Source organism: Zea mays, chromosome 10 (genome assembly GCF_902167145.1).
Source record: "Zea mays cultivar B73 chromosome 10, Zm-B73-REFERENCE-NAM-5.0, whole genome shotgun sequence".
In the NCBI taxonomy this organism is placed as follows: Eukaryota; Viridiplantae; Streptophyta; class Magnoliopsida; order Poales; family Poaceae; genus Zea; species Zea mays.
The window spans coordinates 4,747,185-4,819,050 of NC_050105.1; the positions used below are offsets into that span (position 1 = coordinate 4,747,185).

At 48.7% G+C, this 71,866-nt stretch overlaps 2 protein-coding genes and 1 pseudogene across 3 annotated transcripts; 1 reads left to right on the plus strand and 2 right to left on the minus strand.

Annotated features, from left to right (window-relative positions):
- Positions 1–19,058: 19,058 nt before the first annotated feature.
- LOC103640753 (ribosome-recycling factor, chloroplastic-like) lies at positions 19,059–22,931 on the minus strand (annotated as a pseudogene).
- A 1,263-nt stretch (positions 22,932–24,194) lies between these two features.
- Positions 24,195–26,894, plus strand: LOC103640754 (probable purple acid phosphatase 20). The gene is made up of 2 exons (XM_008664242.4): positions 24,195–24,614; positions 25,596–26,894. Exons 1-2 carry the CDS (start codon positions 24,462–24,464, stop codon positions 26,784–26,786), a joined length of 1,344 nt encoding a protein of 447 aa, XP_008662464.1. The 5' UTR covers positions 24,195–24,461; the 3' UTR covers positions 26,787–26,894.
- Positions 26,895–29,468: 2,574 nt separating this feature from the next.
- Positions 29,469–32,715, minus strand: LOC109943127 (zinc finger BED domain-containing protein RICESLEEPER 2-like). Of its 2 annotated transcripts, XM_020545974.3 has the most exons (4): positions 32,629–32,715; positions 29,919–32,075; positions 29,784–29,848; positions 29,469–29,688 (listed from the first exon to the last, which is right to left on the minus strand). In XM_020545974.3, coding segments are annotated over exons 2-4 (2,205 nt in total). In that variant the 5' UTR covers positions 32,058–32,075; positions 32,629–32,715; the 3' UTR covers positions 29,469–29,687. The 2 variants fall into 2 exon arrangements, with proteins under 2 accessions (XP_020401563.1, XP_020401562.1); XM_020545973.3 differs by having other exon boundaries at positions 29,469–29,848.
- Positions 32,716–71,866: the final 39,151 nt, after the last annotated feature.

The window sequence follows — 71,866 nt, forward strand, 5'->3', positions numbered from 1 at the left end:
TGTCCCGAGCTTCTTCCAGCTGGTCCAGTGAGTCTTCTCGATTAGCTTGATTGCTTTGGTCGGCGTAGGCCCTCGTCCTCGGGGAACTGTATTCTAAGTCTGTGGGCAAGACAGCCTCGGCCCCATAGACTAGAAAGAACAGTGTGAAGCCCGTGGCCTGGCTCGGCGTCGTCCTCGGACTCCAGACCACTGAGGGGAGTTCCTTCATCCACCGCTTGCCGAACTTGTTGAGGTCGTTGTAGATCCGAGGCTTGAGTCCTTGTAGAATCATGCCGTTGGCACGCTCTACTTGCCCATTCGTCATGAGGTGAACCACGGCGGCCCAGTCCACCCGGATGTGGTGATCCTCGCAGAAGTCCAAGAACTTTCTGCCGGTGAACTGGGTGCCGTTGTCGGTGATGATGGAGTTCGGGACCCCAAAGCGATGGATGATGTTGGTGAAGAACGCCACCGCATGTTCGGACCTGATGCTGTTTAGGGGTCGGACCTCGATCCACTTGGAGAATTTGTCGATGGCGACCAACAGGTGCGTGTAGCCCCCGGGTTCCTTCTGCAAGGGGCCGACTAGGTCCAGACCCCACACAGCAAATGGCCAGGTGATGGGTATGGTCTGTAGAGCCTGAGCGGGCAGGTGGGTCTGCCTTGCGTAGAACTGACACCCTTCGCAGGTGCGGACAATTCTAGTGGCGTCGGCCACCGCCGTCGGCCAGTAGAAACCTTGTCGGAAGGCGTTCCCAACAAGGGCTCGGGGTGTTGCGTGATGGCCGCAAGCCCCCGAGTGTATCTCTTGTAGGAGCTCCTGGCCTTCGGCGATGGAAATACATCGCTGGAGGATGCCCGAGGGGCTGCGGTGGTAGAGCTCCTTCCCGTCTCCTAGCAAGACGAACGACTGGGCACGCCGCGCCAACCGCCGAGCTTCGGCTCGGTCGAGGGGTAGCTCTCCTCGGTGGAGATATTGCAGGTACGGGGTCTGCCAGTTTTGATTAGGCGTGACCCCGCTCCGCTCCTCCTCGATGCGCAGTGCCTCACCCTCGGGGGCCGAAGGTACCTCGGGCCGAGCCGAGGGTGCCTCGGGTCGAGCTGAGGGTGCCTCGGGCCGAGCCGAGGGTACCTCGGACCGAGCCGAGGGTGCCTCGGGCTGGGCCGAGGCCTTCTCGGGCTCGGGCGTGTCGTCGGTCTTGATGGAGGGTTGATGCAGGTCTCGGGAGAAGACATCCGGGTGAACCATTGTTCGCCCCGAGGCTATTTTAGCCAGCTCGTTCGCAGTCTCGTTGTAGCGTCGGGCGATGTGGTTGAGCTCGAGCCCGTAGAACTTGTCTTCCAGGCGCCGAACCTCATCGCAGTAGGCTTCCATCTTCGGGTCGCGGTAGTGGGAGTTCTTCATGACTTGGTCGATGACGAGCTACGAGTCACCACGAGCGTCGAGGCGCCGGACCCCTAGCTCGATGGCGATGCGCAACCCGTTGACCAGAGCCTCGTACTCAGCCACATTGTTGGACGCCGGGAAGTGGAGGCGTAGCACGTAGCGTAGGTGCTTCCCGAGGGGCGAGATGAAGAGCAGGCCTACGCCTGCTCCTGTCTTCATCAGCGACCCGTCGAAGAACATGGTCCAGAGTTCCGGTTGGATCGGAGCTGTTGGGAGCTAGGTGTCGACCCATTCAGCCACAAAGTTCGCCAAGACCTGGGACTTGATGGCCTTCCGAGGGGCGAACGAGATCGTCTCGCCCATGATTTCCACCACCCACTTTGCAATTCTACCCGAGGCCTCTCGACACTGGATGATCTCCCCCAGGGGGAAGGATGACACCACAGTTACCAGATGAGACTCGAAGTAGTGTCGCAACTTCCGCCGCGTTAGGATCACCGCGTACAACAGCTTCTGAATTTGTGGGTAGCGGATCTTGGTCTTGGACAGTACCTCACTGATGAAGTAGACTGGCCTCTGGACGGGCAATGCATGCCCCTCTTCTCGTCTCTCAACCACAATCGCGGCGCTAACCACCTGAGTGGTCACGACGACGTAGATAAAGAGGGCTTCTCCGGTAGCGGGGGGCACCAAGATGGGCGCGTTCGTGAGGAGCGCCTTCAAGTTCCCGAGGGCTTCCTCGGCCTCAGGGGTCCAAGTGAAGCACTCGGTCTTCCTTAAGAGGCGGTACAGAGGCAGGCCTCTTTCGCCGAGGCGCAAGATGAAATGGCTCAGAGCCGCAAGGCACCCCGTGACTCTCTGTATGCCTTTCAAGTCCTTGATGGGCCCCATGCTGGTGATGGCCGCGATCTTCTCCGGGTTGGCCTCGATGCCCCGCTCGGAGACGATGAACCCCAAGAGCATGCCTCGGGGAACCCCCGAAGACACATTTCTCGGGATTGAGCTTCACGCCTTTTGCCTTGAGACATCGGAATGCCGCTTTAAGGTCGGAAAGGAGGTCGGAGGCTTTCCTCGTCTTGACTACGATGTCATCGACGTAGGCCTCGATCGTTCGGCCAATGTGTTCGCCGAACACGTGGTTCATGCATCGTTGGTACGTTGCACCCGCATTCCTCAATCCAAACGGCATGGTAACATAGCAGTACATGCCGAAGGGTGTGATGAAAGAAGTCGTGAGCTGGTCGGACTCTTTCATCCTGATCTGGTGATACCCCGAGTAGGCATCAAGGAAAGACAGGGTTTCGCACCCAGCAGTGGAATCCACGATTTGATCGATGCGAGGCAGAGGGTAGGGAACTTTTGGACATGCTTTGTTTAGACCAGTGTAGTCTACACACATCCGCCATTTCCCTCCTTTCTTTCTCACAAGCACAGGGTTGGCAAGCCATTCGGGATGGAATACCTCTTTGATGAACCCTGCCGTCGTTAGCTTGTGGATCTCCTCGCCTATGGCTCTGCGCTTTTCTTCGTCGAATCGGCGCAGAGGCTGCTTCACGGGTCGGGCTCCAGCTCGGATATCCAGCGAGTGCTCGGTGACATCCCTCAGTATGCCGGGCATGTCCGAGGGACTCCACGTGAAAACGTCGGCGTTCGCGCGGAGAAAGTCGACGAGCACTGCTTCCTATTTGGGATCGAGCTCGGAGCCGATCCGGATTTGCTTGGAGGCATCGTTGCTGGGGTCGAGAGGGACGGATTTAACCGTCTCTGCTGGCTCGAAGTTGCCAGCGTGGCGCTTCACGTCTGGCGCCTCCTTAGAGAGGCTCTCCAGGTCGGTGATGAGGGCCTCGGATTCGGCGAGGGCTTCGGCGTACTCCACGCACTCCACGTCGCATTCGTACGCGTGTCGGTACGTGGGGCCGACGGTGATGACCCCATTGGGGCCCGACATCTTGAGCTTGAGGTAGGTGTAGTTGGGGACGGCCATGAACTTGGCGTAGCATGGTCTCCCTAGCACTGCGTGGTAGGATCCTCGAAACCCGACCACCTCGAACGTGAGGGTCTCCCTTCGGAAGTTGGAGGGTGTCCCAAAGCAGACGGGTAGATCGAGTCGTCTGAGGGGCTGGACGCGCTTCCCGGGGATGATCCCGTGGAAAGGCGCAGTGCCTGCCTGGACCGAGGACAGATCAATCCGCAGGAGCCCGAGGGTCCCGGCGTAGATGATGTTGAGGCTGCTTCCTCCGTCCATGAGGACCTTGGTGAGCCTGACGTTGCCGATGACGGGGTCGACAACGAGCGGGTATTTCCCCGGGCTCGGCACGCGGTCGGGGTGGTCGTCTTGGTCGAAGGTGATGGACTTGTCGGACCAGTCTAGGTAGACTGGCGCCGCCACCTTTACCGAACAGACCTCCCGACGCTCTTGCTTGCGGTGTCGAGCCGAGGCGTTCGCCACTTGCCCACCGTAGATCATGAAGCAGTCGTGGACCTCGGGGAACTCTCCTGCCTTGTGATCCTCCTTCTTATCGTCGTCACGAGCCCTGCTACCCTCCATGAGCGGCCCGGCCTTGTGAAAGTGGCGCCGAAGCATGGCACACTCCTCAAGGGTGTGCTTGACGGGCCCCTGATGATAGGGGCATGGCTCCTTGAGCATCTTGTTGAAGAGGTTGGCACCTCCGGGAGGTTTTCGAGGGTTCTTGTACTCGACGGCGGCGACAAGATCCGCGTCGGCGGCGTCGCGTTTCGCTTGCGACTTCTTCTTGCCTTGGGGACATCTTCCGGTGGGCAGCCCTGGGGCTGCTTGTCCTTCCGGAAGATGGCCTCAACCGCCTCCTGGCCAGAGGCAAACTTGGTGGCGATGTCCATCAGCTCGCTCGCCCTGGTGGGGGTCTTGCGACCCAGCTTGCTCACCAGGTCGCGGCAGGTGGTGCCGGCGAGGAACACACCAATGACATCTGAATCGGTGATGTTGGGCAGCTCAGTGCGCTGCTTCGAGAATCGCCGGATGTAGTCCCGGAGAGACTCTCCCGGCTGCTGGCGGCAGCTTCGGAGATCCCAGGAATTTCCAGGGCGCACGTACGTGCCCTGGAAATTGCCAGCGAAGGCTTGGACCAGGTCGTCCCAGTTGGAGATCTGCCCCGGAGGCAGGCGCTCCAGCCAGGCGCGAGCGGTGTCGGAAAGGAACAAGGGGAGGTTGCGGATGATGAGGTTGTCATCGTTCGTTCCACCCAGTTGGCAGGCCAGCCAGTAGTCCGCGAGCCACAGTTCCGATCTCGTCTCCCCTGAGTACTTTGTGATAGTAGTCGGGGTTCGGAACCGGGTCAGGAACGGTGCCCGTCGTATGGCGTGGCTGAAAGCCTGCGGACCGGGTGGTTCGGGCGAGGGACTTCGATCCTCCCCGCTGTCATAGCATCCCCCACGCCTGGGGTGGTAGCCTCGGTGCACCCTCTCGTCGAGGTGGGCCCGACGGTTGCGGTGATGGTGCTCGTTGCCGAGGCGACCCGGGGCCGCAGGCGCTGTGTTGCGCGTGCGCCCGGTGTGGACCGAGGCTTCCCGCATGAATCAGGAAGTCGCGGCGCGATGTTCCGAGGGGTACCCCTGCCTTCGGGGGGGCGGAGCTTTCGACCCGTCGGACCGCGTCGTCCTCCAGGAGATTCTTGAGCTCTCCCTGGATACGTCGCCCCTCGGTGGTTGATGGCTCCGGCATAGCGCGGAGAAGTATTGCCGCTGCAACCAGGTTCTGGCCGACCCCACTGGAAACCGGTGGCGGCCTTACCCTGACATCGTTGGCGACGCGGTGCTGGATGCCCTGGGGTAGATGACGCACTTCTCCGGCCAGAGGTTGGCCCGCCCATTCCTGCCCGATGTCCCGGCGGATCGGCTCAAGTGTTCCTGCCCCCTCGTCGAGCCTGGCCTGCATCTCGCGGATTTGCTCGAGCTGTGGGTCATGACCCCCCGCCGGGACGGGGACCACAGCTAGCTCCCGAAGGATGTCAACGTGAGGCACAGGCCTAGGGAGATCACCGTTCTCCGGCATACCAAGATGGCTGCCTTCGTCGGGACCCCCTAGACCAACGTGGAAACATTCACGACTTGGGCCGCAGTCCTCGTCGCCGAGGCTGCGGCTACCGTCGGAACAATCGGAAAGGCAGTAGTCGCACACTGTCATAAAGTCCCGCATGGCACTGGGGTTACCAAGTCTGGAGAGACCCCAACTAAAGTCGGGCTCGTCATCTTCCTCGGACCCCGAGGGCCCGTAGGTCGAGACGACTGTCAGCCGGTCCCAGGGTGACCGCATACGATACCCCAGAGGGGTTGGACTCGCCTCTATGAGAGGGTCCACCAAAGCGAAGTCGCTTGGTGGGTCGAGGCTGAATCCAAAAGGCGTGAGATGGGAATCGGTCGGTACCTCTTGGTCGACGGGCGGTGACGAAGTCACGTCCGGAGCAGACTGCACCGTCGTCTCAGGTACGAGGGTGACGCCTAGCAAGTCATTTGCGAGCGTGCTGGTGTCGTCTGTTGGCTTGGGGTTGGCGTGTTGCGGGGAGACGACGCTCGTCCTCGCCTCAGACGCGAGGTCGATGCCCGACGTGCCCCCCGTTGGGGCGCCGGCGCCGTCGACTCGCTCGACAGCCGACAAGGTGCCGCCTCCTGCTTGGCCTTGGTTGCCCCGCCTCCTCCTCCGTTGGCGGGGGAGGGGACGGGGCGAGCTCGAATGTTGTTCTTCCACCACGCGGGGAAGACGTCGTCGATCCCGCCGCCGGCGGGTGGGTTGTCGGCCGCCATTGTCGCTGTCGCGCGGCGGGGGAAGGAGTATCATGTCGTAGCTGCCGTCGAGGGACATGAACTCAAGACTCCCAAAACAGAGCACCGTCCTGGGCTGGAAAGGTTGCTGGAGACTGCCCATCTGGAGCTTGACGGGAAGCTGTTCGTCAACACGCAGCAGGCCCATACCTGGTGCGCCAACTGTCGGCGTTTCGAACCCAGGGGGTCCCTGGGCCGACGAGTAAATTGTCGCCGCGTGCCCTAGCCCAGATGGATCGGCGCGAGACGGAGCGCGAAGGGGGAAGAAGCCGGAGGGAGACAGGTGTGAGAGGTGAAACCCGCGGCCTTCGTGTTTGTCCCGCGCCCAGGTCGGGTGCGCTTGCAGTAGGGGGTTACAAGCGTCCACGCGGGAGGGAGCGAGCGGCCTCACGCGAGCGCCGTCCCGTCCTTCCCCGCGCGGCCAACCCTCTGTAAGAGGGCCCTGGTCCTTCCTTTTATAGGCGCAAGGAGAGGATCCAGGTGTACAATGGGGGGTGTAGCAGTGTGCTAACGTGTCTAGTGGAGGAGAGCTAGCGCCCTAAGTACATGCCATCATGGCAGCCGGAGAGGTTTTGGCACCCGGTTCGTGTGGTGTCGTGGCCGTCGGAGGAGCGCTGGAGCCTGGCGGAAGGACAGCTGTCGGGGCTGTCGAGTCCTTGCTGACGTCCTCTTGCTTCCGTAAGGGGGCTGAGAGCCGCCGTCGTCATAGGGTGTGCGGGGCGCCATCATTACTTGTCTGGTGGAGCGAGCCAGACGGGACGCCGGTCTTGTTCCCCGTAACCTGAGTCAGCTTGGGGTAGGGTAATGATGGCGCGTCCTGTTGACGTGGTCGGTCCGTGTCCTGGGTTGGGCGACGTGGAGGCTCCTCCGAGGTCGAGGTCGAGTCTGTCTTCCGAGGCCGAGGTCGAGTCCGAGCCCCCGGGTCGGGCGAGGCGGAGACCATCGGCTGAGGCCAGGGCTGAGTCCGAGCCCTGGGGTCGGGCGAAGCGGAGTTCGTCGTTCTTCGGGGCTGAGCTCGAGTCCGAGTCCTAGGGTCGGGCGGAGCGGAGTTCGTCGTCTTCCGGGGCTGAGCCCGAGTCCGAGCCCTAGGGTCGGGCGGAGCGGAGTTTGCCGTCTTCCGGGGCTGAGTCCGAGTCCGAGCCCTGGGGTCGGGCGGAGCGGAGTTCGTCGTCTTCCGGGGCTGAGCCCGAGTCCGAGCCATGGGGTCGGGCGAAGCGGAGTTTCCCATGGCGCCTAGGGCCAGGCTTGGCCGCTGTCAGCCTCACTCTGTCGAGTGGCACAGCAGTCAGAGCGGCGCAGGCGGCGCTGTCCTTTTGTCAGACCGGTCAGTGGAGCGGCGAAGTGACTGCGGTCACTTCGGCTCTGTCGACTGGAGGGCGTGCGTCAGGATAAAGGTGTCAGGCCACCTTTGCATTAAATGCCCCTGCGATTTGGTCGGTTGGCGTGGCGATTTGGCCAAGGTTGCTTCTTGGTGAAGACTGGGTTTGGGCGAACCGAAGGTGTGTCCGTTGCTGGAGAGGGGCCTCGGGCGAGACGTAGATCCTCCGGGGTTGGCTGCCCTTGCCCGAGGCTGGGCTCGGGAGAGGCGTGATCGCGTCCCTCGAATGGACCGATCCTTGACTTAGTCGCACCCATCAGGCCTTTGCAGCTTTGTGCTGATGGGGGTTACCAGCTGAGATTTAGGAGCCTTGAGGGTACCCCTAATTATGGTCCCTGACAGTAGCCCCCGAGCCTCGAAGGGAGTGTTAATACTCGCTTGGAGGCTTTTGTCGCATTTTTTTGCAAGGGGACCAGCCTTTCTCGGTTGCGTTTTGTTCCGGTGGGTGCGCGCGAGCGCACCCGCCGGGTGTAGCCCCCGAGGCCTCGGAGGAGTGGTTTGACTCCTCCGAGGTCTTAATGCCTCGCGCAATGCTTCGGCTGGTCTGGTCGTTCCCTCATGAGAGCTGGTCGTAGCCCGGGTGCACGATCGGGTCCCAAGTTCTCGGGCTGGTATGTTGACGCTGTCAACGGTTTGGCCGGAGTCGGGTTTGCGAGAGCAGCCCCCGAGCCTCTGCACAGGGCGAGAGGACGGTCAAGGACAGACTCGACTTTTTTACATACGCCCCTGCGTCGCCTTTCCGCAAGGAGGAGGGGGGCAAAGCGCCATGTTGTCCTCGGAGGGCGCCGGACATGGTGTCTCCGGTGAGCTGCTGGCGGGTAATCCGAGTGGACGCCCGTGCCCCATTTGTTAGGGGTCGGCTAGAGGCCCGTAGGCGCGCTCAAAAGTACCTGCGGGTGATCTGCCGGACCCGGTCCCCTTTCGACGGGGTCCGAGGGCTCGATGCCTCCCTCTGATGGGATTCCGTTACAAGATCGTTCCCGCTGGTCTCAGAAATGTCCTAGGGTACCTCGGGAGCGTAGCCCAAGCCTTGGTTATGTATCGAACGTACCCAGGGTCATCCCTCGCTCTATGTCTGAGGCGGCTGTGAACCCTTCGAGGGCCAGCCTACGAACCCCTGATCAGTAGTGGGCGCGGAGCCCGAATGGCCTGAGGCGGCCGTTGAACCCTTCCGAGGGGCCGGCCTTCGAACCTCTGACCAGTAGTGGGCGTGGAACCCAAGCGCTCTGAGGCGGCTGTTGAACCCCTCCGAGGGGCCAGCCTTTGAACCTCTGATCAGTAGGGAGGCTCGGGGCCTGTTTCCTTCACGGGGAAGGATCCTTTTCAGGGTATCCCCCTTTCCCGGTCCCTGTTGTAAGAGAGAGAAAGAGGAAAAGGATACGAAATCGAATGACGTGGCGTACCTTTTTTGACGCGGTCATTATGGCGAAGGCGAAGCGTCGCTTGCTTCCCCTGCCAGAGGCGCCGCCTGTCCCGCCGCGGAGTTAATGCGACGGGGCGAGTGGTTCGCGGGGCAGCCGTTGCGCGTGCGCGAGCCGTTCGAGGAACGGAACACGGGCGCGCCGTCTTCATGCCGTGAGAGAGGGTTCTCTCGCTGCCCCTGGATGGGACGTAAGCTTGGCTGACGACGTGACCGCTGCTCCTGCCCGCCTGCCACCGCCATTACTGCCGGCCCATTTTTGGCCGCATTGACCGTCGCACCTGGCTGGCGCTGCTGGGTCGTACGCAGGGTTGCCTCGAGTCGCGGTACTGGTTCCACAGTCGAGGAGGCGTGGTAGTGGTGCGAGTGGCGGTGCAGTTGCTCGCACGTAGCAACCGGCGCGCCGGTTGCATGACGCGTGGGCCTGGGCTTCCATGCTAGGTGCGTTGGAAGTCGGAGGGGCGCGCCCACTTGGCGCGATTGCAAGTCACCTGCACGGCTGTCCGCCCTTTCACCCGCTGGTCTGGGCGAAAGTGAAGGAATGCTTGTAACCGCTGGGCGGTTACATGCACCGCGCGCGGCGGTTTGGCTTCTTCCGCCCTGGGCCAGTTTGCATGACGCGTGGGACCCAGCCCCCGCGTCGTAGGCGGAGGACCTTGGAGCGTGTTGGATAAGACTCAACCCACGACGGCTGGGGACGCAAGTAGGGAGAGTCGCCTTTAAAAGGAGGGTGACCCCCTTGAAAGGCGACCATGTCTTCGTGCTCCCTTATGCATCGTGTCTTTCCACCTTCCGAGCCCCCAGATGGGGGACACCCGCAATCCTTCCGCCTTGTCGTTGGAGGAACGCAACTTCGTGGAAGTTGGTACCTTTCAGCCATCGTTTGGCTTCAAGGATTTTCATCATGCAGCCCGGCTGCACCCCCTCGCCGGCGGTCACCCAAGACGGTGACCTCCAGTTCGATGGCGGGGAAAATCAAGCCGGGCTGCGGCCTCTTCCCCTCCCTCAGCTTCAAGGATTTTCATCATCAGTGCTGGGGAGGGGAGTGTGCCGAGTTGGGATCGGTCCCTGCGCGGGCGGCGGCCCGCTCCTTCCCTCAGTGATCGGGGGGAAGGCCGTTCGTGGCGCTGACAGCTGCCGCGTGCCTGGCTCTCTGACCCGAGTGGCTTCGGAGCCGCTCCCGGCGCTGCCTTCCGCCACGGCAGCTGGAAGAGGTTCCTCCGCCGACGAGATAGCCGGTGCCGCCCATGGACTGACCTCCAACTCTACGGCCTTTTGTCCGTCCTTGCCTCTCGAGTGAGGGCATGGGCGAGGGCCTCATGGCAGCAGCATCCGCCCTGAGGTCATCGCTGCTGCTGTTCGGCCCCCCGGAGCAGAAGTCGTCGTCGTCGCCGCTGCTGGAGCGGGCGACAGCGAGCCGTTCGTCGGTCTTCTGTTGCTCCGCAGGCCCCCAATCGTGTGGGGTTGTTCGTACCTGCGGAGGTGGAACCGGGGTTCCGTTTGTAATGGCAGCTTGAATGTCGGTCTTTTTGTTCATTATGGCTGTCGAGGCCTGAACATGTGTGTATTTTTGGCACGGAGCCGTGTTTTTTCCTCATTTCGAGCACTAAGACTCGTCCGTCAGCTAACAGAACCGCTTCACCAAGCGTGAGCCGCCCCGTGCAAAGGTGACGAGTGAGGTATCCGTATCCTGGAGGCGTAGGAGTCCCTCGGCTCGGTCGTCCTTGCTGTCCGAGGCTTCTCTTGCTTAGTTAAAGGAACCCCTCGGCCGCTCTTCGATGAGCCGAAGCCAGGGGTAGCGGTGTCAGCACAGACAGAGGCAGAGTTGGCTCGAAAAGAAGACTTGGTCGGCCAGAGCCTGACCGGGTCGTCCACTGGCGGGACCGACGCCGGAATTGAGTTGCCGAGGCCTCGGGCCGGGCTGATGTCTTCGGGGGGCAGCTGGCCGAGGCCTCGGGGTGACCGGCCGAGCCGTCTGCTCGAGCCAGATTCCTGGAGAAGACCCTGGCGGCGATGGCCTGGGCGTGGTGATGATGTCGCCCTTCAGAGTGGAGATTCTCCGACTGCTTCGCCGTCCGAGGCTAGGTCGGACCTTGCTGAAGGTGTAGTTGACGCCGAGGGTACTGCTGCTCCCTTCAAGTGTCAAGATCCGAGCCTGCAGGATCGGATTATCTTGTAGTGTGTGTATGTTTTCGGCGGCCGCCGAGGCCCAAACACACCATCGTCATGTTGTAAAGCTGCGTTTCTTTTCCTCTTGTTTTGAGTATCTGGACTTGTTTGTCGGTAACAGAATTGTTTGTGCGAGCGAGAGTTGCTTTTCACGGAAGGCGATGAGTGAGGTATCCGTATCCCGGAGGCGTAGGAATCCCTCGGCTCGGTGGGCCTTGCCGCTTACGCGCACTCTTACCCGTCCATAGGGTTCTGTCACCGACGCAGTCGAGAAGGCCCGAAGAATCGTTTCGGCAGAGGAGCTTTCGAGCGTAAAGACTTGTTCGGTCCGCGGAATCACCTATCCGAACGCGAGTTACTTATCACAGAAGGTGATGAGTGAGGTATCCGTATCCCGGAGGCGTAGGAGTCCCTCGGCTCGGTCAGCCTTGGCTGCTTACGTGTACTCCATCGTTTTCAGGATCCACTTTCGAAGTAGTCGAAAAGCACGAAAGACATTCTGGCAGAAAAGATCTTTTTTCGAGGAAAATTTCGACGCAGAGGGGGTTCCCCCCTTTTAGCCCCCGAGGGAGGGTCGGGCTTTGCCGAGGCAAGACTGACCCTTCCTTGATGACTAAACTTTGCGTGGGAACGAGGCATACGAACAACTTGAAAGCATCTTAAGGGTAGAAGCGACGTAGCTGTTGGATGTTCCAAGCGTTGCTGTAGACCTCGCCTTGACTGTTGGCCAGCTTGTACGTTCCGGGCTTCAGAACTTTGGCGATGACGAACGGCCCTTTCCAGGGAGGCGTGAGCTTGTGCCGCCCTCGGGCGTCTTGTCGCAGCCGAAGCACCAGGTCGCCCTCCTGGAGGTCTCGGGACCGAACCCCTCGGGCGTGGTAGCATCGCAGGGACTGCTGGTACCGCGCCGAGTGTAGTAAGGCCATGTCCCGAACCTCTTCCAGCTGGTCCAGCGAGTCTTCTCGATTAGCTTGGTTGCTTTGGTCGGCGTAGGCCCTCGTCCTCGGGGAACCGTATTCTAAGTCTGTGGGCAAGATGGCCTCGACCCTATAGACTAGAAAGAACGGCGTGAAGCCCGTGGCTCGGCTCGGCGTTGTCCTCAGACTCCAGACCACCGAGGGGCCTCGGGCGAGACTGTAACACCTTGAATTTCTGGTATAAAAGTTTCTTTGCTCTATACTTAAAATTTAGGTGTTACCCTCGCTTTGTTCTCACCTTTTCCCCTTTTCTCACCAGTTAAAAGCAATTCAATTTTGGTTGTTAAATCCATTACAGAGAAGATTTTTTTTACAAAAAAAAAATAATGTTGTGAAATATAATTAACCCTTGGATAATATAAATCTTTAATCAGTGTTTGATGCATCCATTTTCGTAGCATGACTTTTATTTGTTAATTAATTGCAAAGTTTTATTTGTATTCGATCTATTTTTGTGAAACCCATTTTTCTATTATTTAAAAAATAGGACCTAAATATTCTTTTGAAATTAGATATTTTATTATTTATGATTTACTACGATTTTTGAAATATTTTAATATATATTCATATATGTATATAAAAAATAAAAGAAAAATCAATAAAACAAGTGGGGGCCGGCCAATCACACGCACCATGGCCTTTAGCCGAGCGGCTAAGCACCCACATCCGCTGGTGGGCCACCCTCACACACTTTATGGCGTGTGGACCCTTCCTTTTTTTTCTCTCCCTTATCTATAACAAGTTAGACCCACTTGTAAGGATCATCTTCCTCCCCAAATCAGCTAACGAACCTTTCAAGGATGCATGCAACAGGAACACCCATGCACCCCACGCGCACGCAATGCCCGCACTAGCCACATGCACGTCCAGCTGCCCCTACACTGTAGTGCCACATGTCAGAGACCTATTTTCTTTCCCTGTTCATCTCCCCTAACTGCTCCTCTCGTCCGGTCCTAGACGCTCCTATTTGATCCCCTGCAGCTAGTTCCCTCTCGTACCTCTCCAAAAACCGCACTCCGTCCTCTCCCCCACGCGGACAACAACTACAGCGCAGCCGCACCCACCTCACTGTGCCATGCCTCACCCCTCACCCGAGCAGCCAGCCCCGGCGTGCGGTCCGTCATGACCAGCCTGGCGGCTCGCGTCCCTGGCTCGCGGTCTAGCGCATCCAATGCCCCGTCGTCCGCTACGACTGCGATCCATTTCCGAGCTTCGAGAAATCGACGGTCAAGCTTTGGCGATCGTGGGATCAAGTTCTTCGAGTTCTAAAAAGTTGAAGACCCTGAGCATTTGTTTGGTGAAGGCAAGTGTCCTCTGACCCATTATGTCCTATTTACTTTATAATACAATGTCTCGCATACTATGAACAACCTAAGGATTTACTAGCTTCCTATTTACCTGGTCCTTGATTTACCTTTTGGGTTACTATGGTTAGCTACATGCTAGCGCTTTACTTTAATCAATAAACATGATGAGATACAGTGATGATACTATGATTTTATTCTGGATATGATGATATACTTGTGGCATTTAGGGGACTCGGGCTGTTTCCCGAGTACCTCTCCGTAAGGACCTGTTCGTTGAGAGACCACCCGGGATAACAGTGCAACCATGAGGGTGAAATGGGATGCCCTTAGCTAATTAATTAGAGGAACTAGAGGTGTAGTTGCTTCGCCGTCGTGCCGTCAATGGGGTCCAGGCATAGTGCTGGCTCTGCCGAGGCTGAGTGCCGAGGTTCTTTCGTTTTGCTTTTGTTAGTCACCCTCCTGTGGGGAGAGGTACTGTGTTTATCAAACTGGAGAAACCTAACGGGCGGCTATGACCTCTAGGGAATCTTTGTAAAAGCTACGTAGTGATACCCTGCCGGACCACCTAGGAAGTGATCAATGGGGAGTCATGATCCCCAGGCAGAACGGGAATCACGGCTCATGGGTAAAGTGTGCGACCTCTGCAGAGTGTTATGAAACTGATATATCAGCCGTGCTCACGGTTAAGAGCGGCCTTGGGATCCTCTTTGATTAGAGATACAGATGATCTGAGATTCAATGGTTCTATTTATGGTTTTGGTTCGATGATGATAATGATGTTCCTCGATGAGGAAATGGTTCATGGGTTGGTTATTGCTAAAACTTGGCTTCCATTAAAAAAATAAATATCTGACCAACTAAAAGCAGCTGCTTGAGCTTAACCCCACATAAAGCTAGTCCACCTCAGCCAAATAGGACATTTGCTGAGTACGTTGATGTGTACTCACCCTTGCTTTCACAAAACACCAGGTTGCCTTTGGTGCAATCTATGCTCAGGTAAAGAAGAAGGCGTCAAGGTGGATCTCCAGGAGTTCCAGGACGTTGATGAGTTTGAGGATTAGGCTAGCGACCTCCCCCAGTCAGCTGCCTGTGGTGGGTTGTTTACGTTAGCTACGTTTCGATTCTGTGTACTTTGATTTATATTATGTAAATGGCTCTAGTCTGTAATATTATTACTTACTCTTTATTGTAATTTGAAGCATTGTGCTATGATGAGTCATTTATGTAATCGCTGTGTACGTGAATTGCTGATCCTGGCACGTACATGGTTCGCATTCGGTTTACCTTCTAAAACCGGGTGTGACATAAGTGGTATCAAAGCCGTGCTGACTGTAGGACCGCTGACCTAGAGTAGCATTAGCCGTATTAAGGACTTATTGATTATTACTTCACCTCATCCTTGATTCTGCTTCAAAATATTAGTCACTTCGACTAATTCTATGTTGTGCTCCTATATGCCCCCTTTCCAAAAGTATTTTATTCTATTATGGTCTATACTTTTCTCAATCTATTAGATCTGATCTCACTCTTGTGCTTGCAACATCCTTGTAGATGCCCCTAACCATAACCTTCTTGCCTTTCGGGATTTATCCCTCTTCCATCATTAAATTTCTACCATTTGGCAATCCTTATTCCTTTGTTATTGACATACTCGTATTCCTGAATTCTTTAATACTCTTGTTTCAAATACATGCATAGGAATTTCTACTGCCTACCTAGACATTTCAGTTTATATGTCCGTGAACTTCTTGTCTTCTGAGACCCTTTCCTATTCCGTTGTGAAGTCGTTATCTTTTAGCTTTTTTTGTTCCCTTGGTCTTGGTACGCTTGTATTATTGGAATCTTGCATACTAATATTTTTATATGCTTACCTTCATATCCCAATGACTGTTCAAAACCTTTTAGTTAATATGCCCTTGATCACCCTTGCTTCTTGATGGTCCATGAGCGACCATTCTATTTTGCACATCCTTGATGATCTCACCGTTTCCTCATAACTTCCCTCAGTAATAATTTCTGTTACTTCAACCATTCTGTGGGGACCTTACCTATCTCACCTTGATTGTCTTATCCACTTCGCCACTTCGAGAGTCTTGCCTCAACTCTATCCTTGGTTATGCTTTCACAATCATCATCTTTACCCTTGTCGCCTCTATATCTTAATGTGATGCTTATATTATACCTATCCTCTAAAACCTTCTCTCCTCCATCTCAATTTTAGAGTTTTATTTTACCTATTTTCTCTTGGTAGTATCCCCTTCCGCGTTGCTTGCGAGTTTTCAACTCCATACTTGGTTTTTCTTCTGTTTAGTGTTGCCTTTACCTTTCCCATCTCTCGACCATACCTTGTGATTACGTTCTGTTTGTTATCTAAAATCACCAATTTCTTATCCCAACTTGAGAGCGGTATTTTACTTATCTCACCCTTGACAACATCCTCTTCTCTACCGCATGTAAGCTTGGACGCAACTCCATTCTTTGTTGTACTCATACCATTGGCTCTCCAATGCCTTCATCTTTTCTCTTATACCCTTGTCTGTTATCGCCTTTGACCCTTGTGATATTTATGTCTTCTACCTAAATACTTACCTTAAACTTATTCTTTAAAAGCCTCCCCTTTCTTTCTACCCCCTTTGAGAGCTGTGAGTTACCTATCTCTCCCTTGATTTCTTTTCACTCCTTGTCGCCTTACAAGTTTTGTCTTAATTCCATCCTTTGCTGTGTGTTTTAATTGCTATCACCATTACCTTGTCATCCATCGGTCTTGCCTTGATAAGTATCTTTATTCTTGCTCTTTAAAAATCTCCTCTCTTCCACCTCAATTTGAGAGTGGCAGTTTACCTATCTGGCCCTTGGACGTACCCTCTCCTTTTCCATTTGCATGTCCTATCTTAACTTCATCCTTTATGGTACTTATATCTTTTGTCTTATGCCTATTTACCTCCTCTCCTACATCATTGTCTGTTATTACCTTTAAATCCCTCATGATATCTATGCCCTTGCTCTCATGCTTATCTGGAACCTATCCTTTGAAGCCTCCTCTTTTCCATCCTTGTTCGCTCATCATTGGCTGCTCCCCTTCTCTGACACCTTGCAAGCTTTTCCTCAAATACATCCTTGGTCGTGTATTTGCCCGTTATCACCTTAACCCTTGTCATCCCTCGATCTGTACCTTGATGCTTATCATGTACCTATATTTTAAAGCTTCCTCTCCCATTTCAGTTCAAGAGTGTTGTCTTACCCCTCCCTGCTCTTGTTCGTCCCCTTTTTCCTCTATCGTGTGGTAAGTCTTGTCTTAACTCGATCTTTTGGTGTGCCTTTGTCTGTTACCTCCTTTACCTTTGTCATCACTAGATCTTTCTGTGATGCTTACCCTATGCCTACCTTTTGAAATATCATATTTCCTGTCTCGATTTGAGAATGGTGTTTTACCTATCCACACCTTGGTTGCATTCTCTCCCTGTCGGTTACAATCCTTGCTTTAACTCCATCCTTTATTATCCTCATGCTCCTATCCTACATGTCTTATTATCCCCCTTGCCTTTCAATGGCCTTAGAGTGGTTTCCCCTTAGTAAGGAAAGGCCACCATCTAGTTAGCATTAATGTATAGCAACGAGATGTTTGTTGTTGTGTGCTCATGATTTTTGTCTTTGTGTTATGAATGATTTGCTTCTTTGAAATGAGTGTTGATGTGTTGTGGCCCTTGGTCCGCAATGGCATCAGTTTACTAGGTGAGTGCCATAGATTAGGTAGTTGGGTGATCTCCTTTTTCTCTCTTTAATCCATCTATGCTTACCTTTTCTACATATATTCTTTCCTCTTGCACCTATGCAGTTGGCAAACCTCCAGCTCCTATTAATCAATCAAGATCAGAATCGACAACATCTTCACCAAGTGAAGACGATGTGTTCAACCTCAACCAACAAGGTCAAAGTGGCGCAGTGAAACCGTGTGTGGGTCCTAACCCACAGGTCCAAGGGATCCTCAAGAATTGTATCGATTGGTCTCGAGCGTCTGAAGGTCAAAGCAATCTGTCCCCAAGTTAAGCTTGTAGAGTCAAAGTCAACTCAAGAAAGCCCTGGACAACCTATGAACCAGCCTAGTCGTTCTTGCTAGCCTCTTCTTGAATCTCGGGGGCGAGATTCTGTTAAGGGGGTTAGATTTGTAACACCTTAAATTTTGGGGTATAAAAGTTTCTTTGCTCTATACTTAAAATTTAGGTGTTACCCTCGCTTTGTTCTCACCTTTTCCCCTTTTCTCACCAGTTAAAAGCAATTCAATTTTGGTTGTTAAATCCATTACAGAGAAGATTTTTTTTACAAAAAAAATAATTTTGTGAAATATAATTAACCCTTGGATAATATAAATCTTTAATCAGTGTTTGATGCATCCATTTTCGTAGCATGACTTTTATTTGTTAATTAATTGCAAAGTTTTATTTGTATTCGATCTATTTTTGTGAAACCTATTTTTCTATTATTTAAAAAATAGGACCTAAATATTCTTTTGAAATTAGATATTTTATTATTTATGATTTACTACGATTTTTGAAATATTTTAATATATATTCATATATGTATATAAAAAATAAAAGAAAAATCAATAAAACAAGTGGGGGCCGGCCAATCACACGCACCATGGCCTTTAGCCGAGCGGCTAAGCACCCACATCCGCTGGTGGGCCACCCTCACACACTTTATGGCGTGTGGACCCTTCCTTTTTTTTCTCTCCCTTCTCTATAACAAGTTAGACCCACTTGTAAGGATCATCTTCCTCCCCAAATCAGCTAACGAACCTTTCAAGGATGCATGCAACAGGAACACCCATGCACCCCACGCGCACGCAATGCCCGCACTAGCCACATGCACGTCCAGCTGCCCCTACACTGTAGTGCCACATGTCAGAGACCTATTTTCTTTCCCTGTTCATCTCCCCTAACTGCTCCTCTCGTCCGGTCCTAGACGCTCCTATTTGATCCCCTGCAGCTAGTTCCCTCTCGTACCTCTCCAAAAACCGCACTCCGTCCTCTCCCCCACGCGGACAACAACTACAGCGCAGCCGCACCCACCTCATTGTGCCATGCCTCACCCCTCACCCGAGCAGCCAGCCCCGGCGTGCGGTCCGTCATTGGGGTTAGCAGCTAACCCCCTTACCTTCTAAAACCGGGTGTGACAGAGACGTAGATCCTCCGGGGTCGACTGCCCTTGCCCGAGGCTGGGCTCGGGCGAGGCGTGATCGCGTCCCTCGAATGGACCGATCCTTGACTTAGTCGCACCCATCAGGCCTTTGCAACTTTGAGCTGATGGGGGTTACCAGCTGAGATTTAGGAGCCTTGAGGGTACCCCTAATTATGGTCCCCGACAGGAGTCTTGAGGGTACCCCTAATTATGGTCCCCGACACGGAGTATATTCCACTGTTTGCAAAGATTCTTGAGCAACTATATTTCAGTAGTATAGAATAAAAAACTAAGATGTGTAGCCTTCGGTGCGGAGTATAGTCATGGCCCTAGTTGCAAGATTGCAACGCATGTCCGTGCAACCGTTCCTTTGCTTTTATCGTATTGATTGATGATGGCAAAGCCAAATAGCCAATTGTGTAGAAACTTAATTTATTATCTTTGAACTCGTAGGCCCACTTCACCCCTACGCCATGAGCCCATGATCTCTGGCCCTGATAAGTTGGCCCATGCAGGTCATTACATTATATCTAACGTAATAATACTAGTGCATTACGCGCGCGCCTACGCGCGTGTTGTCTTTTTTTAGTATAAGCTTACCTTGACTTATCATATGGTTGAATAAGAAGAGAAGTTACATCTGGAGTGCTTATCTGTGCAATGCTCTTCAAGTTTACTGGAGTTCCGTAGTACTCAACCTGTAAGAAACATTTATTGAATCTTAGTTGAATAGAATAGTACAACCAGTTCCGGTCGTCTCTGTGCGCTAAAGTTGAATCAGCCACTAAACTCTGCTTTGCTAAAATCAGATAAGGGTATTATATTTACAGTTAGTGAGCTATGAGAAACACTATATTGTACAAAGTTTCAGCTAAGCAGGAAACCATAACAAGCATGCAAAATGAAAGATGTGCCCAACACAGGGTAATATATTTGATCATGCAACACTTAGCACTTCATCATATATAAGAAAAAAAAGAACAAGGGCGAGCCATGAAACCTCAATCCGGTCAAGCATGGCCGGGTTTGCACGTCCTGTCCTCACAGTGTTGAAGTTAGCTTGGACGTTTCGATTGCCTTCTCCATCTTTTCTTTCTGAAGACACACCAGCAGCTAGTCAAAACGAGAGGAACAAAACCTGACAAGGCAAAAGGGCCTTCTCAATGCAGATACACTATAACATACAGCTTGGTCTTCAATGAGGGATTTCTCCGCTTCGATTTCTTCAATATTGGCATGCATCAAAATTGCTCTGATATCATGAGAATCAAAAGCTAATGAAGACTAATCTGATAACCCATAACATGGGGAAAATGTATCTATCTGTAACCAGTAACCACTCGCCTCTTGTCCGAGCGTCCAAAAACCAGAGGCCTACCAGCGAAGTCCACCGGTCCAGCCTGAGGTTTTGCAAATTTTGTGGAGTAAATCATGACGGACTGCTTTGGTAAACAACCACAGCCTGTGAAGTAGGACATCTATTGTCAAGAGTTTGCCACATTATCTGTTTTTCACAGCAATCACTGTTAAACTAATTACTGAACACCCATACTTTGTGAGATCGAGTAGTGCAACTATCCTCTGTAGACCATAAGTCCATAACTGAGCAAATTTCGGGCGGACTACTACCTACAACAAATTTGATTATCCCAGAAAGCATTTTCTCTTAATGAAAAAAGTGCTTAGGCAAGGTCGCGGGAAAAAAAGAAAAAAGTCCCATAAACGCCTTAGCAAGTGTCATCTATTCGACAGCATTATCCCCAAAGCAGACGGAACTGCATATATTATCAAACGTGAGTAGGAATTCTGTTCGTGTAGCGCGAATGGCAGGCAAGCAAATCACTAGGTTGTCGTCTAACGTTCTGTGGTGTTCGGCTCATCGCCAAAACTATTTCGCGCATTCTGGGAGGCAGGGAGGGGGGAAAGAGGGGCGGACCTGGGCGCTGGGGGAGGCTGCGTGAGAGGTAGGGGTGTAATCGGATCGAATACAGACGGATATCGATGAAATCATATTTGTTTTCATATTTTTAGTCGGATTCGAATTCGAATACGGATAGCTTCGAATACGAATACAAATACGGATGTTCTCGAATACAAATACGGATAGTCGTGGATCGAATACGGAGCTAATCGGACACGAATAGCGTCGGTAACGAATATTTTTGTCGGATATTGTGTAAGACACCATTCCACACATATCATAGTTGTAATCATTTAGTCCCTCCTTTAGTCCAAACATTTTTGGAATTTTTAAGGCTATTTTGAGTATTATTAATTTCTTTATGTAGAAAATCATTAAAATACAATTAAATTAATAAAATATTGATGACTATGATATGTGGTTTCACGTGTTATTATGATATGTGGTTTCACTTATTATTATGGTGGTTTCATATGTAATCATTATGGGTTTCATAACACTACAAGAAAATTGACCTTCTATGACGTTTTGATGGTATAATAAGCGTCACAGAAGGTGCGTAATTAAAGATATTCTGTGACGAAACATAATAAATAATGACGTTCCTAAGAATATTCCTCCTTAGAAACGTCATAATTTTTTATGTTTCGTCACAGAAGACATTTAATTACGCACATTCTGTGACGCTTATGATACCATCAGAACGTCATAGAAGGTCAATATTCTTGTAGTGTAAATAAGTAGAAATAAAATGAAATAATTGATGACATCTTGTGGTTTTTATGTTTCAAACATTTTTGAGGATGTTATATGGACATATGTTACTCATACACCAAATTTCGTGAATTTCTGGGACTATTTGTGTATTATTAATTTATTTTTTCAGAAAATCATCAAAATGCATTTAAATCCATAAAATATTATAGTATCGACCAAAAATTGTAAATAAGTTATCAAGACTAATAAACAATCCATAAGAAGATAACCTCAAGTCCCTACATGAAAATGAGAAAGTGAAGTAAAGGTTATGTTGAAACCTGGATACTTAAGATGATTTCACGTGTAACTCACACAAGTGTAAGAAAATGAAAAGAATCACTGGCATCTTATGGACTTTATGGTCCAAACATTTTTTTAGAATTTTATGTAGACAAATGTTAACCCTCCGTCAAATTTTATGAATTTCTAAGGCTATTTGTGTATTATTAATTTCTTTCTACAAAAAATCATCAAAATGCAATTAAAATCATAAAATAATCTAGTGTCTACCAAAAAATGCAAATAAGTTACCAGGACCAATAAACATTCTATTAAAGATAATATGAAGTCCCTATGTGAAAATGATAAAGTGAAGTATTGATTATGTTGAAACTTGGATAACTATGGTGATTTTACATGTAACTCACGCAATAAGTAGAAGTGAAATGAAAAAATCCCTAGCACATTATGGAATTTATGGTCCAAACATTTTTTAGAATTCAATGTGTACATATGTTACCCCTTTGTCAAATTTCATGATTTTTTAGGCTATTTGTGTATTATTATTTTCTTTCTATAGAAAATCATTAAAATGCAATTAAATTCATAAAATATTATAATGTCGACCGAAAATGGCAAATAAGTTACCAAAACTAATAAACATCATATAAAAAGATAACCTCAAATCCTCATGTGAAAATGATAAATTAAAGTATTGATTATGTTAAAATTTGGATAGTTAAGGTGATATCACATGTAACTCACGTAACAAGTGAAAGTGAATTGAAAGAAACGCTGACAATCTTTAGATTTTATGGCCCAAACATTTTTTAGGATGGTATATGGGCATATATTGCTCCTCCGTCAAATTTCATAATTTTTTGAGACTATTTGTGTATTATTATAATTTTTTCTATAGAAAATTATGAAAATGCATTTAAATTCATAAAATATTCCACTATCGACCGAAAATTGCAAATAGGTTACCAGGATCAATAAACATTATATAAGAACACAACCTCAAGTCCCCATATGAAAATGATAAAGTGAAGTATTGATTACGTTGAAACTTAGATATTTAGGGCGATTCCACATGTAACTATCCGAATATCTGAAATATGAAATCTGGTAAGATATCTAGGTAGATGTCCGGATATCCGAAATATGAAATCCGGACAGTTATCCGAGAAGATATCCGGATATCCGAAATCCGACGGATATCAGTCATCTCATATTCGTATCCGATATCCGAACTGTACTATCCGAATTCGAATCCGAAATCCGAAAATTCTGCGGATATCCGAAAAAAATTATCCAGACGAATAATTAGTCTCTTCGGACGGTCGGATGGTCGGATAATATCCGTACCGTTTACACCCCTAGTGAGAGGGCGCGCAACGGGGAGGAGACCGCCGCAGGGGAGACGACGTGGAGCGCCATGGGAGCCGGTGGACGGTGGGGCGGGTGGAGCGCCGGCGGAGCAAACGCAGCCGGAGATTGGAGACGTAGGGTGAGAGAGCTGGCGAAATTGGAGGAGTGAGGCGAGAGTTGGTGAGAGAAGAAACCTCCTAGAATCATCCACACACGGCGCAGGGGTGAGAACGATCGAACGGCCACGGATTTCTTGCCGACGTGGACTAACGTGAGAGCGGCAATCCTTCCTGCTTTCATAATAAGGAAATGTCAATGCGGACTTGATACTATTTTGGTTTTCATATTTCTCTCTATACAGATATAGTCATTTAACCAACCATTCTACGAAGGAAAAACAGTCAAAGAGTTAATGTAAAAAAACAAAGAAAAGCAACAACAGCTCGCAGCTGTGCACTGCTGCTTGGCCTCTTCCAATGAATTAATATGTCAACACATAGGGTAGTCATTCATGCATTTAAACGTAAGATATTAAAAATATAACATGTATATATAACAACCATACAAAAGATTTATCTCGCTCAACGACAAATGTGAGATAGTAGTCATTATAAAGAGAAAGATAGATTATTATTTTTTGATACCTATATTGGTAAGACCTGAACCATACATTTAAACTTTAAATAATAATATTTAGAAAATAAAATAGAAACAAAGATTTACGTGGAAAAATCATCTTCAATATGAAGGAGCAAACAACAACGACTAAACAGACCCACTATTAACCATAGAGTAAAAGTTACAATAATGTCCTATATTTATAGACGTACAAAAACCATATTCTAAATATATTCCAAAAGTAGTTTTTTTAATGTTAAATTGCAAAAAAAAAAACGGTCGCAGCGCTGGCCTGTACCACGGCACTACCGCAGCAAATTTGTTTCCATGAAAACCCATTTTGACGTATAAAATTACTTGGCGTTGGTTAGAAACCGCGGTAAGCTCATATCAGAAGTGCGTGGTCAAACTGCTGCGGTGGATCTATCTCCAGTCCACACATGACGTGACTGACATCAGTGGCGTGGCGTGGCGTGGCGTTCTATAGAATAGTCGGCTGAAACAAAAACCCACCGCCCGCCGAATAAACACGGCACGGCATCCCACCCGACCCGAGTTTGGCAGTTAGTTCCCTCTCCCTGCACTGCACTCATCAAGCAGTCAACAAAAGCTTCTCTGCCCCCCTCCCTGTTTCTTTCAGACGCCCAAAACATTAGCATATCCGAACGCCAGATTCGTACGTACCTGACACGACGAGCGGAAACACACGTAAGAACAATGCGTACGTTCATCATTCAGCGTACCTCGTCGGCTGATGTGTATCCATCGAGCTGGCCGCTGGGTGTGGCCGGCTGGCCGCCGCCTCGCCTCGTGCTGTGCTGTGCTTATAAATGCCTGCCCGTGAGGCCGTGACCATCCCCGTCCAGGGCCAGCCATTCCAATTTCCCACATCCTCTTTCCATTTCCGCTTGTGTGCTGCTGCAGAGCCGTCTAGATTCAGGCAGCAGAAGGATCGAGAGCAGGTTGCTGCTGTGCCAATCAATGGCCACGGCGGCGCTGGCGCTGGCGCTCCTCGTCCTCGCGCTGCCGGCGTCCCTCGCCGTGACGTCTACGTACGTGCGGCCGCCGCCGAGGGCCACGCTGTCGTCGCTGCTCGAGGACGACGCCGGCGCCGACGGGCAGACGCCGCAGCAGGTACGCCGCGTTGCTCTGTCTGGATAATTATGAAAATACCTGCGATTGCTTGAGTAAGTTTTTGTTGGCCTTCCATCTCGGACGCGCACACGAGATTGTCTGTCTGTTGCGGGGGCAGCAAACATGCATCCTGGTCGTCACTGCCAGATCCATGGTCGTCATCTGCAGCGTGGCATTTCTCTCGTTAATGGCTCATATTTTTTTTGATTATGGAAACAAAATGTTCCAGCCTTTTGCAATCTCTTACATACGGCCTTACAAATCGAAAAAACAACCATCCATCGTAAACATTCTTTGAAATAAAACATCAACAAATCAAGCTCCTTTTAATTTAGCATTGGACCTCCATCCATGGCTTGCAAAGATCTCCATAGCCACCACTTCTAAGGATCGACATACCGCAAGAATCTCGTGTTGAGGTTGTTCTTTCTGCAACAATCTCCAGAATCTGAGCCAGTATGTTGCCCTGAAAAGAACCTGCATAATTGATGGTTTTGGTTTAAAAGTAAAAACAACATCATTGCGACAAAGCCAAATAGACCAAAACATTGCCGCCACTCCAATTAGAAGTTTTTTTCTATGTGTTGTTTTCTTGTTAGCAATCCAGGACCTAATTATATGATTAATATTGTCTCATATGCCGTTCCAAATTAGGAGAATAAATATTTTTATCTTTTCTTTGTATATTACTTTTGCTTTATATATATGCCGTACACGATGATACATGTAGTGCTGGGAAAGTTTCAAGGTAGGAAGGAATTATTGTGCCTGGACTCAGCACGTATGGGTCCACACAGCTAGCTGAGAGAAGAGACGCAGCTCAGTTTCCTGCCTAATCACGGGCCATTGCCCTGACAACGCACGACGTGTCAGCACGCGTGCCGGTTACCTGTTGCTTGTGCCTAATCACGGGCGCCGCATCGAAAAATTAGCTTTAGGTTAGTGAGCTAACTAACTAGTGCATGCCGACGCGAATTCCAGGTGCACATATCACTGGTAGGGCCAGACAAGGTACGGGTGTCATGGATCACCGCGGCCGACGCGCCGGCGACTGTCGACTACGGCACGGACCCAGGCCAGTACCCATTCTCCGCGACCGGGAACACGACAGCCTACTCCTACGTGCTCTACCAGTCTGGCAGCATCCACGACGCCGTCATCGGGCCGCTGCAGCCCAGCACAAACTACTACTACCGCTGCAGCGGCAGCTCCTCGCGGGAGCTCTCCTTCCGGACGCCGCCGGCCGCGCTGCCCTTCCGCTTCGTTGTCGTCGGGGACCTAGGCCAGACGGGGTGGACGGAGTCCACGCTCAAGCACGTCGCCGCGGCCGACTACGACGCGCTGCTCCTCCCGGGCGACCTGTCGTACGCCGACCTCGTGCAGCCCCGGTGGGACTCGTACGGCCGCCTCGTCGAGCCGCTGGCGAGCGCGCGGCCCTGGATGGTGACGCAGGGCAACCACGAGGTCGAGCGCCTGCCGTTGCTGGAGCCGCGACCCTTCAAGGCGTACAACGCGCGGTGGCGCATGCCCTACGACTATGCCGCCGCCGACAGCGTCGCCGCCGCGCCGCCGTCGGACGACAACCTCTTCTACTCCTTCGACGTGGCCGGCGGCGCCGTGCACGTCCTCATGCTGGGCTCCTACGCCGACTACGCCGCAGGGAGCGCGCAGCTCCGCTGGCTCCGCGCCGACCTCGCGGCGCTCCGCCGCCGCGGCACCCCGCCGGCCTTCGTGCTGGCGCTCGTGCACGTGCCGTGGTACAGCAGCAACGAGGCGCACCAGGGGGAAGGCGACGCCATGCGGGACGCCATGGAGGCGCTTCTGTACCACGGCGCGCGTGTCGACGCGGTGTTCGCGGGCCACGTCCACGCGTACGAGCGGTTCCACCGCGTCTACGCCGGCAAGGAGGACCCCTGCGGCCCCGTCTACGTCACCATAGGCGACGGCGGCAACCGGGAGGGGCTGGCCAACAAGTTCATCGACCCCCAGCCGTCGATCTCGGCGTTCCGTGAGGCCAGCTTCGGCCACGGCCGACTCGAGGTGGTCAACGCCACGCACGCGCTCTGGACGTGGCACCGCAACGACGACAACCAACCAGTGGTTGCTGACCAAGTGTGGATCAACAGCCTCGCGGCCAACCCAACTTGCAACCGAAGCATCAAGATGATGTAGTAATGTGTCTGTTTACTAGTTTGGGGTTAATTTATTATTGAAAGCATATCATATGAGACTCTATTGTATATGATTTACACAGTAGCGGATCCAGGATTGATCCAATTAGAGGGACCTACTAAGTTAAGGCTAAAACAAAAAAAAAATTGTCCATCTTATAATTCCTACAATTAAATATGACTACATGAGATCACTATCAAATAAATAATCAAATTCAAATTAAAACTTCAAATCAAACTCGATCGGGCATAACCGCAGAAGCGCTCTCGCACCGCACGGCTGCTCGGGCGTGGCGCGGTGACGGGCTGTCTGCTGCTCTGGTCCTCCGGGCTCCGCAGTTCGCACCTCGCGGTCCGGCTCGGCCTCGGTGGGCGGCGGCTCCAGGCGACTAGGCGAGCTAGCGAAGTGGCGAGGTGCCGAGCAGCCGAGGTGCGGGCGTGCGGGTGCGGCGGCCGGTGGCGGTGCTCCGGGGCGTCGAGCCGTCGGGTCGGGGCGTGGGGCCGTGGGCGCCTCGCGCCTGGGCGGTGGCGCAGAAGCGCGATGCCGGCGTCTCTGGGTGTCTCCTTGGCGCGGAGACGACTAGTTACTGGTTAGGGTAGGCGCAGCACAGGCCCAGGGCTCGCGGTCGCGGCTGAGGCGCTGGGCTGGCGTGTGGCGGCTTAGGCGCTGGGCCTCTCGTTGTTGGGCCGCGACCGGGGCTACAGCCCAGGCAGCCCCGGTCGGAAATCCGCCCCTGGATTTACATATTAAACCATGCATAACTATCCACCATAGATCTAATATCTAAGAACCATGTATATTTTGCAAAAAAAACATCTCCACAACTACCATCCACCACTTACACCTGGCTCGAAATATATTCTTCGTAAAATAATATACAGAGCATCCAAAAACATTAGATCTAATATAAATGGTCATGATATAGCATCATATACACTTGATTTGTTCCCTTATTTGTTACAGTTTAAATTTGGAAAGGTATATATTGTATGCAAAACTCTATATATTAGTATGAGAGCATCTTATAAAATATTTTTTAAAATAATCCTCTTACCTCCTCTAAATATATACATATATTTTTAAAAACTATCCTTTACTCTTATATCCTGATTGTACGATTACATTCTATTAAATTTCTATAATTTTAGTCAGTCATTTTAGCCTCATGGATCCAAAACTTCGTATCTATATCAATCGCATTCTTGACGGTTTAATAATAAAACTGAAAAAACTATACTGGAGAGAGAGAGTACCATACTGCATACACCATGCATGTATAGCATGCATGAGCCCCAGCCATTGTTCAAAGCTCTTGAAGAGATTGAACTGGGAAGCCAGGAAGGGACAACGTGAAGCCCCAGCCATTGTTCAAAGCTCTTGAAGAGATTGAACTGGGAAGCCAGGAAGGGACAACGTGAAGCCCCAGCCATTGTTCAAAGCTCTTAAAGATCAGTAGAAGCCGAGCACCGACCAATGCTAATAAATGCTCTCTCCCTTGACTGCTGCTGCTGGCAGGGATGCAGATGTGCTTGCTGGTGTGTATGCGTACGCTCACCGTAAACTCCATTCATGAAAGAGGAGATATCCTCGCCTGGCCTGGCACTCTTGACTACCCCCAGAGTACTGTGCACTGCGTGCGTAACAGGCCATGCTGAGCAAGTCCTCTGTCCCTAATCAACTCTCCTCCATGCCTGCAGTAGTACGCTGTACTGTAGTCTGCTTATACAGTGCAATACCACAGGTTCCTAAATACGTGCTTCGCGCTTGTCCTTTCTTCTTCTTCTTCTCCTCCTCCTCCTCCTCCTCTTCACTACAGGAAACACCTAAATTTTCGTGGTCCAAGCCCACGAAAATAAGCCTAAACCGAAAAAAATAGCCGCCGAAAATAAGTTCGACGAAAATAGGCACCTATTTCCGTCGGTACCGACGAAAAATACCTATTTTCGTCGGCTTTCCCAAGGCCGACGAAAATAATTGGTTGACTGACTATATTCGTCGGCCCGGTGCTGGCCGACGAAAATACGTGCCCAGGCTATTTTCGTCGGCCAGGTGGGGCCGACGAAAATACATGCCCGGTATTTTCGTCGGCCCGCTGATGGCCGACGAAAATATACGAAAATTGATGGTTCCCCCCCCAAACAAATTTTTCTGCACCTATTAATAATTCACAGCAAAATACACAATATCACAATTCACATATATACAGATTCACAATCAAAATACATAATTCACAAAACACATTCACATATACATATCACAAAACACATTGACATATACATATTGTGGGGGACAGATATCCCCCAGGTCCACTGGAAGGATAAAAGACCTCACGAAAGGCCCAAGAGCCCAATAAATCGTGAGGTCACTCCTTCATGGGTCTGGGAGAAACGACTAGTGAAGCAGATCGACATAAGGCCGGGTGGGCGCAAACCCGGACGGCCCCACATCTAGGGCTGGAAACGAGCCGAGCCGAGCCAGGCTCGGCTCGGCTCGGTCGGGCTCGGTACAGTAGCGAGCCGAGCCAGGCTCGGCTCGGTCGTCTGGCGAGCTCTGCCATCAGGCTCGGCTCGGTGCAGGCTCGCGAGCTGGCTCGAGCCGGCTCGCGAGCCCAACCTCCAGTTGTATATATATTCCATAAAATCATCTCAAAACATACAAGAAGATACGCTACTCCTCAAAACATACAATAAGACATTTTAAACCAGCAGCAGTATCTCAAAGTATACAAGAGCAATGCATAATCCATTGATAAGCTCAAAATATTCAGTATCTCAAAGTTTCAACGACAAAATTAATTCAAATGATGCATCTTTTCTCTTGAGTCTTGACTCTTGACGTCCTTACTCCTTAGCTTAGCTTGTCTTATAGTTGTCTACTTGTCTCCATCCAATTCTTCCAAATTCTGTGAAGGCAATTCTAATTAGTTTACAAATAGCACTAAATAATTCATGTTTCCCCTATATTCTAACAAAGAGTATTAGAATTCAGATCTCTTACTAGTTGCTTTCCACCAAGCTTTTTGGAAACAGAATGTTCTCAACATTGTCCTCATCATCTTCTTCCTGATAAAATACAAAGTTCAATTAATGTGTGAAATAATAAAACTTTAAGAAATATACAAGATCAACATACCACATATATCATGCTTCCATCATGTGTTCCTCGGATCCAGCTAGAAGAGCATACCAATGCCTCCACCATTGAAGGCCTTAGAGAACTACGATAATCATCAAGAGTTCTACCTCCCGTGCTAAAAGTAGACTCCGAAGACACTGATGTCGCCGGTATAGTTAGGAATTTCTTTGCCATTCTCGACACCACTGGAAATCTATGTGAATTAACCTTCCACCAATTCAGCAAATCAAACTCTTTGTCCGATAAACACACATTAGTCTCCTCCAAATAGATAAGCAACTCGCTCTTTGATGGGTTAGACTGAGTTGATGACAAGAAAGACTGAAATTGACATGAAGCGGATGGCAAACTACATGATCTTTCAATACTCAAAGATGAGGAAGCATTAGATTTGCTTTGAGACTCTTTTCTCTCTCTATGCTGCACCTCAAAATCCCCATAAAGTTTTTCTAACTCACTACGAACATCTTCTAATTCAAACAAAACTTGATGTTCATCAAATATCTTATTGAACCACCACTCAATAAATCTCATTTTATACCTTGGATCAAGAATAGTAGCAATCACCATAACATTATTCTTTTCTTCCCAATACTTGTTAAACTTTTCCATCATAGCATTACCCATTGTTCTCAAATTCAAATTATTGGAGACCATTGCTGCCCTCAATGCAATTTTTATATCCACAATGTGAGGATAGAATAGATTCGCAGTAGGATATGAAGAAGCAGACAATGCAGTGGTAACTTTAGCTAAAGATGCAAGAATTGGTTCAATTGCAATAACCAAATCCCACTCTTCAGCTGTAGGTTCCCATTTATAGTTTAAATCTGCATCAGCATATGTTTCAATGGCTTCTTTATAAGCTATACAAGTATGCAACATCTTGTAAGTTGAACTCCATCTAGTTGACACATCAAGACTCAACCCTTCTCCAATTTTCAAAGCTAGGGATCTACAAATCTCCACAAACTTATGCAGGCGAGAAGGAGATTTTTTAATATACTTGACAGTAGATCTTAGATTGCTTATTAAAGAATCCAATGCAGCAGTCCCATCCTTAACAACCAAATTAATTATGTGTGCACAACATCTGATATGGAAATATTTTGCAACAAAAGCACTTCCTTGTCTAGCTGAAAATCTGGCCCTCAAACCTCGAATAGCACCATCATTGTTTGAGGCAGTATCTAAAGTCATGGAAACAATTTTATCCTCTATTTTCCAGCCAGCAACACATTCATATACTGCTTGTCCTATAACAGGCCCTTTGTGTGGGGGGTCCAATTCAAAAAAATTCAGGACACGACATTGCATCTTCCAATCATTATCTATGTAGTGTGCAACCAAACACATATAGGATAATGTTTGATTGGATGTCCACAAATCAGTGGTTAGGGAAATGTACTCAACACCTTTAAGGACTTTTGCTAGTGATTCTTTTTCAGACTCATAGATCTTTAAACATTCAGCTCTTATAGTCTTCCTACCAATGAACTCATATGAAGGATTCAAATACCTCATGACAATGTTAAACCAAGTATGCTCAACCATCCTAAATGGATACTCATGAACTATTATCATCTTAGCAATTAGTTTTTTTACTTGCTCATGGTTATAATCTTTAGGAGAAGTGATAGTAGGAAGGCCAGATCCAGATTCACCTGCTGTTGATGGAGCAAAATTTAGAAGAGATTGATCCTGTTGCTTTGCCACATGCTTCAAATACACGACACAAATTCTCATGTGCCTTGACAAATGAGATGTTGTTGATCCTTGTATGTAAGAATATAGCTTCTTACAATAGTTACATTTTGCCTTTGATATCATCTTCCCCTTCTCTGTCGTATCCGGCACAGCCACCTTAGTAAAGGCATCCCAAACTTTAGATTTTGCCTTTTTGCTCCTTTCAGCTGTAGCCTTCATCTGCACCCTCTTGCGCCTTCTCTTGACTCCTTTTTTACTTCCATTGTCCTCAGAATCATCAATATTGACATTGTCCGCTGAATCATCAATTTTTCCACCAAGCACTACCAGTTCATCTTCAGACATATCATCCCTCTTGTCAAACGAATTACTTTCTGAATCAGTTCCATCACTTGCATTCCTCCCCTTTCCTTCCACGGCTGATTCCATCACTTAAAAAGTTGCAACCTGTAGTCATTGAAAACAAAGTGAAAAATGGAACACACACAACCGCAGCCCACAGCCTCCTTATCGACAAAAGAAAAATAAATTATAGATAGAATAAAAGTAAACAGTCAGACAGTGAGACAACAACCATTCTAAACAAGCATTGGACTCTGGAATGTTAGTGTGGCCATCCTAAACAGTCAGGCAGTGAGACAGCAACCATCCTGTGTGGGCACAGCCACACTGTGTGGCTGTGTATGAGCGTTAGAGTTGATTGCAGATGCTTTGCCGGCCGAATTGCCACCCACACGAACAGGCAAGAGGCAACAGCTAGAGCTATGCGTTTGGAATAGGAGTATAGGACATCGACACATAATTAGCATTCATTTCTTTGCCATTTCTTTGCCATTCACGTACTCACATGCGCACACGTATAGGAATAGGAGTATAGGACTTAGGCACATAGCAATTAGCAATGCACAGAAATGATTAAATAATCTGAACAATGGAGCCAAGATCTAAATTATAAACCATGCGGGATGAGATTTGAGAACTTGAGAAGCATTGGACTAACCTGACAGTGACAGGCGAACTGGAGCTTGGACCTGGCGTCCTGTAGTCCTGTGCGTCGCGTACTCGCGTGGAGGAATTCAGAGATGGCAGATTGGTAGCCTGGCGGCCTGGCCCCTGGGCCACATCGTTGAGCAAGCGACCACAACAGAAGATCCGACTTTCCCGCGCTGGAGCCTCGAACGACGTAACCAGGCGAGAATAAGTCGGCAGAATCATAGGAAGATAGACAAAAGCGGTTCACTATCTTTCAGGTGCACATTGTTATCATATCCATATGTATTGCCTCACGGTCGAATATATAAGGCCTAGGGGGTACCCCTTCAGAACGATCGACCCCATTACTATTCAACCATCCACTTCAACTCTCTACGCTTTAGAGAGCAACCTTGTAACCCATACGCAAAGCATACTCACCAGGACGTAGGGTATTACGCATCTCCAAGCGGCCCGAACCTGTAAACATTGTCCATTGTTCCTCGTGCATCAGGCACGAACCATTTAGCTATAGTCGGCGACACTGTCCTACTCCTAAAACACCTTGAGGGGCAACCCCGGGTGTGCGGTCGGACCCAAAACACCGATAGCTGGCGCGCCAGGTAGGGGGTGTGTCGCCGATCCAAGCTAGCTCAATGGCCGTCACCTTCTACAGCAAGATCACCCTCCGACCCGGATCCGTATTCTGCTTTGGAACGATCTCGTCCATAGCAGATGAAGAGGGAACTCTACACCACATCGCCGATCCGCCAAAGAAGAAGTCCACTCCCACACGCTCCGAGAATATCGGGGTGAGGAAGGAAAAAGCGCGACCTCCAGCGCTCCAAAAAAAGATCGCCCTCGGCAAGCCAGGGGCCGAGAGCCCGCTGACCCGGAGAACTCCATTGTCTACTTCCCCGACGAAAGAATGGACACAGATCGCAAGGAAGAAAGAGACCGGGAGGAAGCAAGTCGTTCTTTCCGTTCCTCCGCCCTCAAAGGAGAACGGGAAGAAAATCGCCACGACCGCCGCACCATTCTACCCCGACATCCTCTTCATCGGGAGAGTGGAGTCGCCCCCCATCTCCGACGACGAGCCGACCGCACCCGTGGAAGAACCACCTCAGCGGGAATCCCGCCGGCGGAGAAACCGACACCGAAACATTCAGCGACATCATGAGGCCGGAGAACGGGATCCGGAGCAACCTGTTTCGCGGGACGAGGTCTCGAAGATAGGAGAAACTCCGGAGGAACGCGTCTTCAGAGAACGAAGGAATTCTCGCCGACGTGATCGCCGACGAGCTCAGGAACAAGCCGAGCAGGACGTAAGGCAGCGCCGGGAAAATCCACTCTTCGGGCGCAACCTGAATCCCGACTTCGCCCGAGCCATGAACACGCCGAGTGAAGTCGGAGGGGTACTAGCTCGGATAGCAGATGGACTCCCTCGGACTCCCGACGCCGAAGGCTATCGACGACTGTTCACCTAGGCAGCCAACCATCTTCTACCGCTCGCTCACCCGCCGAACGATCTACGACACGCCATCAACAGTCGCCGGGACGCGCGAAGCTCCATCAACGCTTCGCGTGAACGACGACATGAGAACGAGATCCGCCGCCGGGAGGAGTACGACAGGGATCACGGCATCCCAGCTCGGAGTCAGGCAACCAGAACCGAGTCAGCAACGGCTTCGACTGGCGGTACTACCCGGGGTCGGTCGAGGAACCACAACGACTACTCCCCTCCCCGGGACAAACATCATTGAAAGTCGCCTAGAGGGGGGGGGTGAATAGGGCGAAACTGAAATTCTCAAAAATAGTCACAACTACAAGTCGGGTTAGCGTTAGAAATATAATTGAGTCCGCGAGAGAGGGTGCAAAACAAATCGCAAGCACATAAGAGGTGTGACACGTGGATTTGTTTTACCGAGGTTCGGTTCTCGCAAACCTACTCCCCGTTGAGGTGGTCACAAAGACCGGGTCTCTTTCAACCCTTTCCCTCTCTCAAACGGTCCCTCAGACCGAGTGAGCTTTTCTTCTCAATCACTTGGAACACAAAGTTCCCACAAGGACCACCACAAGATTGGTGTCTCTTGCCTCAATTACAAGTGAGTTTGGTCGCAATGAAGAATCAAAGAAAGAAGAAAGCAATCCAAGCGCAAGAGCTCGAAAGAACACAAGCGAATCTCTCTCTCTAATCACTAGGGCGTTGTGTGGAGTTTGGAGAGGATTTGATCACTTGGGTGTGTCTAGAATTGAATGCTAGAGCTCTTGTAAGTAGTTGAAGTGGGAAAACTTGGATGACTTGAATGTGGGGTGGTTGAGGGTATTTATAGCCCCAACCACCAAACTAGCCGTTTGGTGGTGGCTGACTGTCGTATGGTGCACCGGACAGTCCGGTGCACACCGGACATGTCCGGTGCGCCAACCACGTCACCAAGGCCGTTGGGTTCCGACCGTTGGAGCCCTGTCTTCTGGGCCCGCCTTGATGTCCGGTGGCACACCGGACATGTACTGTAGAGTGTCCGGTGTGCCAGCGCGCGCGTGTCTGACTTCTGCGCGCTCTGGCGCGCATTTAATGCTTCTGCAGGTGACCGTTGGCGCGAAGTAGCCGTTGCTCTGCTGGTTCACCGGACAGTCCGGTGTACACCGGACAGTCCGGTGAATTATAGCGGAGCGAATTCCCGAGGCTAGCGAGTTCCAGAGCCGCTCTTCCTTGGGGCACCGGACACTGCCCGGTGTACACCGGACAATTTGGTGAATTATAGTTGAGCGCCTCTGGATTTTCCCGAAGGTGAGGAGTTCAGCGTGAAGTCCCCTGGTGCACCGGACACTGTCCGTGGTGCACCGGACACTGTCCGGTGGTACACCGGACAGTCCGGTGCGCCAGACCAGGGCACACTTCGGTTATCCCTTTGCTCTTTTGTCGAGCCCCAAAACTTGGTCTTTTTATTGGCTAAGTGTGAACCTTTGGCACCTGTATAACTTATACACTAGAGCAAAACTAGTTAGTCCAATTATTTGTGTTGGGCAATTCAACCACCAAAATCAATTAGGAAATAGGTGTAAGTCTAATTCCCTTTCAATCTCCCCCTTTTTGGTGATTGTTGCCAACACAAACCAAAGCAAATATAGAAGTGCATAATTGAACTAGTTTGCATAATGTAAGTGCAAAGGTTGCTTGGAATTAAGCCAATATAAATACTTATAAGATATGCATGGATTGTTTCTTCAATTTTTGACATTTTGGACCACGCTTGCACCATATGTTTTGTTTTTGCAAATTCTTTTTGTAAATCCTCTTCAAAGGTAAATGAATAAGATTTTTTTTGAAGCATTTTTAAAATTTGAAATTTTTCTCTCCCTATTTCAAATGCTTTTCCTTTGACTAAACAAAACTCCCCCTAAATAAAATTCTCCTCTTAGTGTTCAAGAGGGTTTTGATATATCAATTTTGAAATACTACTTTTCTCCCCCTTTTGAACACAATAAGATACCAATTTGAAATTTATCAATTGAGAATCATACCAATTGAAAAACTCGTTTTAAAACTAGGTGGTGGTGCGGTCGGTCCTTTTGCTTTTGGGCTAATATTCTCTCCCCCTTTGGCATGAATCGCCAAAAACAGAGTCATTAGAGCCCTTGGAATTACTCTCTCCCCCTTTGGTCATAAATAAGTGAGTGAGGATTATACCAAAGACGAAGAGTGATTTCTCCCTCAAAGATGGAGAGTTGCTCGGAGCGACGGCGAAGGATGAGTTACGAAGTGGAAGCCTTTGTCTTCGCCGAAGACTCCAATTCCCTTTTAATAGACCTATGACTTGGTTTGGAATAGACTTGAAAACACATTAGTCATGGCATATGAAAGAGACATGATCAAAGGTATATAAATGAGCTACGTGTGCAAATCAAAAGAAGTTCCTAGAATCAAGAATATTTAGCTCATGCCTAAGTTTGTTAAAAGTTTGTTCATCAAGAGGCTTGGTAAAGATATCAGCTAATTGATCTTTAGTATTAATGTATGAAATCTCGATATCTCCCTTTTGTTGGTGATCCCTTAAAAAGTGATACCGAATGGCTATGTGTTTAGTGCGGCTATGCTCAACGGGATTATCCGCCATGCGGATTGCACTCTCATTATCACATAGAAGAGGAACTTTGGTTAATTTGTAACCGTAGTCCCTAAGGGTTTGCCTCATCCAAAGTAGTTGCGCGCAACAATGGCCTGCGGCAATGTACTCGGCTTCGGCGGTAGAAAGAGCTACGGAATTTTGCTTCTTTGAAGCCCAAGACACCAAGGATCTTCCCAAGAACTGGCAAGTCCTCGATGTGCTCTTTCTATTGATTTTACACCCTGCCCAATCGGCATCCGAATAACCAATTAAATCAAATGTGGATCCCCTAGGATACCAAAGCCCAAACTTAGGAGTATAAGCCAAATATCTCAAGATTCGTTTTACGGCCGTAAGGTGAGCTTCCTTAGGGTCGGCTTGGAATCTTGCACACATGCATACGGAATGCATAATATCCGGTCGAGATGCACATAAATATAGCAAAGAGCCTATCATCGACCGGTATACCTTTTGATCAACGGATTTACCTCCCTCGTCGAGGTCGAGATGCCCATTGGTTCCCATGGGTGTCTTGATGGGTTTGGCATCCTTCATTCCAAACTTGGTTAGAATATCTTGAGTATACTTTGTTTGGCTTAGGAAGGTGCCCTCTTGGAGTTGCTTTACTTGAAATCCTAAGAAATACTTCAACTCCCCCATCATAGACATCTCGAATTTTTGTGTCATGATCCTACTAAATTCTTCACATGTAGACTCGTTAGTAGACCCAAATATAATATCATCAACATAAATTTGGCATACAAACAAGTCATTTTCAAGAGTTTTAGTGAAGAGTGTAGGATCAGCCTTTCCGACTTTGAATCCATTAGTGATAAGGAAATCTCTAAGGCATTCATACCATGCTCTTGGGGCTTGCTTGAGCCCATAAAGCGCCTTAGAGAGTTTATAGACATGGTTAGGGTACTCACTATTTTCAAAGCCGGGAGGTTGCTCAACATAGACCTCTTCCTTGATTGGTCCATTGAGGAAGGCACTCTTCACGTCCATTTGATAAAGCTTGAAGCCATGGTAAGTAGCATAGGCCAATAATATACGAATTGACTCAAGCCTAGCTACGGGTGCATAGGTTTCACCGAAATCCAAACCTTCGACTTGGGAGTATCCCTTGGCCACAAGTCGTGCTTTGTTCCTTGTCACCACACCATGCTCGTCTTGCTTGTTGCGGAACACCCATTTGGTCCCTACAACATTTTGATTAGGACGTGGAACTAAATGCCATACCTCATTCCTCGTGAAGTTGTTGAGCTCCTCTTGCATCGCCACCACCCAATCCGAATCTTGAAGTGCTTCCTCTACCCTGTGTGGCTCAATGGAGGAAACAAAAGAGTAATGCTCACAAAAGAGTGCAACACGAGATCTAGTGGTTACCCCCTTATGAATGTCGCCGAGGATGGTGTCGACGGGGTGATCTCGTTGGATTGCTTGGTGGACTCTTGGGTGTGGCGGCCTTTGCTCTTTATCCTCCTTTGTCTTGATCATTTGCATCTCCCCCTTGATCATTGCCGTCATCTTGAGGTGGCTCATTTGCTTGATCTTCTCCTTCATCAATTTGAGCTTCATCCTCATTTTGAGTTGGTGGAGATGCTTGCGTGGAGGAGGATGGTTGATCTTGTGCATTTGGAGGCTCTTCGGATTCCTTAGGACACACATCCCCAATGTACATGTTCCTTAACGCGATGCACGGAGCCTCTTCATCACCTATCTCATCAAGATCAACTTGCTCTACTTGAGAGCCGTTAGTCTCATCAAACACAACGTCACAAGAAACTTCAACTTGTCCAGAGGACTTGTTAAAGACTCTATATGCCCTTGTGTTTGAATCATATCCTAGTAAAAAGCCTTCTACAGTCTTAGGAGCAAATTTAGATTTTCTACCTCTTTTAACAAGAATAAAGCATTTGCTACCAAACACTCTAAAATATGAAATATTGGGCTTTTTACCAGTTAGGAGTTCATATGATGTCTTCTTGAGGATTCGGTGTAGATATAACCGGTTGATGGCGTAGCAAGCGGTGTTGGCCGCCTCGGCCCAAAACCGATCCGAAGTCTTGTACTCATCAAGCATGGTTCTTGCCATGTCCAATAGAGTTCTATTCTTCCTCTCCACTACACCATTTTGTTGTGGCATGTAGGGAGAAGAGAACTCATTCTTGATGCCCTCCTCCTCAAGGAAGCCTTCAATTTGAGAGTTCTTGAACTCCGTCCCGTTGTCGCTTCTAATTTTCTTGATCCTTAAGCCGAACTCATTTTGAGCCCGTCTCAAGAATCCCTTTAAGGTTTCTTGGGTATGAGATTTTTCCTGCAAAAAGAATACCCAAGTGAAGCGAGAATAGTCATCCACAATAACTAGACAGTACTTACTCCCGCCGATGCTTATGTAAGCGATCGGGCCGAATAGATCCATGTGTAGGAGCTCCAGTGGCCTGTCGGTCGTCATGATGTTCTTGTGTGGATGGTGAGCACCAACTTGCTTTCCTGCTTGGCATGCGCTACAAATCCTGTCTTTCTCAAAATGAACATTTGTTAATCCTAAAATGTGCTCTCCCTTTAGAAGCTTATGAAGATTCTTCATCCCAACATGTGCTAGTCGGCGATGCCAGAGCCAGCCCATGTTAGTCTTAGCAATTAAGCAAGTGTCGAGTTCAGCTCTATCAAAATTCACTAAGTATAGCTGACCCTCTAACACTCCCTTAAATGCTATTGAATCATCACTTCTTCTAAAGACAGTGACACCTATATCAGTGAATAGACAGTTGTAGCCCATTTTGCATAATTGAGATACAGAAAGCAAATTGTAATCTAATGAATCTACAAGAAAAACATTGGAAATGGAATGGTCAGGTGATATAGCAATTTTACCCAATCCTTTGACCAAACCCTGATTTCCATCCCCGAATGTGATAGCTCGTTGGGGATCTTGGTTTTTCTCGTAGGAGGAGAACATCTTTTTCTCCTCTGTCATGTGGTTTGTGCACCCGCTGTCGATAATCCAACTTGAGCCCCTGGATGCATAAACCTACAAAACATGTTTAGTTCTTGACTTTAGGTACCCAAATGGTTTTGGGTCCTTTGGCATTAGAAACAAGAACTTTGGGTACCCAAACACAAGTCTTTGACCCCTTGTGCTTGCCCCCAACATACTTGGCAACTACCTTGCCGGATTTGTTAGTTAAAACATAAGATGCATCAAAAGTTTTAAATGAAAAGTTATGTTCATTTGATGCACTAGGAGTTTTCTTCTTAGGCAACTTAGCATGGGTTTGTTGCCTAGACCTAGATGTCTCACCCTTATACATAAAAGCATGATTAGGGCCAGAGTGAGACTTTCTAGAGTGAATTCTCCTAATTTTGCTCTCAGGATAACCGGCAGGGTATAAAATGTAACCCTCGTTATCCTGAGGCATGGGAGCCTTGCCCTTAACAAAATTAGATAACTTCTTAGGAGGGGCATTAATTTTGACATTGCCTCCCTGTTGGAAGCCAATGCCATCCTTAATGCCAGGGCGTCTCCCTCTATAGAGCATGCTTCTAGCAAATTTAAATTTTTCATTTTCTAAGTCATGCTCGGCAATCTTAGCATCTAGTTTTGCTATATGATCATTTTGTTATTTAATTAAAGCCATGTGATCATGAATAGCATTAACATCAACATCTCCACATCTAGTACAAATAGAAGTGTGCTCAACGGTAGATGTAGAGGGTTTGCAAGATTTTAATTCTACAACCTTAGCATGCAATATGTCATTTTTAGTTCTAAGGTCGGAAATAGTGGCATTGCAAACATCAAAATCCTTAGCCTTAGCAAGCAATTTTTCATTCTCAATCCTAAGGCTAGCAAGAGACATGTTTAATTCTTCAATCTTAGCAAGTAAATCATCATTATCATTTCTAAGATTAGGAATTGAAACATTACAAACATTTGAATCAACCATAGCTAACAAATTAGCATTTTCATTTCTAAGGTTGTCTATTGTCTCATGGCAAGTGCTTAGCTCACTAGATAATTTTTCACATTTCTCAACTTCTAGAGCATAAGCATTTTTAACTTTAACATGCTTTTTGTTTTCCTTGATTAGGAAGTCCTCTTGGGAGTCCAAGAGATCATCCTTCTCATGGATGGCACTAATTAATTCATTTAATTTCTCCTTTTGTTGCATGTTTAGGTTGGCAAAAAGAGTGCGTAAGTTATCTTCCTCATCACTAGCATTTTCATCACTAGAAGACTCATATCTAGTGGAGGATTTAGATTTAACCTTCTTCTTTTTGCCGTCCTTTGCCATAAGGCACTTGTGGCCGACGTTGGGGAAGAGAAGGCCTTTGGTGACGGCGATGTTGGCGGCATCCTCGTCGTCGGAGGAGTCGCTAGAGCTTTCGTCGGAGTCCCATTCCCGACAAACATGGGCATCGCCGCCCTTCTTCTTGTAGTACCTCTTCTTCTCCTTTCTTCTCCCCTTCTTGTCGTCGCCCCTGTCACTAGATATAGGACATTTTGCAATAAAATGACCGGACTTACCACATTTGTAACACACTTTCTTGGAGCGGGGTTTGTAGTCCTTCCCCCTCCTTTGTTTGAGGATTTGGCGGAAGCTCTTGATGACGAGCGCCATTTCCTCATTGTCGAGTTTGGAGGCGTCGATTGGTTGTCTACTTGGTGTAGACTCCTCCTTCTTCTCCTCCGTTGCCTTAAATGCGACCGGTTGTGCCTCGGATGTGGAGGGGCCGTCAAGCTCGTTAACCTTTCGTGAGACCTTGATCATAAATTCAAAGCTCACAAAATTCCCGATTACTTCCTCGGGAGTCATTAGTGTATATCTTGGATTGCCACGAATTAATTGTACTTGAATAGAGTTAAGGAAAATAAGTGATCTTAAAATAACCTTAACCACCACGTGGTCATCCCACTTTTTGCTCCCGAGGTTGCGCACTTGATTCACCAAGGTCTTGAGCCGGTTGTACATATCTTGTGGCTCCTCCCCTTGGCGAAGACGGAAGCGACTGAGCTCCCCCTCGATCGTTTCCCGCTTGGTGATTTTGGTGAGTTCATCACCCTCGTGCGCGGTCTTGAGCACGTCCCAAACTTCCTTGGCGCTCTTCAATCCTTGCACCTTGTTGTACTCCTCCTTACTTAGAGAGGCGAGGAGTATGGTTGTGGCTTGGGAGTTGAAGTGCTCGATTTGGGCCACTTCGTCCTCATCATAACCCTCATCCCCTACGGATGGTACCTGTGCTCCAAACTCAACAACATTCCATATACTTTTGTGGAGTGAGGTTAGATGAAATTTCATTAGATCACTCCACCTAGCATAATCTTCACCGTCAAAGGTTGGCGGTTTGCCTAATGGAACGGAAAGTAATGGAGTATGTCTAGAAGTACGAGGATAATGTAAGGGGATCTTACTAAACTTCTTGCGCTCATGGCGCTTAGAAGTTATAGAGGGCGCGTCGGAGCCTGAGGTAGAAGGCGATGAGGTGTCGGTCTCGTAGTAGACCACCTTCCTCATCTTCTTTATTTTGTCGCCACTCCGATGCGACTTGTGAGAAGAAGTCTTCTTCTCCTTCTTCTTTTCCTTGTTGCGGGACTCTTCCAATGAAGCCTTCCCGTGGCTTGTAGCGGACTTGTCGCCAGTCTCCATCTCCTTCTTGGCGAGTTCTCCCGACATCACTTCGAGCGGTTAGGCTCTAATGAAGCACCAGGCTCTGATACCAATTGAAAGTCGCCTAGAGGGGGGGGGGGGTGAATAAGGCGAAACTGAAATTCTCAAAAATAGTCACAACTACAAGTCGGGTTAGCGTTAGAAATATAATTGAGTCCGCGAGAGAGGGTGCAAAACAAATCGCAAGCAAATAAGAGGTGTGACACGTGGATTTGTTTTACCGAGGTTCGGTTCTCGCAAACCTACTCCCCGTTGAGGTGGTCACAAAGACCGGGTCTCTTTCAACCCTTTTCCTCTCTCAAACGGTCCCTCGGACCGAGTGAGCTTTTCTTCTCAATCACTTGGAACACAAAGTTCCCACAAGGACCACCACAAGATTGGTGTCTCTTGCCTCAATTACAAGTGAGTTTGGTCGCAATGAAGAATCAAAGAAAGAAGAAAGCAATCCAAGCGCAAGAGCTCGAAAGAACACAAGCGAATCTCTCTCTCTAATCACTAGGGCGTTGTGTGGAGTTTGGAGAGGATTTGATCACTTGGGTGTGTCTAGAATTGAATGCTAGAGCTCTTGTAAGTAGTTGAAGTGGGAAAACTTGGATGACTTGAATGTGGGGTGGTTGGGGGTATTTATAGCCCCAACCACCAAACTAGCCGTTTGGTGGTGGCTGACTGTCGTATGGTGCACCGGACATGTCCGGTGCGCCAACCACGTCACCAAGGCCGTTGGGTTCCGACCGTTGGAGCCCTATCTTCTGGGCCCGCCTTGATGTCCGGTGGCACACCGGACATGTACTGTAGAGTGTCCGGTGTGCCAGCGCGCGCGTGTCTGACTTCTGCGCGCTCTAGCGCGCATTTAATGCTTCTGCACGTGACCGTTGGCGCGAAGTAGCCGTTGCTCTACTGGTTCACCGGACAGTCCGGTGAATTATAGCGGAGCGAATTCCCGAGGCTAGCGAGTTCCAGAGCCGCTCTTCCTTGGGGCACCGAACACTGTCCGGTGTACACCGGATAGTCCGGTGAATTATAGCTGAGCGCCTCTAGATTTTCCCGAAGGTGAGGAGTTCAGCGTGAAGTCCCCTGGTGCATCGGACACTGTCCGGTGGTGCACCGGACACTGTCCGGTGGTACACCGGACAGTCCGGTGCGCCAGACCAGGGCACACTTCGGTTATCCCTTTGCTCTTTTGTCAAGCCCCAAAACTTGGTATTTTTATTGGCTAAGTGTGAACCTTTGGCACCTGTATAACTTATACACTAGAGCAAAACTAGTTAGTCCAATTATTTGTGTTGGGCAATTCAACCACCAAAATCAATTAGGAAATAGGTGTAAGTCTAATTCCCTTTCAATCATCCCCGACGACAGGAGGACACGTGTGGAGTGATAGCCCTTACTCCACGCCTTAGGGCCATTCAGTGGCCCCCTAACTTCAAGGTATCCAATGTCGACAAATATGAACCTAAGCAGGATCCAGGAGGCTGGTTGGCCATCTACACCACTGCCGCCGGAGCATCCGAGGACGTGATGAATGCGTACTTACCCATTGTCCTCGGGCAAGACGCACTACAATGGCTGCGACATCTACCTCGACACTGCATCGATGATTGGAACTACTTCAGTCGACGCTTCACCGCCAACATTCAGTCCCTCTCCGACAAACCAGCGCAACCATGGGACCTCAAATCCATCAAGCGCTGGGGGGACGAAACTCTCTGGTCGTACCTCAAAAGGTTCCAGACCATGAGAAATCGAATCCCCGAGGTCACGGAGGCAGCCGTGATCGAGGACTTCTACAGAGGATCCAATGACTCGGCCTTCGTCCGAGCCATACTGCAGAAAGCGCCGACTACCTCCGAGCAGCTGTTCCAGGAAGCCGACCTCTACATCACCGCCGACGAGCGAGCTCAGGACCTCATCGGGGGAGCGAAGCCCGCACCGGCAGCGCTACGACGCGACGCGAACCAGCAACCCGACAAACGCTGGGAGAAAAGACCTCGCGAAGAAGTGCACGCCGCTGGACCACCTACCTCTCATGCCCGGGGAGGACCTCGTGGAGGCGAGCCCACGCTGGACGACATCCTCGACGCCCAGTGCCCATACCACAAGGACATGCGCCACACCCTGCGGAACTGCAGGGACTTCAAGCACTCCATCGGACACGACCGACCCTTCCAACCCCTACCTCCTCCTCCGTCGCGGGGAGGACCAGAAGAACCACGACAACCCCAGCAGCAGGAGGAGGGGGAAGGAGGAGCCTTCCCACGCGTTGACAGGGAGGTCAACGTCATCTTCGGCAGACATGGATCGCAGGAGAACAGAAGACAACAAAAGCTCAACGATCGCCAGATATTGGTGGCGACCACCGGTCCTCCCGCTCCGTACCAGTGGTTGGAGCACCCGATTACCTTCACTCGGGCAGATCAATGGCTCAACTTCAACCACCCAGGCAAGTACCCGCTCCTCGTCGATCCGGTGATCCGAGAAAGCAGGGTGAAGAAGGTGTTAGTGGACGGGGGAAGCAGCATCAACGTCACTTTCCCCCGGACACTCCAAGGCTTGGGAGTTCACCTCAAAGAACTCCGCGAGTCGGACACTCCTTTCTTCGGCATCGTGCTGACCGAGGGGGAATACCCGCTGGGCCACATCTACATGCCTGTCACCTTCGGAACTCCGGAGAATTACAGAACCGAGTTCCTGAGGTTCGAAGTGGCAAACTTCGATTGCGGGTACAACGCCATCATCGAGAGGCCAGGATTGGCAAAATTCATGGCCATCCCGCATTACACGTACATGATACTGAAGATGCCAGGACCACAAGGAATCATAACTGTACGTGTTGACTTCCAAGGCGCCGCAGAATGTTTCCGAGTGGCCATCCAAGCGGCCCTCACCACCAAACCGTCGACAACTTCTTCAGCGCAGGCGAACTCTAAGCCTGAGGAAGACCTTACAGCACCGGCGAACGAAGCTCAAGCCGCGACCTCTATGCGGCTGACTGAAGAAACTAAAAGGATCAACCTGGGGTTTGCTGATGAACGCAAGACTGCCATCATCAGCTCCAGCCTGGACGATAAATAGGAAGGCGCGCTCGTCCGGTTTCTGCAAGACAACTAAGACGTATTCGCATGGCAACCTGCGGATATGCCGGGAGTCCCGAGAGAACTGGCCGAGCACAAACTAAAGGTCTACCCCCAAGCAAGGCCGATCCGGCAAAAACTACGTCGCTTCACGCCCGACAAAAGAGAGGCCATTCACGCTGAGTTGGCTCGCTTGGTCGCGGCTGGGTTTATTAGAGAGGTGTTACATCCCGAGTGGTTAGCCAACCCTGTTCTTGTACTCAAAAAGAATAAAGTGGATTGGCGCATGTGCGTCGACTATACAGATCTCAACAAACATTGTCCAAAGGATCCCTTCGGGCTCCCTAGGATAGATCAGGTGGTAGACTCCACCGCTGGATGTTCTGTGCTGTCTTTTCTGGACTGCTATTCCGGGTATCATCAGATCAGTTTGGCAAAGGAAGACGAGGAAAAAACAGCGTTCATCACTCCATTTGGTGCTTTCTGCTATACCTCCATGCCGTTTGGCCTCAAAAATGCTGGAGCGACTTATCAGAGAGCCATTCAAACATGCTTAGCCGATCACTGGGGCAAGCGTGTGGAAGCCTACGTGGATGACGTAGTAATCAAAACAGAGAACTCGGAAAACTTCATCGAAGACTTACAGCTGGTTTTCAACAGTCTACGGCGATATCGATGGAAGCTTAATCCCGAAAAATGTGTCTTTGGGGTACCGGCAGGGAAGCTACTCGGATTTATTGTCAGCCACCGGGGAATTGAAGCTAATCCGGATAAGATTGAAGCTATCATGAAAATGGAAGCTCCACGATCACAAAAGAAGGTTCAGCGACTTACCGGATGTATGGCAGCCCTGAGCAGATTTATATCCAGGCTAGGAGAAAAAGGTTTACCGTTTTACAAGCTACTCAAGAAGGTGGACAAGTTTCAGTGGACTTCAGAAGCACAGGAAGCCCTAGATGCACTGAAGAAATTCTTGACAACCCCACCGGTACTGAAGCCGCCACGGCGAGCCACATCAACTCAACCAGCTGAAGATCTGCTGCTGTATATCTCTTGCACGACTCACGTGGTAAGCACCATGTTGGTAGTCGAGCGAGCAGAAGAAGGACATGCCTACCCAGTACAACATCCTGTTTATTTCATCAGTGAAGTTCTGGGTCCTTCGAAGAAAAAGTATCCCCAAGTTCAGAAACTATTATACGTAGTACTTCTAACTGCCCGCAAGCTACGTCACTACTTTGATGACCACAAAATCATAGTAGTCACTGGTTTTCCGATAGGGGATATCCTTCACAACAAGGAAGCCATTAGCCGAATAGCCAAGTGGGCCTGTGAACTGGGATCTCATGACATCGAATTTCGACCTCGCACTGCCATCAAAACCCAAGCATTGGTTGACTTCGTATCAGAATGGACTGAACAACAAGTACCAGAGAACCCAGAAACTGCAGAAGTATGGCGGATGTATTTTGATGGGTCGCTGAAGCTGCAGGGAGCAGGCGCGGGAATTCTCTTCATCGCACCTGGAGGCGAGCACCTCAAATATGCCCTCCAGTTGCTATTTCTAGCCTCTAACAATGCATCCGAGTATGAAGCTCTGATCCACGGACTAAACATCGCCATATCATTAGGCATCAAGAGACTAATGGTATACAGAGATTCTTTGGTAGTCATAAGCCAGATAAACAAAGAATGGGACTGTTCGAATGATTCAATGGGAAAATATTGCACTGCCATACGGAAACTAGAAGATAAATTTGAAGGCCTGGAATTTCATCATGTAGAAAGAGATCGAAACACAGCAGTCGATGTATTGTCCAAGCTAGGATCCAGTCGAACTCAGGTCCCACCCGGAGTCTTTGTACAAGAAATACCACAACCAAGCATCTCAATGGATCAGGCAGAAGAGTGTAATATCGTGAATCAACCAGAGTCAAGCTTTGATGACTGGAGAAGGCCGATCATCAGATATATAAAGAATGAAGAGGAGCCAGACGATAAAAATGCAGCCGAGCGCATCGCCAGACAGTCGGCTCACTACACACTCATTGGGGAGACACTATACAGAAGGGGCGCATCAGGCATCTTCATGGAATGCATTCTATCGTCTACTGGGAAGCAACTTCTGGATGAGGTTCATGCTGGACAATGTGGAATACACGCAGCGTCCAAGACACTAGTCGGGAAGGTCTTCAGGTCGGGATTCTATTGGCCAACAGCGAAAAGTGATGCCGCCGAGTTAGTTCAGAGGTGCGAAGCTTGCCAGTACTTGTCGAAGCAACAACATCTACCAGCACAGCAATTGCAGACCATACCGGTGACTTGGCCCTTTGCATGCTGGGGGCTAGATATGATCGGACCTTTCAAGAAAGCTCAAGGAGGATACACTCATGTACTGGTAGCAATCGACAAATTCACTAAATGGATAGAGTTCAAACCCATTGCTTCTTTAACCTCAGCTAAAGCCGTGGAATTCATACAAGACATAATATTCAGATTTGGAATACCGAACAGTATCATAACCGACTTGGGGTCCAACTTCACAAGTTCAGAGTTCTTCGATTTCTGCGAGCAAAAAAGCATTCAGGTCAAGTATGCTTCGGTAGCACACCCGAGAGCAACCGGGCAGGTTGAACGAGCTAACGGGATGATATTGGAGGCACTCAGAAAAAAGGTCTTCGATAAAAATGAGAAGTTCGCAGGAAAGTGGATAAGGGAATTGCCTTACGTCGTTTGGAGCCTAAGAACTCAACCTAGTCGAGCCCTGCATGGAAACACTCCTTTCTTCATGGTCTATAGTTCAGAGGCAGTGCTACCTGCTGATCTCAAGTTTGGGGCGCCGAGGTTGATCTTTAAAAGCATAGCAGAGGCCAAAGCAACTAGGCTGGAAGATGTCGATGTACTCGAAGAAGAGCGGCTGAACGCAGTAATTCAATCGGCATGGTACCAGCAGACTCTGAGACGCTATCACGACAAGGCCGTGCGACTACGATCCTTCTCAGTAGGAGACCTCGTCCTCCGCCGAATTCTAACGGGGGAGGGACAGCACAAGCTATCGCCCTTATGGGAAGGACCATTCATAGTAGCAGAAGTCACTCGGCCAGGATCATATCGTCTCACTCAGATGGACGACACAGAAATTGGGAACTCCTGGAATATAGAACACCTCAGGAAGTTTTATCCCTAGCTGTATTTCAAAAGCTATCGGGATGACGATGTACTTTGTAAAACGGGAAATATGTCATCAATAAAAAAAGGGCTTCAAAGATACTCAGTTTGTTCATGATTGACTTGCATTCTTACTTAACTCGGGGTGACCACTATGCCCTGTTAACGGAGCAATCGACTTAAGTCGGCAACGACTTAAGGCGGTGCAACATGCTCGCGCTTACTTAACTCGGGGTGACCAATATGCCCTGCTAACAGAGCAATCGACTCAAGTCAGCAACAACTTGAGACGGTGCAACATGCTCACGCTTACTTAACTCGGGGTGACCACTATGCCCTACTAACAAAAGCAGTCGATTCAAGTCAGCGACGACTTAAGACGATTTCGCGTGCTTACGAATACTCATATAGGGGTGACTTCTATATCCCATAAACAAGTTTCAAAACCATCACACAGCATTTTACTACTGCAAATTTACGTACTGTCGAATTCCAAAACAATAGGAGAGTAACAATATCATCCAAATACTGAACTGGTGTCCTGAGAGCACCTAGAGGGGGGGTGAATAGGTGATCCTGTAAAACTTAAACTTATAGCCACAAAACTTTGATTAAGAGTTAGCACAGTTAATGCCAAGTGGCTAGAGAGAAGATCTTGCACAATACGATAACCACAAAGAGTTCAACACAGAGAAGACACAGTGATTTATCCCGTGGTTCGACCAAGTACAAAACTTGCCTACTCCACGTTGTGGCGTCCCAACGGACGAGAGTTGCACTCAACTCCTCTCAAGTGATCCAATGATCAACTTGAATACCACAGTATTATGCTTTTCTTTTCTTATCCCGTTCGCGAGGAATCTCCACAACTTGGAGTCTCTCGCCCTTACACTTGAAGTTCACAAAGAAGCACGGAGTAAGGGAGGGAAGCAACACACACAAATCCACAGCAAAATGCGCACACACACGACCAAGAATCGAGCTCAAAAGACTATCTCAAAGTTCTCACTAGAACGGAGCTCGAATCACTGAGAATGACAAACGAATGCGCAAAGACTGAGTGTGGATGATCAAGAATGCTCTAAGGTTGCTTGGTGTTCTCCTCCATGCGCCTAGGGGTCCCTTTTATAGTCCCAAGGCAGCTAGGAGCCGTTGAGAGCAAATCTGGAAGGCCAATCTTGCCTTCTGTCGTCGGGTGCACCGGACAGTCCGGTGCACACCGGACACTGTCCGGTGGCCGATTTCCTTCCTAAAATGGCGCAGCCGACCGTTGCTGATCTGGGAGCCGTTGGCGCACCGGACATGTCCGGTGCACACCGGACAGTCCGGTGCCCCCTTCCGACCGTTGGCCCGGCCACGTGTCGCGCGCAGATTCCGCGGCCGACCGTTGGCCCGGCCGACCGTTGGCTCACCGGACAGTCCGGTGCACACCGGACAGTCCGGTGAATTTTAGCCGTACGCCGTCGGCGAATTCCCGAGAGCGGCCACTTCACGCCGAGTCAGCCTGGCGCACCGGACACTGTCTGGTGCACCACCGGACTGTCCGGTGTGCCAGACTGAGCTGAGTCTTGGCTGTACACAGCCAAGCCTTTTTCACCTCTTTTCTTTTCTTCTTCTTTCTGTTTCTAACACTTAGACAAGTATATTAGTACACAAAACCAATGTACTAAGGCTTAGAAACATACCTTTACTCTTGATTTGCACTTTGTCTATCCATGAGCATAAATTCACATTTAAGCACTTGTGTTGGCATTCAATCACCAAAATACTTAGAAATGGCCCAAGGGCACATTTCCCTTTCAATCTCCCCCTTTTTGGTGATTTATGCCAACACAACATAAAGCAACTAGAACAAGTGCAATATCACTTCAAATAAAACTCAAATTTATTTTGATTCCATTTTGGCATATATGGATCATCCTTTGCCACCACTTGGTTTGTTTTTGCAAATCAAACTCAAATCTCTATCTCTAAGTCGAACACACATGTTGAAGCATAAAGAGAGTCATTCCAAAAGAGATTGATCAAAGATTTCAAAAACTCCCCCTATTTCCCATAATCAACACTTCTCCCCACAAGAGGCCAACTTTTGACAAAAGAGACAATGCAAGAGTTTTGACAAAACAAAAAGCTCTATTTTACTATTTTCAAAATTTCTCAAGTGGTAGCTGATCCATTTATTGCTTTGGCCTTTATTTTCTCCCCCTTTGGCATCAAGCACCAAAACGGGATCAATCTTGGCCCTATAACCCCATTGCCTCACCAAAATCTTCAATTAAGAGCAAATGGCAATAAGAGTTCATGAGATGAACTTGGAAAAGTTACCCTCTTATCGGAGTGCAGTGGAAGTCTTTCATGGTCCAAGTCCACCTTTTCCCTTTCAAACCTCCTTTGAGACTAAAACAAGCAAACTCAAGCACATGGTTAGTCTCAAAGGGTCAAGTTGTAACACATCTCCCCCTAAACATGTGCACCACTTTGCAACGGACTTGTGAGGTCCAGGGAGTGTTTGTACAACTTGAGCACCATTATTAAGCTACAAAATGCAGAGGGAACATGATCAAAAGCATAAACACATGTATGCTACAATTCAATCCAAGTTCCGCGAATCTAAGACATTTAGCTCACTACGCAGCCTGCAAAAGGTCTTCTCATCTAGAGGCTTGGTAAAGATATCGGCTAGCTGGTTCTCGGTGCTAACATGAAACACTTCGATATCTCCCTTTTGTGGTGGTCTCTCAAAAAGTGATGCCGGATGTCAATGTGCTTTGTGCGGCTGTGTTCAACAGGATTTTCCGCCATTCGGATAGCACTCTCAATATCACATAGGAGTGGGACTTTGCTCAGATTGTAGCCAAAGTCCCGAAGGGTTTGCCTCATCCAAAGTAGTTGCGCGCAACACTGCCCTGCGGCAACATACTCGGCCTCAGCGGTGGATAGGGCAACAGAGGTTTGTTTCTTAGAGTTCCACGACACCAGGGACCTTCCTAAGAATTGGCACGTCCCTGATGTACTCTTCCTATCGACCTTACATCCAGCATAGTCGGAGTCTGAGTATCCAACCAAGTCAAAGGTAGACCCCTTTGGATACCAGAGCCCGAAGCAAGGCGTAGCAACCAAATATCTAAGAATTCGCTTCACCGCCACTAAGTGACACTCCTTAGGATCGGATTGAAATCTAGCACACATGCATACGCTAAGCATAATATCCGGTCTACTAGCACATAAATAAAGTAAAGACCCTATCATTGACTGGTATGCTTTTTGATCAACGGACTTACCTCCTTTGTTGAGATCGGTGTGTTCGTCGGTTCCCATCGGAGTCTTTGCGGGCTTGGCGTCCTTCATCCCAAACCGCTTTAGCAGATCTTGCGTGTACTTCGTTTGGGAGATGAAGATGCCGTCCTTGAGTTGCTTCACTTGGAACCCAAGGAAGTAGTTCAACTCGCCCATCATCGACATCTCGAATTTCTGCGTCATTACCCTGCTAAACTCTTCACAAGACTTTTGGTTAGTAGAACCAAATATTATGTCATCGACATAAATTTGGCACACAAACAAATCACCATCACATGTCTTTGTAAAAAGAGTTGAATCAGCTTTCCCAACCTTGAAAGCATTAGCAATTAAAAAGTCTCTAAGGCATTCATACCATGCTCTTGGGGCTTGCTTAAGTCCATAGAGCGCCTTAGAGAGCTTACACACGTGGTCGGGGTACCGTTCATCCTCGAAGCCAGGGGGTTGCTCCACGTACACTTCCTCCTTGATTGGCCCGTTGAGGAAAGCGCTCTTCACATCCATTTGGAACAACCTGAAAGAATGGTGAGCGGCATATGCTAGCAAAATACGAATGGATTCTAGCCTAGCCACAGGAGCAAAAGTCTCCTCAAAGTCCAAACCTGCGACTTGGGCATAACCTTTTGCCACAAGTCGAGCCTTGTTCCTCGTCACCATTCCGTGCTCGTCTTGTTTGTTGCGGAACACCCACTTGGTTCCCACAACATTTTGCTTAGGACGAGGCACCAGTGTCCAAACTTCATTCCTCTTGAAGTTGTTGAGCTCCTCTTGCATGGCCAACACCCAGTCTGGATCTAGCAAGGCCTCCTCTACCATGAAAGGCTCAATAGAAGAGACAAAGGAGTAATGCTCACAAAAATTAACTAATCGAGACCGAGTAGTTACTCCCTTGCTAATGTCACCCAAAATTTGGTCGACGGGATGATCCCTTTGAATCACCGCTCGAACTTGGGTTGGAGGTGCCGGTTGCGCTTCTTCCTCCATCACGTGATCATCTTGTGCTCCCCCTTGATCACACGCCTCCTTTTGACGAACCTGTTCATCATCTTGAGGTGGGGGATGCACCGTTGTTGAGGAAGAAGGTTGATCTCGTTCATCTTGTTCCTGTGGCCGCACTTCTCCAATCTTCATGGTTCGTATAGCGGCCGTCGGAACATCTTCTTCATCTACATCATCACAATCAACAACTTGCTCTCTTGGAGAGCCATTAGTCTCATCAAATACAACGTCGCTAGAGACTTCAACCAAACCCGATGATTTGTTGAAGACTCTATACGCCTTTGTATTTGAGTCATAACCTAACAAAAACCCTTCTACAGCTTTGGGAGCAAATTTAGAATTTCTACCCTTCTTCACTAGAATGTAGCACCTGCTCCCAAATACACGAAAGTAAGATACATTGGGTTTGTTACCGGTTAGTAGCTCATACGAAGTCTTCTTGAGGAGACGATGAAGGTAGACCCTGTTGGTGGCGTGGCAAGCCATGTTCACGGCTTCCGACCAAAAGCACTCGGGGGTCTTGAATTCTCCAAGCATAGTCCTCGCCATATCTATGAGCGTCCTGTTCTTCCTCTCTACCACACCATTTTGCTGAGGTGTGTAGGGAGCGGAGAACTCGTGCTTGATCCCCTCCTCCTCAAGGAACTCTTCCACTTGAAGGTTCTTGAATTCGGACCCGTTGTCGCTCCTTATCTTCTTCACCTTGAGCTCAAACTCATTTTGAGCTCTCCTTAGGAAGCGCTTGAGGGTCCCTTGGGTTTCAGACTTATCCTGCAAAAAGAACACCCAAGTGAAGCGGGAAAAGTCATCAACAATAACTAGACCATACTTACTTCCTCCTATGCTCAGATAGGCGACGGGTCCGAAGAGGTCCATATGTAGCAGCTCCAGGGGTCTTGATGTTGTCATCACATTTTTGGTGTGATGAGAGTCTCCCACTTGTTTCCCTCCTTGACAAGCTGCACAAGGTCTATCTTTTTCGAAATGAACATTGGTTAAACCTATCACATGTTCTCCCTTTAAAAGCTTGTGGAGGTTCTTCATCCCCACATGTGCTAAGCGGCGATGCCACAGCCAGCCCATGCAAGTCTTAGCCATTAAGCATGCATCTAGACCGGCCTCTTCTTTTGCAAAATCAACTAGGTAAAGCTTGCCGTCTAGTACACCCTTAAAAGCTAGTGAACCATCACATCTTTTAAAGACAGACACATCTACATTTGTAAACAAACAGTTATATCCCATATTGCATAATTGACTAACAGATAGCAAATTATATCCAAGAGACTCTACTAAAAACACATTAGAGATAGAGTGCTCATTTGAGATTGCAATTTTACCTAACCCTTTTACCTTGCCTTGATTCCCATCACCGAATATTATTGAATCTTGGGAATCTTTGTTTTTGACGTAGGAGGTGAACATCTTCTTCTCCCCCGTCATATGGTTTGTGCATCCGCTGTCAATAATCCAGCTTGAACCCCCGGATGCATAAACCTGCAAGGCAAATTTAGGCTTGGGTCTTAGGTACCCAACTCATGTTGGGTCCGGCAAGGTTAGCACAAATATCCTTAGGGACCCAAATGCAAGTTTTGTCTCCCTTGCATCTTGCCCCTAATTTTCTAGCAACTATTTTCCTATCCTTTCTACAAATAGCAAAGGAAGCATTTAGAGCACAATAAATTGTAGAAAGTTCATTCACTACTTTCCTAGGAGCATGAATAATATTCTTTCTAGGCACATGATGAATAGCATTTCTCCTAGACATTTTTCTACCATGCATATAGGAAGAACTAGAAGCAAACATGGCATGAGAATCAAAATCATCATAAGCGTTATAACTCCTATAAGCATTTCTAGTTTGTCTCCTATCATGGTACATAAAAGCATGGTTCTTTTTAGCACTACTAGCCATAGGGGCCTTCCCTTTCTCCTTGGCGGAGATAGGAGCCTTATGGCTTGTCAAGTCCTTGGCTTCCCTCTTGTAGCCAAGTCCATCCTTAATTGAGGGGTGTCTACCAATTGTGTAGGCATCCCTTGCAAATTTTAGCTTATCAAAATTACTCTTGCTAGTCTTAAGTTGAGCATTAAGACTAGCCAATTCATCATTAAGTTTGGAAATTGAAACTAGGTGTTCACTACAAGCATCAATGTCAATATCTTTACACCTATTACAAGTTTCAACAATTTCTACACAAGAATTAGATTTACTAGCTACTTCTAGTTTATCATTTAAATCATCATTAAAACTTTTTAACTTAGCAATAGTTTCATGACAAGAAGATAATTCACTGGAGAGCATTTCATTCCTCTTAATTTCTAGAGCAAGAGATTTCTAAGCTTCTACAAATTTATCATGTTCTTCATACAACAAATCCTCTTGCTTTTCTAACAGTATATTCCTATCATTTAAGGCATCAATCAATTCATTAATTTTGTCTACCTTAGTTCTATCTAATCCCTTGAATAAGCATGAGTAATCTATCTCATCATCATCACTAGACTCATCCTCACTTGAGGAAGCATAAGTACTAGTATTAGGAGTGCTTACTTTCTTTTCCCTTGCCATGAGGCAAGTGTGACGCTCGTTGGGGAAGAGGGATGACTTGTTGAAGGCAGTGGCGGCGAGTCCCTCATTATCAGAATCGGACGAGGAGCAGTCCGAATCCCACTCCTTGCCAAGATGAGCCTCGCCCTTTGCCTTCTTATAGTTCTTCTTTTTCTCCCTCTTGTTCCCTTGATCCTGATCACTATCATTGTCGGGACAGTTAGCAATAAAATGACCAAGCTTACCGCATTTGAAGCATGAGCGCTTCCCCTTGGCTTTGGTCTTGCTTGGCTGTCCCTTGCGACCTTTAAGCACCGTCTTGAATCTTTTGATGATGAGAGCCATCTCTTCATCATTAAGTCCGGCCGCCTCAATCTGTGCCACCTTGCTAGGTAGCGCCTCCTTGCTTCGTGTTGCCTTGAGAGCACGGGGTTGCGGCTCGTTGATCGGACCATTCAAGGCGTCGTCCACGTACCTCGCCTCCTTGATCATCATTCGCCCACTAACGAATTTCCCAAGAACTTCTTCGGGCGACATCTTGGTGTACCTGGGATTTTCACGAATATTGTTCACCAAATGAGGATCAAGAACGGTAAATGACCTTAGCATTAGGCGGACGACGTCGTGGTCCGTCCATCGCGTGCTCCCGTAGCTCCTTATTTGGTTGATAAGGGTCTTGAGCCGGTTGTAGGTTTGTGTCGGCTCCTCGCCCCTTATCATCGCGAACCGTCCAAGCTCGCCTTCCACCAACTCCATTTTGGTGAGCAAGGTGACGTCATTTCCCTCATGAGAGATCTTGAGGGTGTCCCAGATCTGCTTGGCATTGTCCAAGCCGCTCACCTTGTGATACTCGTCCCTGCACAAAGAGGCTAGCAACACAGTAGTAGCTTGTGCATTTTTATGAATCTGTTCATTAATAAACACAGGACTATCCGAGCTATCAAATTTCATTCCACTTTCCACAATCTCCCAAATGCTTGGATGGAGAGAAAACAGGTGAGTACGCATTTTGTGGCTCCAAAATCCGTAGTCCTCTCCATCAAAGTGAGGGGGCTTGCCAAGTGGAATGGGGAGCAATTGAGCATTTGAACTATGCGGTATGCGTGAATAATCGAAAGAAAAGTTTGAGTTAACCGTCTTTCGTCTATCGTGGTCGTCGTCGTCGTCCTTTTGGGAGGAGGAAGATTCGTCGCTGTCGTAGTAGACAATTTCCTTGATGCGCCTTGTCTTCTTCTTCCTCCCGTCTTTTCTTTTGTGGCCCGAGCCTGAGTCGGTGGGCTTGTCATCATTTGGCTCGTTGACGAAGGTCTCCTTCTCCTTGTCGTTGATCACCATCCCCTTGCCCTTAGGATCCATCTCTTCGGGCGGTTAGTCCCTTTCTTGAAGAGAACGACTCCGATACCAATTGAGAGCACCTAGAGGGGGGGGTTAATAGGTGATCCTGTAAAACTTAAACTTATAGCCACAAAACTTTGATTAAGAGTTAGCACAGTTAATGCCAAGTGGCTAGAGAGAAGATCTTGCACAATACGATAACCACAAAGAGTTCAACACAGAGAAGACACAATGATTTATCCCGTGGTTCGGCCAAGTACAAAACTTGCCTACTCCACATTGTGGCGTCCCAACGGACGAGAGTTGCACTCAACTCCTCTCAAGTGATCCAATGATCAACTTGAATACCACAGTATTATGCTTTTCTTTTCTTATCCCGTTCGCGAGGAATCTCCACAACTTGGAGTCTCTCGCCCTTACACTTGAAGTTCACAAAGAAGCACGGAGTAAGGGAGGGAAGCAACACACACAAATCCACAGCAAAATGCGCACACACACGGCCAAGAATCGAGCTCAAAAGACTATCTCAAAGTTCTCACTAGAACGGAGCTCGAATCACTGAGAATGACAAACGAATGCGCAAAGACTGAGTGTGGATGATCAAGAATGCTCTAAGGTTGCTTGGTGTTCTCCTCCATGCGCCTAGGGGTCCCTTTTATAGTCCCAAGGCAGCTAGGAGCCGTTGAGAGCAAATCTGGAAGGCCAATCTTGCCTTCTGTCGTCGGGTGCACCGGACAGTCCGGTGCACACCAGACACTGTCCGGTGCCCGATTTCCTTCCTAAAATGGCGCAGCCGACCGTTGCTGATCTGGGAGCCGTTGGCGCACCGGACATGTCCGGTGCACACCGGACAGTCCGGTGCCCCCTTCCGACCGTTGGCCCGGCCACGTGTCGCGCGCAGATTCCGCGGCCGACCGTTGGCCCGGCCGACCGTTGGCTCACCGGACAGTCCGGTGCACACCGGACAGTCCGGTGAATTTTAGCCGTACGCCGTCGGCGAATTCCCGAGAGCGGCCACTTCACGCCGAGTTAGCCTGGCGCACCGGACATTGTCCGGTGCACCACCGGACTGTCCGGTGTGCCAGACTGAGCTGAGTCTTGGCTGTACACAGCCAAGCCTTTTTCACCTCTTTTCTTTTCTTCTTCTTTCTGTTTCTAACACTTAGACAAGTATATTAGTACACAAAACCAATGTACTAAGGCTTAGAAACATACCTTTACTCTTGATTTGCACTTTGTCTATCCATGAGCATAAATTCACATTTAAGCACTTGTGTTGGCATTCAATCACCAAAATACTTAGAAATGGCCCAAGGGCACATTTCCCTTTCATGTCCTCTAACAAATATTCGATCATGCTAACCGCGCGCTCAAAGCACGCAAAATATTTCTCTATTTCGCAATATCTTTCTCAGGAGCAACCGACGAAGAAGGGCGACTTGAGGAATCAGGCGCAGCGTTCACGTCAGCCCTTATGTCTTCAGGAACAACCACGCCGGGTCTCCTCATCAAGATTCGCCCCGCGCGAATGGCTTTATCCATGGCTCTATCGCGCTGGGCCCTCAGAGTAATGGAAGTTTCTTCAGCGACTTTGATAGCCAGTTGAGCAGTCTCTAGCTCTTGGGCAATGGATTTCTTGGAAGCACGGAGTTCTTTGATAGCAGCATCCTTAGCTGATATCAACTGCCGGAGACGGATCACTTCATCTGTGGATTCCTGCAGCTTACAGCGATGATTGTCTAACTCCTCCATGGTGAAGCGATGACTCCTCTCTAGGATGGTCAACGAGTTGCTGGAATCACGATACAGTCTGTCAAGATTGTCGCGATAAGCAACAAGGGCACTTTTTTCTTCCTGCAAACAAGAATCAACTCCAAACATCATGCAAGCAATAAAAACACAGCAATACAAGGCACAGTTTCATAAGTCACCTTTTCAGAATCAAGCTGAGCGCGAAGAGCAGAGTTCAGCGTCTTAGCATCATTCAGAGCAGCAGAGACCTAGGCCAGCTCAGTCTGGCTTTGAGAATACTTTTCCTCAAAATCAGAACATCGCTGGACCAGTTCAGCCTGACCTCGAGAATGTTTTTCTTCAAGGACGGAAATCTGCCGAGCCATATCTAGCAAGAGACAATCAAGCAAAAAGAGTCAAAATGTAAAGCAGTTCAATAAGATAGACAATAAGAAGCAAAAGAGTACTAACCAGCATTCGTCGCCTCCAAATCAGAGACATGATGTTGGAGCAACACCGGATTCCAACGTGCTAGAGATGAAGCTCCTTCTGGAACAGAAGCACCTTGCAACCTCAGCTGACTAGCCATTCCGTCCACCAATGCCTGATATGGAGAACATATGAGTGTGTTGGCAGCAGTTCGTATGGTGTAAAAGTTAGACCAGAATATACCACAGTACCTGGAGATTGGAGAAGAACGAAGGGACTCCCTAATCGTGAGAAATCAATTGACGACCTGGCGTAAGGTCGCCACCCGAAGCAGCTTGCAATGAACCAGCAGGGACCAACTCGGTACCATCAACAGAGCCCAAAACTTGGTCAGCGGGAACGCTAGCCTCTAAAGCGACTCCCTAGCCCAAAGCTTGGGCTACCACCATGCAACCGGAGCGCGGAGAAGATCCTACGTGAACATCCATGGAAGTACAAGAGGGAGACCCCGCTCGGACACCCTCGGGGGCTGGGCTATGGTTTGCGCTACCCACTTGAGTCGGATCATCTCCGGCAGTACCCTCGGGGGCTGGGCAGTGGCTTGTGTTTCCCACCCGAGCCGAGTCATCCCCGACAACATCCTTGGGGGCTGGGCAAGTGTCAACACCATCCTTGAGGACCAAGTTCTCTGCAGTAGCCGCCTCTAAGGCTGAGGGTCCCTCAATTACTTCCATGGGAGCAAGACGATCCAAGTCAGTCTCCTGACCCTCAAGACCGCGCTCTAAGGTCGATGAGGCGCGGGATGACCCCAACCCAGCGTCGAGCACATCAGTACAAACCTCCATCACACCATCATCCGCTGGCTCCGATAACAGATCCTCTGGGACCATATCTTCAAGAGTCTGATCAAAGTTCGTCAGGGACAATTCTTGTAGACCGATGAGGGCAGACAAAGCAGGAGAAGGAACTCCACTACTTTCACCACTGGCGACATACTGCCGACTGTTCTTCCGAGTCAAAGGGACCTCATCTTCTTCCTCCCCGTCGTTTTCATCAGCAACACAGACAACACACCCATTGGGGTCAGCGGCAGAAGGAGCACCCCCATTGGGGTCAGCAACAGAAGGAGCACTCCCATTGGGATCAGCAGCAGGTGGAGCACCCCCATTGAGTTTAGCGTCAGTAAATTCAGCAACAGGCACTTCTTCAGCAGCAGGAACCGAAGGACCAACATCCCGGTCCAAACTAGATACTCGCCGGAGACGTCTCTTTTTCCTTTTCTGCTCGTCAGCAGGAGGATCAAGTTGATTGGCTCGGGAAGGGCGTCTTGGGCGAACGCTGACAGGCCTCTGAACATCCAAGGTTGTATCAGTTTCTGGGGGAGGCGCCATCACCAACGTCCTAGCAGGAGCAGCATCAGAAGAGTCCTCAGCCAACAAATCAAGCATAGCACTTATTTCTGCGTCACTAGGATCCAAAGGTACCTCAAAGTGAACTTACCGTTCATCATCAGGAATTTCCCCGAGCGAGGCAACCAAGGCGTTAACTTCTTCAGCAGAGGGTCGCACTCTAAGGCCCAAACTACCATCAGCAACAGGTGGATTCGAAACAAAATGAGTGAAAGCTTTGGAAGGAGGCAGGTTCCAGGCCGAGTATGCCACTGGGGCACCAACGTTTGATACCTTGCCTCTGAGGATCATCTCAAGTCGGTTCACCAAGTCTACAGAGCGAATTCTTTTGTTGGTAACTCGAGTTGAGTCAGCTAGGCCTCGGTACAGATAAGACGGGTAAGCCCTGTCCTTCAATGGCTGAATGTTCTTGAAAACAAAATCAGCAACCACAGCCTCTACAGTCAGACCCCTCTCCTTCAGCAGTCCAACTTCAGCTAGCAGAGCCCCTGCCTCAGTCACCTCCTGATCAGTGGGGGATTCGGTCCAACTTGGAATGCGAACATCCGACTGTCTTCCTGACCTAGGGGGGAGAGAATTTCCATGATTCTCAACAACAAACCACTCCAAGCGCCATCCCTTGATACTGTCTTTGAGAGGGATTTCAAGATATTCAGTCTTCCTCCCACGGCGCATCTCTAAACTAGCACCCCCAACCAGCTGATGCTGCCCCCCGGCCATCCCAGGGCGACAGTGATACAAGTATTTCCACAAACCAAAATGTGGCAGCACGCCAAGAAAAGCTTCGCATAAATAAATGTAAATGGAAATTTGCAGAATGGAATTGGGATTCAGGTGGGTCAAGTTAAGACGGTAGAAATCAAGGAGGCCGCGAAAAAAGGGAGAAATGGGGAGACCGAGACCGCGGAGAAGAAAAGGAACATAAATCACGGACTCATGGGTATCCTCTGTCGGAACAGTGACCCCGTGGCAAATCCGCCAAGAACAAAGCTCCCTCGGGGGAAGGACCCCGATGGACACAAGGTGGAGAAGGTCAGGCTCGGAGACAACAGACATATGGTTACCTGCGAAAGGCAACTGGCTATTGGGGTCGATTGGGGGAATCACCACGGTGGATGAACTCGAGGCTTTCCGCTTGGGCGCCATCTCAATTCTACCGGCGAACAGAGTGGGAGACGAATTGCAGAGAGAATATGAAGGCAGGAAAGCAAGAACTAGGGCACGGAAAGCAGAGGCAGCTGAAAGCGCAATACTTATGGGATATTCCCGAGTCAGATACCGTTTCCAAAAGCGCCCAGTCAGCACCCGGCAATTGCTCCCAAAACACCAGCGTGCCACGTCGTCACTCGGCGGTTACTTCTAAAACCCCGGTGTGCCACATCATCACTCGGCTGTTACCCTCAAAATGGCCGACACGGCCCGTTCTAACTCGGCTGTTATTTCTAAAACACCGATGTTGTCACCAGTCGCTCGGCATTTATCTCTAAAGTGTCGATGATGTCCTCAGTCGCTCGGCATTTATCTCTAAAGTGCCGACGATGTCCCCAGTCGCTCGGCATTTATCTCTAAAAGTGTCGATGATGTCCTCAGTCGCTCGGCATTTATCTCTAAAGTGCCGACGATGTCCTCAGTCGCTTGGCATTTATCTCTAAAGCGCCGACGATGTCCCCAGTCGCTCGACGGCTATCTCTAAAGCGTCGACGTTGTCATCCGTCGCTCGGCGGCTATCTCTAAAAAACGCTGGCGAAGTCACAAGACACTCGGTTGTCAGCTCTAAGAGCGCCGACGTGGTCATCAATCATTCTGACGCTGACATAGTTTCGTCATCACTCAGACTCTATTTCAAATGCGTAAAATATCGACAACAATAGCTCGGCCATCACCTCCAAAGCGACCATATGATGCCTGAGTTACTTAGTTTCTATTCTGAAGAAATCAACTTCACAAAAAAGAGATCAACTTGCTACGAAACAAAACAATGGACACAGGAGGAGGCGAAGTCATTCTTCATTTAAGGGAAGTAACAATACTTACAAATCAACTCATAATGAGTTGATACTTTCCTACTGCTACTACTACTACTTCTACACTACACTATACTACTCTACACTACTAAATACTACTACATTATTTAACTATACTATACTAACATCTAAAGACCAGTGGCACCTAGCCACTGGCCCTGTTGCTGCCTCTGCTGCTACCGCCGTCGCCGCCCTTGCTGCCGCCGTTGCCGCTCCTGCTGCCTCCGTTGCCGCCCCTGCTGCCGCCGTCACCGTCGTCGCTGCCGTCGCCTCTGCCGTCGTCGTCGTCGTCGTCACCTTCGTCGTCCTCCTCGGGCGAGTCCTCCTCGTCCGAGGAGTACTCCGACTCATCTGAGCCCTCGAGCCCGGAGCGCTCGACGGCCCAGATGTAAGTCCAGACCTCCGCGGCAATCCCCTGGAGTCGTCCGAGTCATCGGACGACGCTGGGGGAGAGACGGGAGCTGGAGACCCCTCAGACTCAGAGGAGAACTCCTCCTCTGAGTATTCCGAGTCGCCAAAGTCCTCTGATGGAGGAGTCAGCTCGCGCTTGCGTTTGTTGTTCTTGCCCATGGTGGAAATGCAAGGAGAGGAAGAAAGCAAGCAGCGGAGAACAACGAGAGATGTGAAAAAACCAGAGAGGCAAAGGCACTATTTATAGAAGAAGAAGGCAACCGCTCGCCTCCAACCACGGTCATTGAACAGTCGCGAAGCATTCAATACACACTTCAAGCCATCTGAAAACACGTCAGGCGGCTGACGCCGTTTCACGCAACGCAACACCCATTGGGACTCCAGTCAACAACACGGATGATATGATTACGCCCGCCGTGACATCACATTAGTACTCAGAAGCAGCCGGCTAAAACACTCAGCGTACCAAGCCGTCCCTTGCCCACACCCATTGGGGGGGACGCCCAGGAATTATCAGTATATTTTTCAAAACTGTCACATCCGTGCAGGGCATGCAATGAATACCTCATGACAAAAATGAGATATCAGTAAGGATCAAAGGAAAGCCAAATATAGCCGGTGAAGTACAAAATCTGACCGACAGAAGCGACATGAAGACTAGCCAGGGAACGTCCATCAAATGTCCAATCAGTCGTAGAGCAAATAAATTGCACCACCTAGCAAGATATGGGCGGATCACGAACTCGGCTGCAAAAGACAAAATACATGCTGACCTCTGAAGCATAATATTGATGACATAATGCTGACCTCTAAAGCATAATATGGATGACATAATGCCAACTTCTAAGGCATCCGAAAAAAGAAAAGATCACCCTCAGCAAAAAGACACGAAATGAAGACCTTCGAGTGGATTATCTTCAAAAATCCACTCGAAGCTCGGAGGCTACACCCATTGGGTGCACCTCCGGTGCACCCAATGAATCACCATTTCAAGAGAAGACAACACCAACTTCTAGGGCATAAGGCAAGATTGAAGACAAGATTGACCCTCAACCAAAGTGCAAGTGGAAAATAAAAATTTCTGATGAAGACCTTCGAGTGGATTATTTTCCAAAATCCACTCGAAGCTCGGGGGCTACACCCATTGGGTGCACCTCCGGTGCACCCAATGAAGTTCAGGGTCCAGCAATATGAAATGCCGACCTCTAAGGCACAAGCATGAAACAAGGCTCCAGGTTACGAGTGATCAAAGCAGAAGGAGACAGTAAAAAATCATTTTTACCAGACTTCCTGGAAAGCATTTCTTATCATAAACAAAGACCGCAAGCTGGACCTAGGATCTTTGGGCTGATTATCTTAAAATCAGCCCGAAGATTGGGGGCTTGTGGGGGACAGATATCCCCGGGTCCACTGGAAGGATAAAAGACCTCACGAAAGGCCCAAGAGCCCAATAAATCGTGAGGTCACTCCTTCATGGGCCTGGGAGAAACGACTAGTGAAGCAGATTGACATAAGGCCGGGTGGGCGCAAACCCGGACGGCCCCACAACGTTGAGCAAGCGACCACAACAGAAGATCCGACTTTCCCGCGCTGGAGCCTCGAACGACGTAACCAGGCGAGAATAAGTCGGCAGAATCATAGGAAGATAGACAAAAGCGGTTCACTATCTTTCAGGTGCACATTGTTATCATATCCATATGTATTGCCTCACGGTCGAATATATAAGGCCTAGGGGGCACCCCTTCAGAACGATCGACCCCATTACTATTCAACCATCCACTTCTACTCTCTACGCTTCAGAGAGCAACCTTGTAACCCATACACAAAGCATACTCACCAGGACGTAGGGTATTACGCATCTCCAAGCGGCCCGAACTTGTAAACATTGTCCATTGTTCCTCGTACATCAGGCACGAACCATTTAGCTACAGTCGGCGACACCGTCCTACTCCTAAAACACCTTGAGGGGCAACCCCGGGTGTGCGGTCGGACCCAAAACACCGACACATATCACAAAACACATTCACATATACATAAATAGTCCATAAGTCCATAGTCAATACATAGTTTCAATACCATAAGTCCATAGTTTCAAACAAACTCACTACTCACTAATCACTCCTGCGGGCTGTGGGAGTTTTGGCCACTCCCTCCTCCACCACCAGGAAGGTGGCCACTCCCTCCAGAACCATGGACGAGGAAGTCGTGGACGTTGATAGCACCCTCCTGAGCATGTGACGCTGAACCCTGCAATTCATCAATCATTCAAATAAGGCTGTGTTTTGCTATCCCTATACCTATACTGGCTATGTTTGGTCACTATTTGCATAAAACTAAACATGGAATGTCACCTGTGATCCATGGTGATAAGGAGGCTGTGCATGCATCCACGGGTACTGTTGTGCTGGCCACCCTTGAGGTGGTGGCACCCACCCCGTCGGTGGCGGTGCCATCCACGCTTGAAATGGCTGCGATCCTTGGGGTGGTGGAGGCGTCCAAGTGCCTGGAGGTGCCTGCGTCCACCCAACACTGGTCCACTGTGGCTGCGACACTGGAGCTTGTCCTGGCCACTGTCCCCATCCTTGTGCCTGCGAGCCATTTTTGATAATAAAAAAAGAGTTGCTATGGAATTGAAGTGTTCAGATAGTGTTACCTGGGGAGGGCGAAAAGCGGGCAAGTTCATATCAGGGCCGAGTCGAGTAGTCATTTCCTGCAAATGGATGAAACGTTAGAATCGCAACACTATACTTTGAATTCAATGACACGTGATGAGATAGACGAATTACCTGAAAATAAGAAGTCATATACTGCGTCAGCTGTCCGACCTGCTCCTGCGCTGCTCGAGCCTGCTCCTGTGCTGCTCGAGCCTGCTCCTGTGCTGCCCAAGTCTCCTCCTCCAGCTGAGCCTCTCGAGCAGACTTGGAGGAGCGAGAACTCCCTGCCGAAGACGATGCCTTCCCTTGACCTATGGTCCTGTTGTACTCCACAACGCCGGTGCCAAAGGCAAACCTGCATGATACACATAGTTGAGCCATTAAGTGGACACATTCTTGTTAATGAAATTGTCGAATCAAAGACAACCACCTCACCTGCCATGCTTTCTACCCCCACCACTGTGGTACAACGCTGAGGCATCTAAGTCTGAATGCATCCAGTCGAAATCAGGCCCATGGCGTTGAGTCATTTCCTCCCCATATGCATTCTGCAAAGAAAGTTAGAGTTGGAGTTAGACACAAAACATGCAATTTAATTCGTAAATACAAACTTGTTTACCATTTTCTCCCTTGCCGCCTCGCTGCATAGCTCATCAGGGTTCGCCGGATCAGGGCCACGGTGACCACGGACGTAAACCTCCATAAAACTTGGAGCAACTCCACTTTCAGCTTCCTGCATGAAAAAGAAGAGTTAAACCATAGAATTGTAATAGATGTAACATACAAGTTTGATTTATACACTTACCATGCGGCGTGCGGTACCAAGGTGTCCATCGGCGCCGTACCTGTGCCCCGGTCCTTCAGTGCCACGGTTGGCACAGTGCTTGTTGGACTCTGCAATCCACTCAGGAGACGACCATCTCTTAGCCAACCACCTCTAGGCTTCCATGTCCTTCGCCAGCCAATCCACAACGCTCTCCAAGTACTGCTCCTCTGTGAGGTAGATCTCATTGGCCCCTAATGCATTGCTCATTTTCTGCCCCTTTATCTTATTGTAGTAGTAGTTGACGGCCGCGATGCGAGCATTGTACATGGCATCCTTGATGACCTTATCAGCGCACTTCCGAAAGTGTCTCTTCACACGTGCCCACTGAGCCTGATCCGCCTCGATGTCATCCGGCAATTGGAACCTCCCCTACATATCAATGGAGAAGTTAAGTTAAAGTAAGATTAGGAGAAGCAATAATGCAGTGAATTGCTTATATACGAAAGTAAACTCACCCAGAACTCGTCCCACACAGCCACCTGACAAGTCCTTGGTTTTTGTTCTGAACTTCCCCCTCTGCTACTGCTTTCCCCTGGCTCCCCTGGCTGGACATAGTCCTTCAGACCCCAGTCGGCCCACTACATAGACGCGAACCTCTCGCCATTGAGCTCCACCATGCCAGGGTAGTAGAAGCGACAGAGGCTACCCAACACCTCGTTCACCTTGGGACGTCTGCCTGTACCGTCCCAAGTCAAGTCTTCCCATGACCTACAAACATTAATAAAACAAGTAAACCAGTGCAATCACGTTCATATTAAAAAATTAACACAACAGAAATAAGCCCCATCATTCTCCATGTGGCCGGATGAGCCTCCTCTCAGCAGGCCTCGGACCAAGCGCATTGCTCTTCTTATACCTAAGTATACAAGTAAATTAAATATGATGAAATGATTTAAAACTAATATCAATTAAACTAATATGCATAATAATACCTGAAGGATGTAGAACCATCTGACGCGTCGCCCGCGCTGCCTGCCCCCATAGGGTCAACCTCCTCATCCTGCTCACCCTCCTCATCTTGCTCACCCTCCTCACCCTGCACATGAGCATCCTGCTGAGGAGCCTCCTGCTCACCCTCCTCACCATGCACTTCGTCTAGACAGTCGAGAAGTTGCTGCTGCCTCTGTCGGCTCTGTGAGGTGCCCTGAAAAAGCCCACTGCCCGAGTTGTCCTCGCTGGCCGCGCTGCCCCCACTCCTCCTCGATCTCCTATGCTTGAACATGTTCAACTGTAGATAAATTAATGTCAAACCACAGTATATGAAACAAATAATATGAAAATTAATAATGTGAAAATTGGAATACATAGCTTAATTGATTAACTAAAAGAAACATACTAATCAAAAGTCATCCGCATCCGATGATGCTTCTTCGGCTCGTTGTTTATTCATACGCTCTTGATTTCGTTGGATCCTTACTGATCTTCTAACGATGACAGGTCGTTTGCGCTTTGACCTAGGTTCTTCAATTAAGTCGCTTGAATTGCAACATAGATTTTCTAGGCCTTCTCCATTGGTCACATGGAATCGGTGAGCTATGTCTTGATTCGACGCCGCTTCTGGTTGAAAAACAGCATCATCGTTGTCCCTGCTCGTACTCACGTAGTCAGCACTCTCTAGAGCGATGACTTGTGGGTTGACTTTGATTGCAACCCACCAAGCCCTAAGGCTTGGGTGAGGATATGGCAGATAGTACACCTGTTTTGCCTGATTTGCAAGGACAACATCGCACATACTGCTCGGAATCCTAGAGCTATGCTTCACCTCGACATTACCATACTTGTCGACACGAGTCCCACTATGAGCATCAAACCAGTCGCACTCGAAAAACACGAATTTAAGTTCCTTAGGGCCATCGAAAATCAACTGTACAATGTTTTGAAGAACACCGTAATAGTCCACTACTTTGTCATCGTCAACATATGAACTTGCCAACACACCACTATTGGTGGTGGCTGCCAATGGTCGACTCTTCTCTAATTTCGCGGTTCGGAAGCGATATCCATTTACATCATAGCGAGTATAGTTCCGGACGGACACAGAGGTATGTGCCATTTGCTGCAAGTCCGGGTGCACAGAGTTTTTGGAAACCTATACAAGGAATTAGTATATGCATTATATCTTCCAAGTCCAAAATTCAAATATTAAGTATGGACAATGAGAGAACGACAATTACTAACATAATTACGAAACCACTGCACGAAGTTTGGTCCACCTTTCAACCCATCACGTCAAAGATTTTCTAATTGGATGGCCGTAGGTTTACTAGTAGATTTCCAACATTCTTCATCAAACATGCTGGACATATTAGAAACATGGAGATTACACACTATAGAAATTATGAGATGAGAAAATCGACGTAAATATGAGGAAAACTTACTCAAACGCCTCCTGTGTGCTGTCAATATTGCTATACATATATAGCATTAGCGTGTTCAAATTTGATCCTTCAATGTGACGTACACTCCCTTTTCCAACTGCTTTACCCGGATTCGCAAAAATTTGAAGGGTGCTTTGGGGTGATTCATTTTCGACATGAAGTCGCACTGAAGGCGCAAACACATTGTTGGCTCAAGCGAAATACCTGGTTGAGAATTGAAATATCTCCTTAAGGGCAAAAGCCTCCGCAATACACCCTTCGACTCTAGCCTTGTTGCGAACAGACGCCCTGAGCTTTTTCAACGCCCTTTCTATAGGATACATCCACCTGAATTGCACTGGTCCGCCTACCAAAGCTTCCCAAGGCAAATGCACAATTAGATGTTACATCACATTGAAGAATCCTGGCGGGAAAACCTTTTCAAACACTAGTAGAAAAAGGCTCAACACCTGCGGGACGATTTATTTTTACAGACGGATCCGGTTATCCACCGACTGTGCTATTTCTAGTGGCGGTTTCTTAAGAAAACCGCCACTAGAAATCGTATTTCTACTGGCGGTTCCTTAAGAAAACCGCCACTAGAAATACGATTTCTAGTGGCGGTTTTCTTAAGAAACCGCCACTAGAAATCATTTTTATCCTTAATTTTTCGAGTTTTTCAAACGACCTCGTATGATAAAACCACCAAAATAAAAGTTGTAGATCTCTAAAAGTTATGAAACTTTGTAGTTGACAACTTTTTTATTTGAACTCATTTCAGTTCTCAAAAATTGAATCTAAGTATGTCAAATTTAAAATTCAAATTTTGCAAACTACCTCGGATGAAAAAAGTGTAAAAATAAAAGTTGTAGAACTTCAAAAGTTATTTATGTTTGTAGTTGACAACTTTTTTATTTGAATTCGTTTAGGGTCTCAAATAAGCAATTTACACTCAAATGGTTGTAATATGTGGAGAAAACAATTACAAACTAGACACAAAGCATGTCATAGACGGAGTGGTAGTGGAGGATACGCGCGAGGGTGAGGTCGACGGTTCGATTACTAACATTCGCGTAGTGCGCGAATTTTGCGCGAAAAATGCCGCGACTTGCGACTTCGACGGAGACGGGCGTTCCTGGAAACGATTTGCACTGGCGGTTTTATTACGTCGACCGCCAGTGAAAATCGATTTTCACTGGCGGTTTTATTACGTCGACCGCCAGTGAAAATCGATTTTCACTGGCGGTCTTCAGTTACCCGCCTGTAAAAATGATGATTTTTACTGACCCCTAGCACTGGCGGTTACGATAAACGCCACTAAAAATGGGTTTACGACCGCCAGTATAGATCTTCTCTGTACTAGTGAAATTTACAAATAAGAATTGGAATTTCTTTCTCAAATTTCTGCATCAACCTCTTCGATATCGTCTTTGCGCATACTTCCCTATAGAAGTAACTCAGCTCTGCAAATATGCTCCAAAGCTCATCCTTAAAATAGCCTCGAAACACCACGGGCATCAGCCTCTCCATAATAATATGGTAGTCATGGCTTTTCAAACCGATCAATTTACCGGTCTTCAGATTGACTGCCCGTTTCAGATTTGTCGCATATCGATCTGGAAATTTCAGATTCTTCAACCACTTAAATATTTCTTTCCTTTCATCCGGCTTGAGGCAGTAATCAGCTCGCGGCCTACTCTCATGCCCTTTATCGCTTACTTTCAACTCGAGCATCGACCTCTTACAAATTTCAGCCATGTCTTTTCTTGCCTTCATATTATCTTTCGTTTTATCAGTCACATCGAAACATGTGCTTATGATGCTTTCAGCAACGTTACGCTCTTGGTGCATCAAGTCTATGTTGTGCGGCATGATCAAGGCTTTTGCATACGGAAGCTCCCATATTGATGAAATATGGGTCCAGTTGTGGTCCTCCCCGTAGCCTTGGAACCTATCATTTTCTCCTTGCTTCAGACAAGCATGCCATGCCATTATCTGCGGTGCAGTTTGCCTCTTTGGTGGCCCATTTCTGATTTTGGCTCCACTTCTGAATGCAGTAAGCGAACTCCTGAAATCATGCTTGAATGGAGTCCAACGTCGATGAGCATCAAAGAATGACACTTTCCCACCATGCTTCAATCTGAATGCATCTGTATCATTCATACATATGGGACAGCACAACCGACCATGAACACACCATCCAGACCAATCTCCATACGCCAGTAGATCATGCACTGACCACAAATAAGCAGCGCGCATGGTAAACTCCTTTTTAGTATGGCTGTCATAAGCCTTCACACCTCTCCACAATTGTTTCAGCTCTTTAATTAAAGGGCGAAAAACATATTTAGCTTTGGCCCTAGATGCTCGGGGCCTGGGATGACTAGTGCAAGGAACATGAACTCTTCTTTATTGACCAACTTAGGAGGAAGATTATATGGCACAATGAAGATAGGCCAACACGAGTAAGGGCTTGCACTGGTATTGAAAGGTGTGAATCCATTCGTCGATAGACCAAGCCGTACACTCCTAGGGTCATTTGCAAATTCGGGATCAAACTCGTCAAATGCCTTCCACGCATCACCGTCCGACGGATGGACCATTATGTCTGGATCAGTGATGAGACGTACACCATTCTTTGGCCACGTCATATGCAGAGCTATTTCCTTGTTGAGGAACAACCTTGAAAGCCGAGGAATGATGGGCAACCGACGAAGTTGCTTAGCTGCGACCTTCGTAACTACCAATTCACCCTCATCATTTGTCACCTCGACATATCTAGAAGCTTCGCAATGCTTACAATGGTCCAGCTTGTCATCCTCCTCAAAGAATAGCATGCAACTGTTGGGACACACGTCGATCTTCTCATATGTCATCCCAAGACCAGCCAACATCTTCTTTGCGAAGTACATATTCTTTGGCAACTTATGATTCTCCGGGAGAACCTCGCCCATCAGTTAGACGATGTCGTTGTAAGCACTGTTTGAAATGTTGTGCTTTGACTTTATTGCCATTAGTCTTGTGAGAGTCCCAAGAACTGACATCTGAGTGTGCTCGTGCAGTCTCTCTTCTCCCGCGGCGAGTAGCCGGAAGAATTCCTGAGCATCGCGTGGAAGCTGCCCCGGCTCCTCAGCGTTCATTTCAACATCCCTACCAAGATCATGCAACATGTCGTCCATCCTATCATGATCGTCATCAAGTTCCACCTCCGCGTCAACGTGTCTAA

What these genes read in the sequence shown, in the direction of transcription:
- LOC103640754 (XM_008664242.4), top strand. Translation starts at nt 24,462, where the DNA reads ATGGCCACGGCGGCGCTGGCGCTGGCGCTCCTCGTCCTCGCGCTGCCG. An exon ending in ACGGGCAGACGCCGCAGCAG is followed by an intron (nt 24,615 to 25,595) that starts GTACGCCGCGTT and finishes CGCGAATTCCAG; the next exon opens with GTGCACATATCACTGGTAGG.
- LOC109943127 (XM_020545974.3), bottom strand. Translation starts at nt 32,057, where the DNA reads ATGGAATCAGCCGTGGAAGGAAAGGGGAGGAATGCAAGTGATGGAACT. An exon ending in ATGGAAGCATGATATATGTG is followed by an intron (nt 29,849 to 29,918) that starts GTATGTTGATCT and finishes GTATTTTATCAG; the next exon opens with GAAGAAGATGATGAGGACAA.